This window comes from Sorex araneus, chromosome X, assembly GCF_027595985.1.
Source record: "Sorex araneus isolate mSorAra2 chromosome X, mSorAra2.pri, whole genome shotgun sequence".
Classification (NCBI taxonomy): Eukaryota; Metazoa; Chordata; class Mammalia; order Eulipotyphla; family Soricidae; genus Sorex; species Sorex araneus.
Genome location: NC_073313.1, coordinates 250,998,549 through 251,049,463, shown reverse-complemented (window position 1 = coordinate 251,049,463; position 50,915 = coordinate 250,998,549). Strand labels below are relative to the sequence as shown.

At 55.8% G+C, this 50,915-nt stretch overlaps 1 protein-coding gene across 1 annotated transcript; it reads right to left on the bottom strand.

Moving 5' to 3' along the window:
• Positions 1–15,215: 15,215 nt before the first annotated feature.
• RUFY4 (RUN and FYVE domain containing 4) lies at positions 15,216–39,909 on the bottom strand. The gene is made up of 13 exons (XM_055121269.1): positions 39,861–39,909; positions 38,159–38,281; positions 37,949–38,055; positions 36,288–36,413; positions 36,090–36,196; positions 35,779–35,922; positions 34,621–34,705; positions 33,025–33,147; positions 32,701–32,832; positions 31,417–31,502; positions 21,769–21,915; positions 16,782–16,892; positions 15,216–15,550 (listed from the first exon to the last, which is right to left on the bottom strand). Exons 1-13 carry the CDS (start codon positions 39,907–39,909, stop codon positions 15,448–15,450), a joined length of 1,443 nt encoding a protein of 480 aa, XP_054977244.1. The 3' UTR covers positions 15,216–15,447.
• Positions 39,910–50,915: the final 11,006 nt, after the last annotated feature.

Here is a 50,915-nt window from a genome sequence, read left to right as displayed (position 1 = left end):
ACTAAATAATTTATTTTATATTCTTATGACAACAAAATGGTAAGTGGAGTTATCAGAAGCTAGTTCGGTGAAAGAAGGAGCTGTGAAAATGGCTGTCTCGGGGCTGGAGCGATAGCACAGCGGGTAGGGCGTTTGCCTTGCATGCGGCCGACCCGGGTTCTAATCCCAGCATCCCATATGGTCCCCTGAGCACCGCCAGGAGTAATACCTGAGTGAAGAGCCAGGAGTAACCCCTGTGCATCGCCAGGTGTGACCCAAAAACCAAAAAAAAAAGAAAATGGCTGTCTCAGAACGGTGCTGTTCAAGTCGCCGTCAGGGGCGTTGCTGAGGTGTGTATTGCCAGGTGTGCCTCCGTGTTCTTGATTTTGCTCCCTGAGCTGAGGAGGCTTCTGTGCTACTTCCCCACCTAACCTGCTGTGCTTCTGCTGGGCTGTCCATGCCATGGCGTTTGGCGGTGTGTGCACCCCAGGATCTCCAGAATCTGTAGAACTGGACGATTCTTTGTCCCCAGCCCCCTCTCCAAGGACGCCCAGAATTTTCAGCGCGAAGACCAAATGCACGGTGACTTCGGTCATTTTGGCGTCTCTTCCAAGAGTCATTGTGAAGCTGTGAAGAGGGGCCGTTTGCGTGGCACATGTTGTGGGATGGAGGGTCCTCCTTTAGGTTTTGTATATATATATATATATATATATGTATATATATATATATATATAATTTTTTTTGGTTGTTGCTGGTTTTGGGCCACACCTGGCTGTGCTCAAGGATTACTCCTGACTCTGTGCTCAGGGGTCACTTCTGGAAGACTCTGGGGGACCATATGGAGTGCTGGGGATTGAACCCTGCTTGGCCGCCTGCAAGGCAAGTGCCCAACTGGCAGTTCTATCGCTTTAGCTCCCCTTCCCCTTTGTTCTGAGCTGTCCCCTGCAGTGCTCAGGGATTACTCCCAACTCTGTGCTCAGGAGTGATTCCTGGCAGTGCTTGGGGGAATATCTGCAGATCTGGGGGGTGCAAACCCAGAGAGGCTGCATGCAAGGCAAGCGCCTTACCCGATGTCTTATCTCTCAACCCCAATAAAAATTCTTTATTTTCTTACTTTATTTACACACTGTGGTTTATAAAGTTGTTCATGATGATCTGTCCCAGGCAGACACTATCCCAACCCCAATCCCACCACCACTGTCACCTTCCCTCCAATGTTGTGTGCATTTTCCCAACCCCCCCTCAAGCCTGCCCCTGTAGCAGGCCCACAATAATTTATTTGTTTATCTATTTATTTTGCTTTTTTGGTCACACCCAGCGATGCTCAGGGGTCACTCCTGGCTCTGCACTCAGGAATTACTTCTGCAGTGCTGGGGGACCATATGGGATGCCAGGGATCGAACCTGGGTCAGCTGCATGCAAGGCAAACACCCTACCCGCTGTGCTATCATTCCGGCCCCCACAATAATTTATTTTACATTGCCTGCTACCACTCAATGTCTAATGAACTAATCAAAAAATATTTCTGTAGAAGAAAATTTGTGAAAAAAAAAGAAAATTTGTGAAAATTGCTGTATCTCACCATGGAGATATTAAGTTCCTTGTCTGAAGGTTTACTAAGTTGTTATCTCAAGTTAAGCCTTTTGTGCTGATATTTTTGTGAGTTGAGATAGGCTGGCTTCTGCATTACACCCCCCTCCAGTCTGATGTGCCACTCCTGGGATGTCATTGTAGTAGAGTTTGGAACTGTCACTCCAGAAAATCCAGGCGATTTAACTGGGCAGTCCTGCTGGGGGTATGGTGGCAACTTTGGGGTGTGGGAACAGCTGCCGAGGCTTTGGTAGGGTGGAAGCTGGCCTGTCCCCGTCCTTTGATTGCCCTGGAGGTCTCACCCCAGAATGGATATTGGAGAAATTCTTGCGTGTAGTTGGTCTCTTTTGAGATTGATTTATGAGTCTCTGGAACAAGGCTGGTACAGGAGCTTACCTGGCAGCAGTGGGATGGGGGTATGGCTGCTAGGTCTTCAGGAAGTACCAAAAAATGTTTTTTTTTCTTTAGGTTTTTGGCCCACACCTGAGCAATGCTCAGAGGTTATTCCTGAACTCAGGCGTAACTCCTGGCAGTGATCAGGGGATTATATGGAGTGCCGGGGATTGAACCCAGGTCAGCTGCATGCAAGGGAAGCACCTTATCCTTTGTTCTACTGCTCGGGCCCCCAAAATTCTTATCTTAGGGAAAATTAACATTACAGAAATAAAGCATGTGTATGTTAAGAATATAGGTGATACACTTTGATCCCAGACTCAAAAAAAAAAAAAAAAGAAAAAGAAAAAAAAGAAAGAAAAGGGAAAAAAAGAAAAAAGAAAGAAGGAAGGAGGAATCACGATCAGTCAATGGGAGAATGAGATATGGCTTAGTGGTGGAGCATGTGATTCACATATGTGAGGCTGGGTTTTCTCCCCCAACACTGCAAACACACACACACACACACACACACACACACACACACACACACACCAAATAGTACAGTGGCTAGGGCATTTGCCTTGCACAAGGCTGACCTGAATTTATTTTATTCTTTATTTAAAAAAAATTTTTTTAGGGGCTGGAGCAATAGCACAGCCGGTAGGGCATTTGCCTTGCACGCGGCCAACCCAGGTTCGATTCCCAGCATCCCATATGGTCCCCTGAGCACCGCCAGGAGTAATTCCTGAGTGCAGAGCCAGGAGTAACCCCTGAGCAACGCCAGGTGTGACCCAAAAAGCAAAAAAATAAAAAATAAAAAAATAAAAAAATTAAATGTTATTGAATCAGGGCTGGAGTGATAGCACAGCGGGTAGAGCGTTTGCCTTGCACGTGGCCAACCCGGGTTCAAATCCCAGCATCCCATATGGTCCCCTGCGCACCGCCAAGGGTGCTTACTGAGTGCATGAGCCAGGAGTGACCCCTGTGCATTGCTGGGTGAGACCCAAAAAGCAAAAAAAAAAAAATGTTATTGAATCACCGTGAGATAGTTACAAGCTTTCATGTTTGGGTTACAATCTCACAATGATCAAACCCTGGGTTCAATCCCCAGCATCCCATATGGTCCCCCAAGCACTGCCAGGAGCAATTCCTGAATATAGAGCCAGAAGCAACCCCTGAGCAACGCTGGGTGTGACCCAAAAAGAAACAAAAATGAAAAACAAAACAAAGCAAAACAAAAACGGAAACAAAATTGGGGGCCAAAACCATAGTATAGTGGGGAGGGCATTTACCTTGCAATCAGCTGATCCAGGTTCCATCCCCGGCATCCCTTATGCTCCCCTGAACACCGCCAGGAGTAATTCCTGAGTGCAGAGCCAGGAGTAACCCCTGAGCATTGCTGGGTGAGACCCAAAAAGAAAATTAAAAAAAGTCAGTTCTCCAACAATGCTCTCTCCAAAGAAAAACATAAAAAGTAAAACCTGAAAGTCTCTTTTTTCTTCTCTTTTCACCCTTATCTTAGGCACGTTTTCCTGGGCATGTTCAAATACGCTTCCCTAATAAAAATGATAATTAATTATCTTGTTCTGTGAATTTCCAGTGTATCATGATTTATTCCGCATCAAACCATTTTATTTCTTTATTTTTAATTGTTTACTTCCGTTAGTGGTAATGTTTCGGCTATCCCTGCTTCTGAGGTTGCTGCACCATGCCCAACGCTGCCCCCTCTTACTCACTCTCACCCTGTTCCCCTGCACCCTCAGCAAATTCAGTTCCTTTGGAGAAGAGGTTTTAGCCACACCTGGCAATACTCAGGGGCTACTCTAGGCTCTATACTTGGGGGTAACTCCTGGATGTGCTGAGAGGAAGGATGTGAGGCTGGGGGGGTGTCAAACTTGACCCTCTCACATGCCCTCATATACCCTTGAACTATCTCTCCAACAAACTCAGCTCAGTAGGCCAACTCTCAGGGGCTGTCAGCACTGGCCATATATATATATGTGTGTGTGTGTGTGTGTGTGTGTATATATATATATATATATATATATATATATATATATATTTGCTTTTTGGGTCACACCCAGCAATGCACAGGGGTTACTTCTGGCTCTGCAGTCAGGAATTACTCCTGGCAGTGCTCAGGGGACCATATGGGATGCTGGGAATCGAACCTGGGTTGGCCGCGTGCAAGGCAAATGCCCTGCCCACTATGCTATCGCTCCAGCCCCAGCACTGGCCATTTTTTAATTCCATTAACATTTCTTTATACACCACAATAAACGGCCAGTTGGTATTTATCCTTTCTCCCTTTGGCTCATTTAGCTTGATGCCTTCCGGTTCCACCCACCCGGCCATGGACTGTCTTTTCTTATAGCTGAGTAGCATTCCACTGCATATATATATATATATATATATATATATATATATATATATATACAACCATTTCTTTATCCACTCGCCTGAGAACATGGCATTCTTTTCCTTTAGGGGGAGGTGGGTGGGCATACCTGGCGATGCTCAGGGCTCACTCCTGGCTGTGCTCAGGGGACCATATGAGATGCTGGGGATTGAACCCGGGTCAGTTGTATGCAAAGCAAGAGCCTTACCCACAGGATGAACTCTCTAGGCCCCCTGCATCTTATTCATTTCAATGACAATGTAAGGTACCAGCAGAGAAACCCAGGTGTGTGGGACCCGGGGTTGAGACCTCCATGTCTGCTCGGATCAGGACTGGGCCTCTTCCGCCCAGATTTCCCATTTTCCAGTAGCTAGGCAGGCGGTCACACCCAGGGACTGCCCCTGGCACCATGTAATCCCACCAACGGCCAACATCCAGAGACTTAAAACCAAGCTCCCGGAGGAAGTGCGCGACTGCAGACAGTTATAGCCTAGTTCTCCCTCTGGGAGAACCTGGCAAGCTATGGAGAGTTTCCTGCCCACATGGGAGAGCCTGGCAAACTCCCCATGGTGTATTCATATGCCAAAACCAGTAACAATGATGGGTCTCATTCCCCTGACCCTGAAAGAGCCTCCAATGCGGCATTGTTGGGAAGGACGAGTAAAGAGAGGATTCTAAAATCTCAGGGCTAGGACAAATGGAGACATTGCTGAGACCACTTGAGAAATTCAACAATCAATGGGATGATGATGATGATGATGATGATGATGATGATGATGATGATGATGATGATGACGACAATGTAATTGTCTGGAGTGTGGATGTTTCACTGTGTGTTTGATAATGACTTTATAGATGAATGCATCATCTGGGGTGGGGGGAACATACTACACAGGGTGATACTCGAAAGTCACTCCTGGGTCAGTGCTAAGCGGTTGCTGGGACCACGGAACCTGGTGCAGGCGAAACATGTGCTCCAGCCCCTTGCACTGCCTCTAGGGCCCCCGATGAGTGTTTTGCTTAATGCTGTCAGCATTTTTGGTTGTTGGGCTTTCGAAAACTATGAGCAAGTTTCTGTGGGTTAGGTGCAATCTTTCTGAGTCATATCTGTGTGTGTTTAAATTGGGATCATTTCACCATATATTTAAATCAAACTACTGAGCCATATGCCTTAAACTTAGTGATTCATGTAAATCATTTCTCAATACAACAGAAAAAGACAAGTTAAAAAATAAAAATAACCCATCAAGATGGTGCCAGAGTGATAGTATAGCGGGTAAAGCACTTGCCTTGCATGCAGATGATGTGGGTTTGGTCCACCGAGCACTGCCAAGAGTGATTCCTGAGCGCAGAGTCAGGCCAAGTGTGGCCCCCAAACAAACAAAAAATGTGGATAAATATTTATGCTAATTTCTTCTCCCAACCTCAGTTCATAAGCCTTTGACTCTATCTGCTCTTACTTATTTTTTAAAAAGTTTTTATTAGAAAATCACTGTGATGTGCAGTTACAAACTTATGAACCTTTGTGTTTACATTTCACTCATACAGTGATCGTTTACCCATCCCTCCACCAATGATCCCAGTATCCCTCCCACTACCCTCACCCCATCCCCCACCACCCCATCCTGCCTCTGCGGCATGCTCCTACTTATTAAGTAAACTAAATAGTTCTCCCCAGGGTTGGGGAGATGGATCAAGGACTGAATTCAAGTCTTCCATGCAAGAGACTTGGGTTCAATACCAGCCACCATTCCTTTGAACACTACTGGGAGCAAGCCCGGAGCACTGAGCCTAGAGTCGCTCTGAACATCAACCGATGTGACCCACAAAACAAGAACCTCCCCCCTTCTCACCCCCCAATAAATAAAACAGTTTCTCCCAGCCTTTTGTAGGCTTTTATGCTTAGGTGGTTTGAGTCACACCCCGAGGTGCGACTCGGGGATCACTCTTGGAGGTCCTCAGGGGACTGTGAGGTGTTGGGGATGGGAGATAAGCACCTTCACCCTTGTCCTGTCTCTCTGGCCTGCTATCAGGTGTTAAATGTTGTTGATGGTGAAACGGTTCCTGCTCTAGGTTCGTCTCACTGGGTCGTTGTCCAGCCTCATTCCCGGCTCTGACTTCTCCGAGCCTCTCCCGGCTTCTTCCTCACTTCACTTCTGACATCAGTGCGGGCCCTGCCCTGGTCCTCTTCCTCTCCTGGAAGTCCCTGCACCCTCCAGATGCTGCCACCACCGTGCCAGGGTCTCCCCTCTCTGCCTCTGCTCCTAGCCCCGTTCCTAAGCTTGGGCTCCGACCTGCTCCCCCCTAACCTCCCCAGGACCCCTGGGTGCCACCCACGGGCATGAAGACACCTGTCTGCTGGGAGTGGTTGTCACCAAGTGTCCTCTCTGTTCCTCGCCCGACGTGACCTGCCCCTCACGCTTCCTTCACGTGCCCCTGAAGTGCCACTCCCACACCCCTCAGACACCCTGAGCTCTCCCCTCCCGGGCACCTCCCCTCCCAGGCACTCCTGCTTCCCCGCAGCCTGTGACTATGCAGTGGCCACCCTATAGCCACCCTGCGCAGGGCAGTCCGAGTTAGGGTCCTGGCAACTGTTTGTCGATCTCGGGCAAGTTATTCATCTCCGGGGCCTCAGTTTTTTTTTTCTTTTTGGGTCACACCTGGCGATGCACAGGTGTTACTCCTGGCTCTGCGCTCAGGAATTACTCCTGGTGGTGCTCAGGGGACCAGCTCACTGCACACTTTGCACACTACTACTCTTACTGTGTGCAAGGGAAAAGCCCTACCCACTGTGCTATTGCTCCAGCCCCTCAGGATCTCAGGTTTATCATCCACAAAGTGGGGCTGAGAGCACCTATGGCTTGGAAGTGGCAAGTACATTCCGGGGTCTCTGTGGCTGAAGCACAGATGGAGCGTGGCGCTCTGCTCCGTGGCTGCTGCTACTGCCTCCACTACCACCTGCTCCGAACCACCACTAGGTGCTACACGCGCCGTCTGCTACTACTGTCCGCTACTCCCTCCCCTTCCGCCTCCTACCACCACCTTCACCACTCCCAGCATGGCTGCTATCACTACCACCCTTGCTACCACTGCTACGGTGACTACTAGCCCCATGACTACTCTTACTGCCACCCTGCCACGTTTGACACTACTACTGTTATTACTGCTCCCATTACTACTATTACTCCATCACCAGCTGCTGCTATTATCACCTACTATGATGGCTACTACCCCACTGCTACTACCATTACCACCACTACTATTACTACTACTCCTATTGCTACTGTTAGTTACTCCACCGCCACCTGCTGCTACCACCTACTATCATACTGCTACCACCACTACTATTACTACTACTCCCATTGCTACTGTTACTCCACCACCACCTGCTGCTACCACCACCTACCATGATGACTACTACCCCTACTACTACTGCTAACACCATTACCATCACTATTATTAATACTACTCCCATTGCTACTATTACTCCACCACCACCTGCTTCTACCACCACCAACCATACTGCTACCATTACTACTATTACTACCACTGCCATTGCTGCTATTACTCCACCACCACCTGCTGCTACCACTACTACCAGCACTGCTACCATAGCCTACTATGGTGATGACTCCTCCTCCTATTACTACCACCCCTACTACCATTGCCGCTACTACTACTATTCTTACTCCTCTTGCTACTATTGCTGCACAACTACTACCTACTGCTACCACTACCATGACTGTTGCTGCCACTACTGGCTACTATGATGAGTACCAGCACTACCTCTATTCCCACTACTACTATTCCTACTCCCCCCTCAACTACTATTACTTTGTCACCACCACCACCATACTACCTCGACTGCTATTACCACCAGCATCACCCTTACTCCTACTCCTTCTTTCCTCCTTTGCTCACGGGCCACACCTGCTGGGTGCTGGGGGCCATACTGTGTCAGGGACCAAGCCCAGGCCCCAGGCACGCAGCCCACCCTCCTGACTGATCTCCTTTCCAGTCTCACTCCCCCATCCATCAAAAAGGGTGACTTGATTGTGCTGGCTCTTCTCATACATCCCCCGCTGCCCGGTGTCGGGGTGGCAGTGGCGGGGGGGGGGGTCACACTCCAGAACCAGCACAGGGGGTGGCCTTGGAACCCTCAGTCTTGTCCAGCCTCACTCCAGGCCGTGCCCCCTTGACCCCTGCACTCCAGCTGTAGGGAACTGATGTAGTTAGTTCCTCCGGGGCTGCTCTGTTCCCCCTTGGGTTCCACCCACATTTCTCTCTTCCTTAGTTCTTCCTCTTATTTTCCTGTGCTCCCCTCCAGGCCAGCTGTACTCCCACGGGTGCCTCTGCTCCGGCCCCGGCCCCCCTCCCCCGTTCTTTCCTTTCTCCTAGTATTTTATTTCCCCCAGACTGTTGCTCATCTCTCTGGGAACTTCCTCTTCTTCACTGTCAAGCTTTGGACAGCCCCTCCTGGTTCCCACGCCGACCGTCCTGGTTGGCACAGCCGAGGCGCTTACTACAACGGTGCTGAGCTCTGAACGAGTGGGCAAAGCGGAGAAAACAGAACCGCACGGGACACCCGAAGAGCATCTCATTTTCCTTCTCTTTCTTGTCTACCCCTGGTGGGGATCAGATTCAGGACCTCAAGGCAGGCGCTCCGCGGCTGAGCCACACCCCCAGCCCTGACATGGGATTTATTCTCACTTGGTGATGCCATTGAGCTTCTCACTATTCTCCCCAGCCCCCCCCCCACCCCCTTCCCTTTGCTGCTGTTGTCATAATCTATGATTGGGGATCACACGTTCCCAGTTGCTGTGGGTGCACATTTGTTGGGGCGGGGGTGCGTTCACCCAGACACACACTTTTTTTTTTATTAATTAATTATTTTATTGAATCACCATGTGGAAAGTTACAAAGCTTTCAGGTTTAAGTCTCAGTTAAACAATGCTCGAACACCCATCCCTTCACCAGTGCACATATTCCACCACCAAGAATCACAGTATACCTCTCCCCTTCCCCCCACTACCCCAGCCCCCCACCCCGCATGTGTAACTGGTAAATTTCACTTTACTTTCACTTTACTTTGATTACATTCAATATTTCAACAAAAAACTCACTATTATTGATTTGGAGTTTCTCCTCCCTAAAGTCGATCTGCTGAAAAGAAAGCATTTGATAATTTGTTTTCCATTGCCGAGAATGAAGAGATATGAGGTCAGGAGGCCGCACTAGCAGACGCACAGTTTTGGATTTCTGTATTTTAGTATTTTAGTAACTAAGTCCAGAGAAATATCTGTCAGAAATTGCAACATTATAAGCTTGTACCTCTCAGCTACTTTATATTCCACATATGAGTGTGATCTTTCTATGTCTGTCTCTTTCTTTCTGACTCATTTCACTCAGCATGATACTTTCCATGTTGATCCACTTATATGCAAATTTCATGACTTCATGTTTTCTGACAGCTACGTACTATTCCATTGTGTAGATATACCAGAGTTTCTTTAGCCAGTCATCTGTTTTTGGGCACTCTGTTTTTTTCCATATTGTGGCTATTGTAAACAGTGCTGCAATGAACATAGAAATGCAGATGTCATCTCTACTATACCTTTTTGCCTCTCCGGGATATATTCCTAGGAGTGGTATTGCTGGGTCAAATGGAAGCTCAATTTCTAACTTTTTGAGAATCGTCCATATTGTTTTCCAAAAGGGCTGAACCAGTCGGCATTCCCACCAGCAGTGAAGGAGAGTCCCTTTCTCCCCACATCCACGCCAACACCGGTTGCTTTTGTTTTTTGGGATGTGGGCCAGTCTCTGTGGTGTAAGATGATATCTCATTGTTGTTTTGATCTGCATCTCCCTGATGATTAGTGATGTGGAACATTTTCTCATGTATCTCTCAGCCATTCGGATTTCTTCTTTGGAAAAGTTTCTGTTCATTTCATCACCTCATGTTTTGATCGGGTTGGCAGTTTTCTTCTTGTGGAGTTCAACCAGTGCATTGTATATCCTTGTTATCAACCCTTTATCGGATGGGTACTGCGTAAATATCCTTTCCCATTCTGTAGATTGTCTTTGTAGTTTGGTCACTGTTTCTCTTGAGGTGCAGAAGCTTCTTAGTTTGAGATAGTCCCATTTATTTATCCCTGTTTTCACTTGCTTGGCCAGTGGCGCAGACACACACTTTTTAATGAATGAGTGACTGAATTTTGTTCCCTACCCGCAGTACTGACCCACAGTACTACACTTGGTGATTCTAGGCATGGATGCTCCCGTTTCAGTGCTCAGGGGTTGCTCTCTGGAGGTGCTCAGGGGACCACGGGGTATTGTGCTCTGCCCTGTGGGTTGTGCCCGTAGTCCGCTGGCTCTGGGCGCTCCCAGCTGTGCCGGGGGCTTCAGTGGAGGTGTGCGCACATGACGGATAAGTGCACCCTCGCTGGTGGTCTGGGATCTCACTTAGCCTGGGATCACACATGGCCTCGCCACTGCCAGGCAGGCTCGCTACCACCTTGCCTTCCGCCACCCTCACCCCTACGTCTGCCTGGCAGCCTCCACCCAATCCCCCACATGTCCCAGGGCAGACCCAGCCTGTGATCACAAGCGAGGTCCCGCGACCAGCAATGACCCCATGTCATGGCCTCATACCCACCACCCAGTCCTGGTTCAGTCTTTACATACCCACCAGGGATCAGGGGCATCTAAGGGAGCCATCCCCCACACATGCCTCTAGTGCTGGCAGGGGCACTGCGGATCCCGAGGAGGGTCTGACACTCCTAGTGGTTGGCTGGGGTGGGGGGCGGGGGTAGTTGGGTGCTCTGTATGGATTGCTCTGCTGGAGGGTTCACAAAGTTGGAGAGATTCTTCTGGTTTTATCTTATTTAGTTTGGGGTCACCCCTGGTGGCGGTCAGGGCTTCCTCCTGGCTCTGCACTCAGGGCAGGCATCACGGACCTTATCGGATGTTGGGGATTGAACCTGGGTCAGTCGTGTGCAGATTTTATGTTTTCCTATGACCTTAGTGGGGACTTTTTTTTTTTTTTGTAAAGAAGTCTTTTTATTCTTTTGAATTATTTTCAGGTAAAGAAGATGTTTGAGAATTGACTCTGATTGTATCCAGTGGGGACTTTTTTGGGGGGTGGGGGGCAGTACTGATCTCACTGATGGTCTTTAGGGCTGGAGCGATAGCACAGTGGGTAGGGCATTTGCCTTGTACGTGGCCAGCCTGGGTTTGATCCCCGACATCCCATATGGTCCCCTGAGCCTACCAGGAGTCATTCCTCGAGTGCAGAGCCAGGAATCCAAGACTAACCCATGAGCACTGCCAGGTGTGGCCCCCAGACAAAACCAAAAACCAACCAACCAAAAAAAAAAAAAAACGTAATACTAACAAATAGAAAATAAGCGCAAATCTTCGGCATTGCTCTTCCATCCCTCCTGAACAGGGCAGAAGCCAAGTTCCCCACCCCTGGCCGCCCCTCCCGATCCCCGGTGAGAATTCAGGAGCATCTTGGTTCCTCTTTGCCCAGAGGCATCTGCCTGGCCCACGCTTCCCGTCACTCAGGGGTCTGCTGAGTTCCTTCCCCCTGGGGCTGTCACATGACTGACTCACGGGCAGCTGCCCCGCCCGTTCTCTAAGAAGAGACTGCTCCTTTCGGAGAACTGCGGGCTGCTTCAGGGTCCTACTTCTTCCAGGATCCCCCCTTCTGCTCCTCCCTTCCCCACCCCCCACCTTGTCACCGCCTCTGCTAAGAAGAAGTTCTCACTCATGTTCTAGGGCAGGAACTGTGGTTGCAAAACTCTTGCCTCATGCGATGTAATGGGATGCAATGCGGGCTGGCCCTGACCCCGAGGGGTGGTCCAGGGGCCAGGCCGAGAGCCGCAGGGTTGCCCAACTGTCTCCAAAGCTCAGCAGAGGGATGGCAGGGCCATAGCAGGGTGGGCAGAGTGCTTAGCCTTGCACTGAACTGACCTGGGTTGGACCCCAGCATTCCACACGGTCCCCGGAGCACCGCCAGGAATCATTCCTGAGCGTAGAACCAGGAGTAACCCCTGAGCACCGTGGGGTGTGGCAGGAAGGAAGGCTCATTGTCTGGCAGCTCCTAATACTTCTCCCACCTCAGGGAGACCAGAAAGTGACTCATAATTCTGTCATCTGGGAATCTGATCGGCGCCCCCCTCCCCTGCCCCTCCCCCTGCCACTGGCTTTTACAATCTACAATGCAGGCTTCCAGAGCAAGCATCCCACCCACAGACTCACCTGGATACGTCCGTGATCCCCAGCTTGGGACCCTTCAATTCACAGGGACCCTAGAGCACAGAGTCACCCACACCCTAAGCTTCCTTTTTCACCTACCAAACCAGGATTCCCTGGGCAGGGCTGGGAGGTGAGGGGATGGGGGAGGAAATGGGACCCCGTCATACACCTGATGGAAGCGTACAGTCTAGAACCTCCTTGGGAAAAAACTCAGTGAGTTTCTAAAAATCCATACTAGGTTTATTGAAGGGTAGTGAAGGTGTATTTATTTATTGATTGATAAATAAATAAATGTATAAATATATTTATTTCCATGGGCTGGAGCAATAGCACAGCAGGTAGGGCATTTGCTTTGCATGTGGCCGACTCGGGTTCGATTCCTCCGTCCCTCTCGGAGAGCCCAGCAAGCTACTGAGAGTATCTCGCCGGCACTACAGAGCCTGGCAAGCTACCCGTGACATATTTGATATGCCAAAAACAGTAACAACAGGTCTCACAATGGAGACGTTACTGGTGCCTGCTCGAGCAAGTCGATGAGCAACAGGTTGACAGTGATACAGTGATGTATTTCCATACTAGAGATTTATTGAAGAGTCATGAAGGTGTAGTTCCCCAGAGGTTGAGCAATAGAACCGCGGGCAGGGCAGTGGCCTTGCATGTGGCTGGCCCAGGTTCCATCCCTGGCACCCCATAGAACCCCCCAACCACTTCCAGGAGTTACCCTCCCCCCCAGTACTGAGCCAGGAGCAAGCCCTGAACACCACCAGGTGTGGCCTCCAAACAACAGGTGGCTTCCCTAAAGATTGGTCCCCAGTATTTAGAGGAAACTTGTGACAGTAGCAAATTGGAAACAACATAAAGATCTGCCACAGCTGTGGGTGAAAGGAGAGGAGGTCTCAGTCCTAAGGGAGAGCTGGTGATCAGGCTGGTGAACAAGGACAAGCCTCAGGCCATCTGGGAGAGTAGGGGAAGACAGCTGAGAGCTCACATGCGTGGATTGCTAGAGCATTCTAGAACGTGGTCCGCAGAGCTAGGAAGGAGGTGAGGGTCCGGGAAGGGGAGAAGAAACGGGGATCAGAAAGAAACTGGACCTAATGACCTGATTTCCTCTCTTCACATGCTGAGAGATGGCATTTCCAGTTGTAACTTAAAGTCAAAAGGCGCTGAATGGGGTTGCAGAGATACTCTAGCAGAAATGGCGCGTGCCTTGCATGCACCCGATCCAGGTTGGATCCCCAGCATCCCATGTGGTCCCCGAGCTCTGCCAGGTGTGATTCCTGAGTGCAGAGCCAAGAATAACTCCATATCCGTGTGTGATTCCACTCCCCCCCCAATAAAAACCTCAAAAAAAGTCAGAGTGATAATACAGAGGGTCAGGCATTTGCTTTTGTACATGCTGTCGACCTGGGTTTGATTTCCAGGGCCACACAGGGTCCCCCAAGCACCGCCAGGAGTGATCCCTGAGCACAGTGCACAGAGCACAGAGCCAGAGCCAGGAATAAGCCCTGAACACTGCAAAGAAAAAAATTTTTAAAAAGGCATCGAGTGGTGCAATTTATGAGACACATTTGTCGTCGCATTAGCTAGAGAAGTTTATTTGAAAAGAGAAACATACCTATATGAAGTCGGAAAATAGTCCTATTTTTAAACCCAGAGAAGCAGCCTTTTGGCCCTGAGTCTGTGCTGTGGAAAGCGCGTAAAGCCACGTCCAGACCAGGAGCCATGCAGCCCCCACCCCACCGGGGCCCTCATAGACTCAAGCACTGCCTTGGCGGAGGAAGCTTCCCAAGACGGAAACCGGGGCCTGGACACAGCACAGCAGGTGATCCAGGCGGGCTTCCTGGCACCACCCGGACCGGCCCGGGCATGGCCGGCTGCAGCCCCTGAGGCCCCCTGAGGCCCTCCAGGTCCTGGAATCTCCCAGCATCGCCCTCACTGCCGATTGTCCTGGTATGCGAAGGGCACCATCCTACCCTCCCATCTTTTTCAGTTAGCTTTTTCTTTTCTTTTCTTTTCTTTTCTTTTCTTTTCTTTTCTTTTCTTTTCTTTTCTTTTCTTTTCTTTTCTTTTCTTTTCTTTTCTTTTCTTTTCTTTCTCCTCTCCTCTCCTCTCCTCTCCTCTCCTCTCCTCTCCTCTCCTCTCCTCTCCTCTCCTCTCCTCTCCTCTCCTCTCCTCTCCTCTCCTCTCCTCTCCTCTCCTCTCCTCTCCTCTCTTCTCTTCTCTTCTTTTCTTTGTCATACCCAGTGATACTCAGGGGTTACTCCTGGCTCTGCTCTCAGGAATTAATCCTGGCGGTGCTCAGGGAACCACATGGGATGCCGGGGATCAAACCCAGGTCGGCCACGTGCAAGGCAAACGCCATCCCTGCTGTACTATTGTTCCAGCCATGTCCCCCTTTTTCTTTCCGCATACTACCTATCCTTGCCTGAGAAATGCTGGTGGGGCCCCTAGGGTCTCCTGAGCACTGTTAGGAGACACCCTCCCCCAACACCTCCCACCCCAGACTAACAAAATAGAACACAACAAAGCTAAAGTCCCTGAGGCGGATTCCCACCGGACGCTCCCAGGGCTGGATTCTCGCCATGTCCTGCAGACGTGGAGGGAGGAAGGGTGCCCGGTGCCCGGGACAGCTGCAGGGCCCGGGTCTTACACGTGGAGGCTTTTCCGGGTCGCAGGGACGGCTGAGAGGAGAGAGGTGGGGGGGGCGTGGCTCCTGGGTGGGGGTTGCAGGACGCCCCTCTCTTCTCTCCTTCTCTCCACGCTGTGGCCGTGCCCCCAGCTCCCAGGAGGAAGGACCCCTGGGGCCAGAGCGCTGGGCAGGCCTGGTGCGGTGGGGCTGGTGCCCGTCAGGAAACTGGGGGGTCCCTGTTCTGCGCGCAGGGCGGGCAGCGGCTGGCGCGTTTCTTGTAATCCACGGAGCAAGCGTGACACACCAGGCCTCCACACAGCCTGGGGATCACACGGGTGTTAGGACCTGGGGCACTTGGGCACTGTCCCCCCTGCCCCATCTCCACCCCCAGACCTTAGTCCGAAAGGGCCTCCCCAGGCGCTCTGCCCCCCCATGTGCCACCACTCTGGCTTTCTTTATGTTTAATCTATACATTTGACATATTTTCGGACCCCACGCAGTACCCAGGATCAAACCAGGGTAGACTGCATATAAGGCAAATGCCTTAATGCCCGAGCTATCTCTCTGTCCCCCTGGAGGGTTTCTGGAAGCTTCCATGCAATGACGTGCCCTTGAGTCCTCTGGTTTCAAATGGCAATTTCTCTCCAAGGCCCTTTTCCCCTGTTCTGGTGCTTTTGTGTGTGTGTGTGTGTGTGTGTGTGTGTGTGTGTGTGTGTGTGTGTGTGTTTGTGTGCCCTATAAGTTGAGGGAGCAGCTTCCTGCCTATCTGGGAATCTGTCATCCCCACCTCCCACTCCCCAGACTATTCTAGAAATTTCCATCACTGAATCTATCTTCCAGGGCTCTGCTCCTGCCCAATGCTCTCCCCGTCTTCGTGGAGGGGAGCAGCAGCTATTCGAGACCCCATGCTGGAGACTAACCCCCCTCAGAACCTCTCACCACCCCCAACCCCGGGTCTTTGCCCTCCCTCCCCCAACCTGGTCTGAGGGTTGAAAAGTTGAGCCAGCGAGAGAGAAAACAAGGGAACATTCTTGGGACTCTTCACACCCAAGAACACCTCTCCCGCGGGGAGGGGCGAAGGGTCAGGAGCAGCCTCGGTGAACCCCGAAGGGTCCCAGCAGGCCCTGGGGAGGGAGGATTGCCCCAGCAGGAGACAGGCGTTGCCCTCCAGGAGGAGCCATTGACTTAGAACTCCCTGTTCAGCCGAGACCTCAAAATTGTTTGTTTTCCTTGTGGGGGGTGCGGGGGCCATCCCTGGTGGTGCTTGGGGGAGCCCAAGTGAGTCAGGGCCAGGGATGGAACCAGGCTCAGCCACATGCAAGGTCAACTCCTTCCCCTTGTACTCTCTCCCCAGCCTGCGACCTTCAACCTTCTAACTCCCCAGCCAGCCCCACGTCAACCCCTTATCGGAGTCATTGGCCTTTGAGGGGTGCCCGCGCCAGGGTTCCGGAACACGGCTCAGCCCAAGGGAGGGACGGCCCTAAGGGGGCTTTGGTCTTGTATGCCGGGTCCCGCCCCTCTCAGGAAGGAGCTGGAGGGAAGACCCGTTACCTGCAGGGGTAGCGCCGGGACAGCCGGCCGAAGACCTTGCTGCAGCCCACGCAGCGGCCAGGAGTGACGGGGGAGAGCTGCTGGGCCTTCTGCCACTGCGAGTCCTTCTCTCTGGAGGGGCAGAGGGACATGCGTGGAGAAGTCAGGAGAGAGGAACAGTGAGGGGGAGGGCCCCAGGGAGAGACGGGCCGAGGCAAGCAGGGACAGGGACACAGGCAGAGAGGGAAGGGCAGGTGGGCAGAAGGACAGATGGACAGAGTAAGAGACACGGGGTCCGAGAGAGGGACGTGGAGACAGTCGTGCTGCCACACACACGGGAGGTGGGAAGTCAGAGGGGACCTCGGCTCCTCCTTGTCCCCTTATTTATCAACCTCTGCTGAATGGGAGTGAGACAGTGCTCAGGGAGCATGAACAGACCTGAGTTGGATCCCTGCTACCACTTGGTCCCCTGAGCACTGCCAGGCGCAGAGCTGGAGGTGCCCGGGCACTGGGGGTGGGTAGAGGCGGGTCCCCCAGCGCAGCAGGGCCTGAACGCTTTGCATCCTTGGCCCCTGGCATTGAATTGATGACTTAGTGAACCGAGAAGAGAGCTGACATCCCACCTGGTCCCCTGAGCCCTGCCAGAAGTGATCCCTGAGCACAGAGCCAGGAGTCATCCCTGCGCATCACTGGGTATGACCCCAAATCCAAAAATATATAAAACTTAAAAATAAAACTATTTTTGCTTTTTGGGTCACATCTGGCAATGCACAGGGATTACTCCTGGCTCTGAACTCAGGGATTATTCCTGGCAGTGCTCAGGGGACCCTATGGGATGCTGGGAATCAAACCCAGTTTGGCTATGTGCAAGGCAAGCGCCCTACCTGCTGTGCTATCGCTCCAGTCCCCCAAAATAAAACTTCTAAAAAAACATATCGACCAGGGGCTGGAGCGATAGCACAGCAGGCAGGGCATTTGCCTTGCATGCGGCCAATCAGGGTTCGATTCCCAGCATCCCATATGGCCCCCCAAGCACTGCCAGGAGTAAGTCCTGAATGCACAGTCAGGACTAACCCCTGTGCAATGCCAGGTGTGACCCAAAAAGCAAAAACAAAACAAAACAAAACAAGTATCAACCTCCCGTCCAAATCTTCACTGGAGTGGATATTCTATGGCTTCCTTCCCTTGAGCCATCCCCCCCTCTCCTGGACTTCTCCAGCTCAGACCACCAGAGTAGCCCCCGCAGTAACTAGAGAATCCCGTCTCCGTCCCCGCTCGGACAACTGTTCCCCCAACCCCACACCACCCTTCTCGGCTTGCTTCCTGGAACACATCTTTTATCAGCTTCCTAGAAAGGGCCCCTGGGAGGAACTGCGCTCAAGACTGCCTTTCCTGCGTCTGCTCCACGCACGTTTCATCACGCGTCAGATGGTGAAGGGCACCAGGCCGATTTTCTCAGAACCTGGACACATTTCACCACTGACTTGCTTATCTTTATCTGGGGGCCAGCCCGGGCTGAGGTTGAGGGGCTGGGCCATGGCGGTGCGCTCCAAGGGCCATTCCTGCCTCTGGCACGGCTCCTGATGGTGCTCTGGGGGACCAGAGGCAGAGTTGGGAGATCCAAAATGGGGGTAGCAGCGTCCAGGGTGGGCACGCAGGGTTTGGACCTTAGCCCCTTCACGGTCTCTCCGGCCCTACACCCTACAGCACAGGTTCTTACCATGCCTGGCCTCCTGCTTCTGTTATTTATTTATTTATTTTGGCTTTTTGGGTCACACCTGGAGATGCTCAGGGGTTCCTCCTGGCTCTGCACTCAGGAATCACTCCTGGCGGTGCTCAGGGGACCGTGCGGGATGCCGGGGATTGAACCTGGGTTGGCCACGTGCAAGGCAAATAACGCCCTATTCACTGTACTATCACTCTGACCTCTCGCTCCTACATATATGTGTGTGTGTGTGTGTGTGTGTGTGTGTGTGTGACCTATACTTTTGGATAATCTGTTTATACCTTTTATTTTTGCTTTGGACCACATCCGACATTGCTTGGGGGCTACTCCCAGCTCGGTGCTCTGGGTTTGTTCCTGGAAATGGTTGGGGGGCCAAGCTGTGTCGGGACTTCAACCCCGACTCCCCACACCACACAGACCACGCTAATTTGCTTAGTTTTGGTTTTGTGAAATGTTGCAATGAAGTATCTGCAATGAAGTGTCTATGGTTGTTTTTTTTTTTTTTTTTGAAGCGCTCACTCATGACATCCTTGGATCTACCAGAGCTGAGGAAGTCATGTTTTTTATTTGATAATCTTCATTTCCTTCTCTCCTTAAGAAAACTTATTTATTTATTTATTGGCAGGGGGGCACAAGCGGTGATGCTTGGGGCTTTCTCCCACCTCTGTCCTCGGTGATTCCTCCTGGTGGGCCATAGATGGTTGCTGAGGACTGGACCTGGGGTGGCCTCGTGCAAGGCAAATGCTGCCCTGCTCACTAGACTCAGGTCCCAAGAAAACCTTTTTTTTGGGGGGGAACCTCAAGTAATGGTAGAAAATCAGAGCTCTCAATTTCGTCTTTTTGTTTGTTTGGGTTCCACACCTGGCGGTGCTCAGGGCTTACTCCTGGCTCTGTGCTCAGGGATCACTCCTGGCTGGCTCAGGGGACCAGATGCCAGGAATGGAACGTGGGCTGGCCACGTGCGTGGCAGGCAGTCTCTCTGCTGTACTATCACTTAGGCAGATTATTATTATTATTATCATTATTATTATTATTATTTTTGCTTTTTGGGTCACACCTGGCGATGCACAGGGGTTACTCCTGGCTCTGCACTCAGGAATTACTCCTGGCGGTGCCCAGAGGACCATATAGGATGCTGGGATTTGAACCCGGGTCGGCCGCGTGCAAGGCAAATGCCCTACCCGCTGTGCTATCTCTCCAGCCCCAGATTATTATTATTATTATTATTATTATTATTATTTTTACTGGGGGAGACTCCTGATCTGCCCTCAGGGGGCCTGGGACCACTCCTGGTAATGTTCAGCCAATAGGGCAGATGGTTCCAAGTTTGGGCCCAGGAAGGCAATGGGTTCAGGTCCAGCTGGGGGTGAGGGTGAGGCCATTGGGGCCACGCCCCATGGACTTGGCAGCTATGAGGGGCTGGAGACTGAATTTAGGGCCACATACCCCGGATTGGTATCTCTGTGTGTTTCTGGGCATCAAACCCAGGGGCTCACCCAAGCAAGCACTGTACCCCTGAACTAGATCCTTGGCTCCTGAACTGATTCTTTTTTGGGGGGTCTGGGGTGTTGGGCCACACCCGGCATTGCTCAAGGCTTCCTCCTGGCTCTATCACTCCTTCAGTGCTAGTGAGACCATTTTGGGTGCTGGGGATCGAACCCAGGTCAGCTGCGTGCCAAGCAAGCACCTTCCCCACTGTACTGTCTCGTCAGCCCCTGGATTGATTCTTTCTTTCGAATTTCTCTCACATCTTCGTCCCTTTGTATTCCCTATTCTAGTTTCCGAGAGGCTATCCCAGCTTTCTCTTTCAGTTCCAGTGAACTCCAACACTGCCCCAGCTACTCTCTTCCTACCAATATTTTACATGAATTTCTTGATTGCATTGCTAGGCAGGGAAGCCGAGACCCCTCACAAGCAAAGGAACTGTGCTGTTGCTGAACTGAGCCCCCCGCCCCCCACCCCGACCCCACCTAGAAATCCTAGTTCTGATTTCGAGGTACGCATCTCTTCTTTGGAAGGTGGTTTTTCTTAGAACTGTGATTCATGGGAAACAGATTCCTTGGTGGCTGGTGTTTGCTTATCTTAGTGTCTCTCTTCATTAAACTCTCCTCAAACACGGAGGGATCTTTGCTTCCTCTTTTGTGTTTAAGAAAGGGGTGGTCGGGTCTGCTACATGCGTCAACTATCTCAGCCTCCTCTTTTTTTTTTTTTTTTTGTTTTTGGGTCACACCCGGCGATGCACAGGGGTTATTCCTGGCTCATGCGCTCAGGGACTGCACCTGGCAGTGCTTGAGGGGCCATATGGGATGCTGGGAATCAAACCTGGGTCGGCCGCATGCAAAGCAAACGCCTTACCCGCTGTGCTATCACTCCAGCCCCTCATCCTTCTCTTTTCTCTCCCAGTTCCTTCTCAACCCACGGGCTCCTTTCCCTTCTCCTAAGCTCAGCCAGGGACATGATTAATGTCCTTGGTGTTAAGTCAGTCTCTCTGGCCTAGTTCTCTTCATCTGTTAAATGGGATAACAAGGGTGACTAAAAGAAGGAAAGGAGGGGCTGGAGCAATAGCACAGTGGTTAGGGTAGGGCGTTTTGCCTTGCACTTGGCCGAACCGAGTTCGATTCCCAGCATCCCATATGGTCCCCCGAGCACTACCAGGAATAATTCCTGAGTGCAGAGCCAGGAGTAACCGCTGAGCATCGCTGGGTGTAACCCAAAAGAGCAAAAAGAAAGAAAGGAAGGAAGGAAGGAAGGAAGGAAGGAAGGAAGGAAGGAAGGAAGGAAGGAAGGAAGGAAGGAAGGAAGGAAGGAAGGAAGGAAGGGAAGGATGAAAGAAAGAAAGAAAGAAAGAAAGAAAGAAAGAAAGAAAGAAAGAAAGAAAGAAAGAAAGAAAGAAAGAAAGAAAGAAAGAAAGAAAGAAAGAAAGAAAGAAAGAAAGAAAGAAAGAAAGAAAGAAAGAAAGAAAGAAAGAAGGAGTTGGGGCTGGGGAGATTGCATAGTGGGGAGGGTTGCCTCGAATGTGCCTGACCCGGGTTCATCCGCTGCATTTCATAGGGTCCCCTGAGCACTGCAGGAGTAATTCCTGAGCTCAGAGTCAGGAGTGAGCCTTTCGCATCGCCGAGTGTGACCCCACCCCACTCCAGATAAATAAATAAAAGGGAAGGAGTCACTGCATTCGAAAGCCCAAGCCCACTGGGAGTGCTCAGTGGAGTAGACCGTCCCTTCCCAGTGTCCCCGCCCTGTCCAGCCCCCCCGGGGCCAGCCGGCCACTGTCCCAGTCCTTACTGAACCAGCTCCAGGACCCGCCTCTTCATGGCGCGCACCAGGTCCTGCTGTCGGCCCAGCTCCTCCTTGGACGTGGCCGCCTTCCTCTCGGCCTCCAGGCGCACCTGCCCCAGCTGGGCCTGCAGCTGGGCCTTCTCCTCCCGGCACCTGGCACAGAGGGGCGCTTGGAGGGGCCGCCCCACAGCAGGGCACGGAGCACTGCTCGGCGGTGTTGGGGGGAGCAGGTGCTGCCTCTTGTCGCCAAAGGACACGCATCCACACCCACACTCCACTCACCCACACCCCTGCAGCTCACGCTCCACGCTCACACCCACAGCCCCCACAGCCCCACATACCTCACACCCCCCCACACCTGTATTTCACACTCACAATACATGCTACCTCCACGCTCACACCCCCACACCCACACAAACACCTGCATGTCACACTCACCATACATGCCACCTCCATGCTCACACCCACACACCCACACACCCACACACACACCTGCATGTCACACTCGAAACACATGCCACCTCCATGCTCACACCACCACACCCACACACACACCTGCATGTCACACTCGCCATGCATGCCACCTCCATGCTCACTCACACCACACACACACCCCACACTTGCAATACACCAATGCCTAACCTACACCCGCACACCACACAGCCATAATACATATCACCCTACACTCACATCACACCCCACACCCCCTAAACCTACACCCGCACACCACACTTGTAGTACAGACCATGCTCACAGCACACTCCACACCCACAATACCTCCTCAAAACACATCCCACCCGCCCCACATCTCACACATACCACACACTCACAACACAACACACACACACACTACACGCATTTACATACCACCCCCTCCCATACCACACGACATTCCAAAGGGACCCTGTATAGCCTGATGCCTCCACACTGATTCTCACCTAGTCTAGAGGTGTGAACCAGGCCCTTGTGAGGGGGTGAGGCCCGGTTTCCATCACACGCACCCACACACTCACAATTTTGTATTCTAAGCCTCATTCCCATCCAGCACTGGGGGCGGAGTGGGGAGGGTGGTGGTAGCAGTGGAGGTGAGTATCGGGGAAGCCAGGAAGCGGGTGGGAGCAGGGAAGGGAGGGGTAGGGTCAGCTGGAAGCAATGGTCATGCTTGGAGACAAGAAGGTGAGCACTGTAGCCCTGGGTGGTTGGGGTGAGGGGGCCTTTAAAATAATTTGAAAACTGGGGGCTGGAGCGATAGCACAGCGGGGAGGGTGTTTGCCTTGCACGCGGCCGGCCCAGGTTCGATTCCCAGCATCCCACATGTTCCTCCAAGCACTGCCAGGAGTAATTCCTGAGTGCAGAGCCAGGAGTAACCCCTGAGCATTGCTGGGTGTGACCCAAAAAGCAAAAAAAAAAAAAAAAATTCTTTTTTTGGGAAAACTTATCTTCCATTGTCTTTTCCATGAGAAAAAATGATATTAAAAAAATGATATGGTGAGGGCTGGAGCGATAGCACAGCGGGTAGGGCATTTGCCTTGCACGCAGCCTGCCGACCCGGGTTCGATCCCCAGCATCCCATATGGTTCCCCGAGCACCGCCAGGAGTAATTCCTGAGTGCAGAGCCAGGAATTGAGCATTGCCAGGTGTGACCCAAAAAGAAAAAAAAAACAAAAAACTATGGTGATATAAAATGTCTATTTGGGGTCTGGAAACTGCTTACCTCTTGCCTTTGCTTGGAGGGGTGTGTGTGTTTGTCTTGAGAGGGTTTCTAGAAGGTTCCAAGAAATGGACGGGAGTCAAGAAGGGACATCTCAGGGGGGTGGCGCCTGGGAGCGGGTGTCCCCTGACCTTGGAGCATGACCTTGCGGTTGGTGGAGCGTGTTTGAGGGGAAGAGTCTGGACAAAAGGATTCAGAACTTTGAAAGCGGCCACAGGGGAGGGGAGCTGGGTGGGCCGTGAAATCAAAGTGACAACAGAGAGCCACTGAAATTCCAGAGCGACCAGTCCCTGCGGTGGCCTTCAGACAGAGCCCTCCTTGTGCTGGGGCAGGGGGGAGGAGGGCGGGCCTGCTGGCATCTCCTTCAAACACGGCTGCAGCTTCCTCCTCCCTTGGACGCTGCTCAGTGACCCCAGGGCCTCCACATGGGAGCTCGCAGCACAGATGGGAGGGGATGTTGACAAAGTATCCACGCATTTGTGTCCTGGCTGTTTCAAGTGGAGGGAACAACTCCCCTCGCTAAGCACCCCCTGGTGCTGCTGGCGTTTACAGATGGTCTGAATGACGGGCTGGGCAGTAAACTAGTGAAGCTCATACACCAGCCTTACCAGCCCCATAAAAATACCTCTATTGCAAACTACAAGACCCCAAAGGAGAGAGAACAAAAGGGAGAGGCAGGGTGGGGTGGTGGGGGATGGGCTGGGGGTGGTGAGAGGGATACTGGGATCATTGGTGGAGGAGAATGGGCACTGGTGGAGGGATGGGTAAACCATCACTGTATGACTGAAATGCAAACACGAAAGTTCATAAGTTTGTAACTGTACATCACAGTGATTCTCTAATAAAAAATTAAAAAAAAAAACCCGAATGCCCTGAACAAACGCCATGACCTCTTAGCACCTGTATTGCAAACCATAATGCATAGAAGGAAAAGGAGAGAGAGAGAGAGAGAGAGAGAGCAGGAAGGAAAGTGCCTCCCATAGAGGGAGGCTGGGGGTAGAGGGTGGGGTGTTGGGGGACGGTGGTAGTGGGAAATGTGCCCTGGTGGAGGGATGGGTGCTGGGTCATTGTCTGACTGAAACCCAATTATGAACAGCTTTGTAATGGTCTATCTTGCGGATCTCCAATTAAAAATTTTTTTAAAAAGTAATGTGGAGTTCATGCCCAATTCTATCAGCTTAATTGATGACTGAATAAATAGCCACACACCTACATTTAAAAAAAATAGTCAATAAAACAAAACAAAGCAAAACAAACCCAAAAAGGGGATGGAGCAATAGCACAGCGGGTAGGGTGTTTGCCTTGCACGCGGCCAACCCGGGTTTGATTCCCAGCATCCCATAGGGTCCCCTGAGCACCGCCAGGAGTGATTCCTGAGTGCAGAGCCAGGAGTAACCCCTGTGCATCTCCGGGTGTGACCCAAAAAGCAAAAACCAAACCAAAACAAAAAAATAGTGAAGGGCTGGAGTGATAGCAGGTAGGACATTTGCCTTGCATGCGGCCAACCCGGGTTCGATTCCCAGCATCTCATAGGGTCCCCTGAGCACTGCCAGGAGTAATTCTTGAGTGCAGAGCCAGGAGTAGCCCCTGTGCATTGCTGGGTGTGACCCAAAAAGCAAAATAAATATAATAAAATAAAAAGAATAGCCTGGCAGGCCAACAGGTTCTGACGGAGACTCGAGAGAGGGCATCGTGTCTCAGCCCCAGGGACGCCGAAGCTGAGCTGAAGAGAAAGACAAGTCAGTGCGTGGCCAGGGCGCCCGTGCCCAGGGTGCAGGTTGGAGAGAGCAGTTTGCTGGAGGGTCTGGAGGAAGGCCGTGAAGCAGGGATACCCTGAAGAGGGGAGAGGGGAGGCAGGGGGGAAGGGGGGGCAGTTCATGTGCCCTCGGAACCCCAGGAGAAGTGGGCTTGAGCTGCACCGTCATGCTGGCAGTCTTGCTTTGTGGGGTGGGGGGGCTCCTCAGCAGGGCTGAGGTGGGCTGGGGGCCCTACCAGTGACTCTCAGGTCTGGAGGTTCAGCACTGCCCCTGACACACTTGGGCCATCTGGTGGTGCCAGGGGCCTCCTGCAGCTGAACTGGTCGATTAGTATTGGGGGGGAGGGGCGGGGAAGGGCCTTGAGCCACACCCAGCTGTGCTCAGGGCTCAGCCCTGGCTCCTGGCTCAGGAAACTAGTGTAGAACCTGGATCAGTTGCATGCAAGGCAAGTGCCCCCCCCCCATCCCTCCCCACCCCACCCCCCATGCCCTGAGCACCCTGGGGTGCTGGGAAGAGAATGATCTTGCTAGGCGCATGGCTCAGGTGCTGTGCTGTCTCCTGGCCCCAGTGAAGGATGCCAGCACAGGTCTTTTCTTTGTTGCTGGGGACACGCCTGGTGGTGCTGACTCCTGGCTCAGTGCTCTGGGATTACTCCTGGCTGTGCTCAGGGGAGTATATGGAATAATGCGGGGGCTGACTTTGGGTCGGCCGCCTGCAAAGCTAGTGCCCTTCCCACTGTGCTATCTGCCCCGCGCCAACAGCGGTATTTCCAGCGGGCACTGTGCAAGGGGACACACAGATGGACGGGCCCCGTTTCGGTCCCCTGATGGTTGGTTGTCAGTTTGGTCTGAAGATTACTTCGCAGGACAGAGAACTTCAAAGAGGAGCAACACGCTGTTCTCACGGCTGGGTCTGGCACAGCGAGCCCCTGCTCTAAACGCTCCAGTCACCCCACCTTTCTTCCCACTGACTCCTGGCCCAGAGTGGTTTTGGGTGTAGGGGAGCCAGGCAGGTGGCCCATGGTCAGTCTCAAGGGGAACTCAATGCTGCCACCTTCTGGCCAGTGTGAGACGGGAGATTTGCCTGATTTGGGGTGGGGTGGGACTGGGGGTGGTTCTTCCTCTCCTCCCATCCCCACCGTTGCTCTTGCTCCAACCCAGATGACACAGAAGACATCTGAGCGTCTCATGGAGCACGTGGGCTGGCCAGGACTGAGAGAGCTGAGGCTGAAAGAGGGCAGGCGGGCTGGATTCCCTAAGCCCCAGAAAGAGACGGGTGGAAAGTGGGTCCTTGGGTGGCCTCCCATCTCCGCTTCAAGACTGCTGGGCCCCATTAGCATTTTTTTTGTGGGAGGGGGCTTGGGTCACACCCAGTTGTGCTCAGTGCTCAGCCCTGGCTGGTGGTTTCCGAAACTAGTGATACAATGTAGAAACTGGGTCAGCTGCGTGCAGTGCAAGCAAGGAAGTGCTTTCCCTCAAGCCTGCTCTTAGCCTCTCTGCCCCCTCATTGCACACAGACTCCCCCCCCCCCTCCACATCTTGGTCTTGCAGGATCCCCTGGCTGGGACGCTCCTCTCCAGACCTTTGCATGTGCCAGTTCTTAGATTTTTGGGGGCAGCTACTCACGGAGATGCTTAGGGGCCCCTCCTGGCTCTGTGCTCTAGGACTGCTCCAGGCAGTGCTAGGGGCACAATGTGGTTTGGGGGAGTGTACCCTGGGTGCATGTAAAACATGAGCTCCAGGGGGCTGGAGCGATAGCACAGCGGGTGGGGCGTTTGCCTTGCACGAGGCCCACCCGGGTTTGAGTCCCAGTATCCCATATGGTCCCCTGAGCCCCGCCAGGAGTGGTTCCTGAGTGCAGAGCCAGGAGTGACCCCTGTGCATAGCCAGGTGTGACCCAAAAAGCAAAAAACAAACAAAACAACAACAACAACAACAACAACAAAAAAACCCATGAGTTCCAGCTCTATCTGCTGGAGACAGCTGGGCTGACTCCTGACTCTGTGCTCAAAGTCCCTCCTGGAGGGGCCTGGGGGACCCTATATGGTGGGACGGATGAAACTGGTTTGGCTACAAGCAAGGTGAGCGAGCGCCTTCCCTGCTTGCTGCACTACCTCTCCTGCCCCGCCCCCCTTCTTTGGCCATCCATGGTCCCCATCTGCCGGGTTAAGCCTGAGGGGAAGGGGCTTTAGATCTCCCAGGACTGGGATTTCCACCCAGCTCTCACCTCTCTGGAGAGACTGGCCCTTGACTTTGCATTTAGATGATTCTCACCTGACACCCTGTCTCTGTTGTGGGGTCCCCCAGGGTCGGGACAGCAGATCACAGCTGTTCCTTTGGGGGGTGGTTCCCACTCATTTCTACAGGCTGCCTGCCAGGAGGGACCCTTCCCCTCCCCTCTGGCTACCCAGCGGGAGAGATGTCCTGGCAGGTGGGAAACACTCTCTCTCTCTCTCTCTCCCCCCGCCCCAGCCTGTGGCTCCCCCTGGTGTCCAGCAAGAGCCCAGCCTCATGTGGAGTGGGCTCAGCCCGGCACCCCTGAACTCCCCGCAGACACTTGAGGGGGGTCTCTGGCTTTCTGCGTGCTCAGAGCGGAGGGTTTCATCCTTACCTTCTATCTGTTTCGGAGACCTCGCTGCCAATCCTCCGGGGACTCCCTGCCAGCTTCTCCCTGCTCCAGCCCCTTCCCCTCCCGCTCTGTGGTCACCCTGGCCCTCTTCCATCTCCCTACTTCCTCCTTGGCTCCCCCAGACCAGTGGGTGTTGGAGCCTTGGCCCGTGTCCATGGCTCAGTCTTGGGCAAACCTCCAGGGCAAAGACTGTTGGCCGTCTGGGGCGGGTGGGGTGGGCAGCGGCATGATGGCGTGTGGACACTTCCTGGAGCTGACAGTGTTTGAAAACGGATGGCGGGCGCGGTCGCCCAACTCTGGGTATACACGCAAAATCAGGACTGTTTTTTAAAATAACTGGGGAGGGGGCGCTGTGGAGCCATAGACTAGGGAGGACGCTTGCCTTGCACATGGCTGACCTGAGTTGGGTCCCCGGCATCCCCTAGGGTCCCGAACCTGAGTGCAGAGCAGGGAGTAAGCCCTGAGCATCGTCAAATGGGACTACCTAACCCCCCATACCAAAAAAAAAAAAAGTCAGGGGCTAGGCCACTTGCTTTGTTTGTGGCTGACTTGGGTTCGATTCCTGACACCCCTGAGCCCCAACAGGAGTGGCCCCTGAGGGCAGAGCCATGAAGTAAGCCCTGAGAACAGAGGGGTGTGTCCCTGCCATCCCAAGAAGCCAATACATATATTTTTTGACATTGAAACTCTCATGTCATGGCCTCCTTCTCTGCTGAGGTCCTGTCTCAGTCCGAGTGAAAGCTGGGGTCCTCTGGGTGACCTGAGAGGCTCTATAAACTGTCCCCAAGACGCACCTCCCTACTTCCTACACCCTCTCCTACTCCTTCACTCTCTGGGAGCCTCATAGCCTCCGAAGGGTACTCTGGGCATGCCAAGTTCACTTCTGCCTCGGGGCCTTTGCACTTGCTGCTCCATGCCAGAACATTCTTTCTACCTGGTTATCCAAGATCACACCTGCTGGGGAATCACACCCAACTCCGTGCGTGCGTGCGTGCTCAGGAGATGTTGTGTTGGAGATGACGCCCAGATGTCTGCTGCGTGAGCTCAGCCCTCTCATCTCTCGCTCTCTCTCTGACCTTCCTTCAGTTCTTGACGGAAGCCTTGCCTCTTCCCTTCCCTGGACACATTCTCCTGTCACCCGCACCTCCCTTCCCCCTCCCAACTTCCTGTTTCTGATAATCCCTCTGTTCCTTCCTGAGGGCAGCCTGAGTGTCCATGTGGAGTGAGCCCCAGAAGGGCAGGGGTGTGGGCCCTGGGGGGGGGGGAGGCTTGTCTGGTATTCCCCCGCCCCTACCCCTGCAGTCCAGGCCGGCCCAAGGGCATAGTGCGGGTGCAATTGTTTGTGCAGTAACTGAAGGATGAATGACAGGAGGTCGGTGAGTCTGACTCTGGGGCTCCCCAAGATGCACAGAACAGCCTGGGGCTGGGCCGTGTCCCTGGGACCTCCTGGCTACACCCCACTTCCCGCCCGTCCCCTGCCCCATCCCAGCCTGTCTTGTTAGTTTCTCAGGAATCACTGCTGATGGGCTTAGGGAGCTGCTGGGGGCCTAGCCCGGGTGGGCGACATGCAATGAAACTGCCTCACCTGCTGAGCTATTGCTCTGCACCCAGAATATCTCTTTTATTGGGGTCTACAGGGGGCCCCACTGGCGAAGCTCAGGGGTTACTCCTGGCTCTGCACTCAGGAATCTCTCCTGGCAGTGCTCAAGGGAAACCTATGGGACATCAGGGATTGAACCCGGGTAGGCTATGTGCAAGGCAATCGCCTTACCTGCTGTTCTATCACATCTCTTTGAAAATTAATTTTGAGGTTTGTTTCTTTTTTTTTTCTCTTTGGGTCACATCCGGCAATGCACAGGGGTTACTCCTGGCTCTGCACTCAGGAATTACTCCTGGCGGTGCTTGGGGGACCATATGGGATGCCGGGGATCGAACCCGGATCAGCTGCGTGCAAGGCAAACGCCCTACCCGCTGTGCTATTGCTCCTGCACCGAGGTTTGTTTCTTCTTGAGGCTACACCCGGCAGTACTGGGGGGTGCTCCTGGCTCAATGCTCCTGGTGGTGCTCAGGGGACCACCATGCGGAGCTGGGGATAGAACCTGGGGCTCCTGCACTCCAAGCCTGCACTGAGCCCATGGAAACACCTTTCTGGGTGCAACTCGTTTTGATTGGGGGAAGCGACACCTAGCAGTGCTCAGGGCCAGGCATGAGACGCCGGGGTCTTGCCCCTGAAACCCGTGGAACATTTGTGAGCCCCAGTTTCCTCGTCTGCAAAGCGGGGGTTTCTCTTGGCGGTGACTCCTGGGTGAGCACACCGCCAGAATGTGTGTGAGTCACACCCCTGAAGGGTGCGCCCCACCCCGACCCCGGTGTGAGCTTGTGTGCGAGCACCGAGACCAGGGAGAACGAGTGTGTGAGCAGCGCTGTCTGCCGTGTGGCCCCACAGCCCGGCACGGGGCAACCCTCCGGATATGGCAGCAGCGATGAGGGTGAGGGGAGGTGGGGAATAAAAAAAACCCCTAAGCGTGGGCTTCTTGGGGAACCCGCCTCAGAAGGCTGAGGGAATCCCTAAGGGGTGGCGATGCTCCTTGGGTGCTTGTGTAGATCAAGAGGGGGCCAGAGAGAGAGCGCAGTGGGTAGGGCGCTCACCTTGCACGCCGCAGACCAGGTCCCCTCCCCGGCGCCCCGCAGGGTCCCCTTGAGCCCTGCCACGAGTGATCTCTGAGCACAGAGCCAGGAGGAAGCCCTGAGCACCACTAGGTGGGCCCCCCCCCAACAAAATTAAAGACAATAAAAGATGATCCATGAAGGAAAAAGGAGAGAGCTGGTGCCGCCAGCGGGGAAGTGAGAGCAGGCGCGGGGGAGCAGGGCGGGAGCCTGCAGGGGGGCTGCGAGGAGAGGGGGCACTCAGGAGAGGCAGCAGCGGGGCTGCAGGATGGCACCTCGGGCAGGGCACTAGCCTTGCTCGCAACTGACCCAGGTTTGGTTGCCTGCATCCCACGGGGTCCCCCCAGCACCCCCAGGAGTGTCCCTGAGCCCAGAGGCAGGAGTCGGCCCTGAGCACCACCAGGTGTGGCCCCCAAACTAAATCAAAGGATGAAACAGGATAAAAACAAGAGGGCTGGAGCGATAGCACAGCGGGTAAGGCGTTTGCCTTGCATGCGGCCAACCCGGGTTCGATTCCCAGCATCCCATAGGGTCCCCTGAGCACCGCCAGGAGTAATTCCTGAATGTAGAGCCAGGAGTGACCCCTGTGTATCGCCGGGTGTGACCCAAAAAGAAAAAAAAAGATAAAAACAAGAGGCGGCAGAAAGGGGAAGATGAACGGGGGGTGGGGGGAGAAAGCACGGAGGTGCTGGGCTCTCCCTGGGGCTCCTGGGGGAGGCTGGGGTCCGAGGAGCAGGACCAGGGCTTCACCTGTGCCAGGGGTGCCCAGTGCAGCCTTTCGCTGTGCAGAAACCTGGGCTGGCAGGCCCTGACGAAGCATGGGCACTGCCCGTCTCTCCTGCCCACTGGCAGGGCCCGCCTGAGTGTCAGCCACCGCGTGGCCACAGTTACCTGCTGAGCTGCTCCTGCAGGGCCTTCAGCTGCCCCTCCCGCTCCTCCAGCAGCAGCTCCAGGGCCTGGCCCGGGCTCCTGAGGTCCTGGGGGGACAGGGAGGGGCAAGGAGAGCTCAGACCCCAGCCCAGGGACTGACCCAGGAGCTGAGATCTGGCCTCACCCAGGGTGACCTGGGGGCCACCTTCCTGGCAGTGCGGGGTGAGGGGGCATCCGGTCCGGGGCAGCGTGTGGCTGGGGACGAGACTGGGGCAGGCTTGGGAGCAAGTAGGGCCACCTCTGGGCTGGGGGACCGTCTGCAACGGAGAACCTGTGGACACATGGTGGCGTGGCCGTGGGGTCCCACACGCCTGGGGAGTGTAGCGAGGATACACACACCTCGGCTGTGCAGAGTCACCTGTGGGGACCCCTGCCCTAGTGGGGTCAAGGGTCACACTACTATCCAAGAGCTGAGAGTGGGCCCTGCCTCCAAAGCACTGGAAGGAGGTGCTGGGAGTGACAGTGACTGACAATGTGGGCCTGGCGGGCCCAGGGTCGGCTCACTGGCCAAAGCACCTGCCTTGTAAGCGTGAGGGCATGAGTTCGGGCCCCAGAGCCCCCACATGCAGCTCCAGCTCTGCCATCAGGGGCCCCCGGGGCCACAGCAGAGTGCTATCTCTGGGGCACAGCTTGGGTATAGGCCACCACCGCCACCAAACGTGCTCCTGGCCTGTCAGTCACAGCCACAGCGGGGCATACCCGGAAGGGGTGGAGAGGATGCCCGAGGCCCTGAGTTTGCTCCTCACAACTGCATGCCTCCATAGATGTGGCCCCGGGGTGACCAGCACCGCTGGTCCCAAGCAGCACCTCCTGGCATGGCCTGAATACTGAACCATGGAGGCCCTCACGACCAAGGCTGAGGGCTGCTGGGAAAGGCCTCCCTGCCTCTGTTGCCCAAATATGAGAGAAAAAGCTGTTTGAGCACTGTAGCCAGGAGTGTGCCTCCCCACTGAGCAAGTGCGTCAGCCCCACAGAGCCTCCCCCCAGCACTACAACTAGGCGAGTCTGAGTCACAATAGCTACAACAGCAACCAGGGGGAAGGGATGGTGTGGGGCAGTAGGGGGTGGTGGGGAGTGGGGCCAGCCGCAGAGCCCTGGCTCTCCAAAGGCCCCTCTGATCGCACAGCCAACCCCGGGTGGCCAGAAGACACTGATCTGTGGCCTAATGGTCCTGGGCTCAGGGAGGCACCCCCCCCATCCTCTGGCCAGTGAGGGTGGGCGGGCGGGGGGGTGAGCAGAACTGACCTCATCTGTCCTCGCCTCCCCCTCAGCCGATGGTGCGGGTGACTCCTCCTTCCTCGTCCCCGCGGCCACTCCTGCTGGCTCCCGTGGCTTCTCTTGGATGGAGTCTGCGCTTGTTTCCAGGCTCCGAAGGACCTGGGGTTCCCCTCGGCTGCTACATGCCTCCCGTGCCTGCCTGCTTCCCCCTGACACAGCATCCCCTCTGGTCCCGCTGGGGCTGGGGGCTGGCAGCCTCTGGGCTGCAGCCCCCTCTGTCTCCGTCCGACCGTCTGAGCTGGGCAGAAGCCTTGTGTGCCTGGTCCCTGTTCCTCTGGCCCCCGTCAGCACCCCCGGGTCCCCCGGCCCCGGCCCCTGGCAGCCGGGCGTTGAGTTCTCCTGGCAGGCATCCTTCCGGGGGGACCCCTTCTCCGAGTCTTGCTGAAGCTGCTTCCCGTCCGCTTCCTCCAGCTCCTGCGGGGCACCGAGGCTCCTAGGGTCTTGGCTTCGCTTTTCCAAAGATGGGGGCAAGGGGGGTGAGTTGTGGGGAGCTGGGAAATGTCACCCAGGGGGTCCTCTCCCGGGGAGACCTCTCACAGCCAGACTGCCTGAATGGTCCGCCATCCCTCTGGCTCGATGGATGCCTTTGGGAACCCCACCCGATACTGAGAGCCACAGAGAAGCCCCCAAAGTCATCATCCCTCTTCTCGCTAGCCTGGTCTGACGGCAGGGTTGGGGGACGGGGTGGAAGGAGGGGACCAAGGCCACATTCAAGGACTCTGCTCGTGGTGGGAGTTCCTGGATCTTCCCAGCAAAGTGTGGACTCAGTTCTGGGGTGGGGCATGGCCCAGGAGCCTGCAGGGTGATCCCTGGATGCCGTGACCCCAGGTTGGAGTTTTGCTCTGAGGGGGGGGTGTGTTTGGCTTCCCTGGGTCCCTGTCCCCTCTCTCTCCGTCTCCCGAGTCTATCAGGTACCCCCCACCCGACTCCCACCCTCCTCTCCCTACCTCTCTCATCTCATCCTTGGCCTTGAACTGGACTTCTTCGCTTTTTGGTTTTCTCAGCTGCAGAAAGGGATGAGGATAGGGGCTGGAGCGATAGCACAGCGGGTAGGGCATTTGCCTTGCAGGCGGCCTACCCGGGTTTGAATCCCAGCATCCCATATGGTCCCCTGAGCACCGCCAGGGGTAATTCCTGAGTGCATGAGCCAGGAATGACCCCTGTGCATTGCCGGGTGTGACCCAAAAAGCAAAAAAAAAAAAAGGGGGTGAGGATACCCATGTGGTAGGATTATGGGGAAAGGTGACTCAGACCCACAGGGACTGAGGATGTGGAAGCCTCAGCGCTCCCATCTGGGGCACGACTGTGTCGCCACATTTAACAGCACGGCGGTGCCTTCCATCACCGGCTCTTTCCAGAGCTAGAACTTCTGCTCAGGGGCCAAGTCCTCACACTCCCTGGTGCTCGGGCCGGGAAGCGGGTGCCAGGGGAGGCAGTCGTGAGCTGCCTCTTGCCAAGTGGGCAGCCAGAAGCTCGGCCCTTCTCCATGCATACTGCACCCGCGGGATCGCCCCGCCAGGCGGGACAGGCCTCTCCCCCAAGGGCTGGAGCCTCATCGCGGTGGTCCTTGGGTACAGCGGGGACTGGACAGCAGACGACTCACTGGCTCCCTGAGTGCACCTGAGACATTTGCGCACTGCCTGCTGGAGGCGGGTTGGCTTCCTGCCTGCTTCCTGTGGCTTTCCCTAGCTTCCCTTCCTCCCCGGGCCCCGGGGGCTCGCGCAGACTGCGGCAGTGGTCACCTTCTTTCCCTTCCCCACGCCCTCACTGCTTAAGGAATAAGGGTCCACTCTCTTGTGGCTCCCCGGTCCCCAGCCCCATGCCCCCGCCTGCCGTCCAGTTGGCTTAGGGCCTCAGATACTGCCCCACCCGGGCCCCTCAGAGTGCAGCTGGGAGAAGCACCTCCTTTGGAGACTCTCTGGTCTTTCTGGGTCTTCTTCCCGGGATGTGACTGGCACTGGGAGAGCAGGACCTAAAATTGAAGGGGGACTTGGGCCTCTCTCCAGAGCGGTCTGGGTCCTCACATACAGGCCACCCCATCTTTCCGGTACCCCGTTATCCCTTCCCATCCTAATCCGTGCATCGCCTTATCCATGAGTCATCCACCTACCCATTCATCCATCATCCGCCTAAACTTCCATTCATCCTTCATGCATTCACCTATCCACCCCAACCCACCATCCATGGGTTCACCCATCAACCACCCAGTTGTCCACACATACATTCATCTATCCCCCCGCCCCCATCCACTGTCATCATCTACCCATCCTCCATGCACTCATCCATCAATCTATCCATCCATCCATGCATCTATCCATGCACTCACCTGCCCATATGTCATCCATACATCAATCCATCCACCCAGACACCCAGGCACGCACCCACCCCTCAATCCGTCCATGCGTACCTCCACCCCCTATGCATTCACCCACTTATTCATGCATGCTTGCATCCATATATCCAAACACCCGTCTGTCCATCCATCTGTCATCCATATAGCCATTCATGCATACACCCACCCATCCACCCACCTACCCACCCATCCACCCACCCATCCATCCATCCATCCATCCACCCATCCACCCATCCACCCATCCATCCACCCACCCACCAAACCATCCATCCATCCATCCATCCATGCATTCACCTCTCCCTCATCTATCCATGCATCACCCACCATTTGTCTATCCATCTACCCAACCTCACCGTTCTCCCTCCTAACATCCATCCACCCACCAGCCATCCACCCCCCCCAACATCCCACGTTTATCCTTCTAGTACCAACCATTCCATTATTTAGAGGGAATTCTGTGCACACTCACTCTGCATCACGGGACATCACGAGATTGAGGCTGGAAACAGAAGGTGCGGGAGGGGGCACCCGGGGAATCAAGGAGGCAGAGTGGGAGAAAGCAACCCCTGGTACCCGACAGCTTGGGCTCCCGGCTGTGGCTGGTGGCCATGGAAGAGCCCAACACCGTACCCCCAGCACTTCACCCCAACACCGTGCCCACACATTGCATCTACAAGGCTGCAGCCACTCACTCGGAGAACATGGGCCAGGCCTCGTCCAGGTCAGCCCGCTGCAGGTCCAAGTCGAAGGTCACCCCGTTGAGAGCATAGAGCGAGTCCAGGAGGTCTTCTTGGAGCGTGGGGCACAGCAGAGGGCTCCGAGGACCATACCAATCCCTGCATCAAACAGTGACCAGCACTCTTAGTACCTTCCCCCTCAAATGGCCTCCGGAGTCCTGACCTCCCCTCTGCCTCTCTGCCATGAATGACCCTTCCTCCCTGGCTTTCGGATCTTGAGTGCCCCCTGGAGGGCGGCAGCAGCCAGAGCCAGCCCCCAGCCCCACCTGGTGAGCTCCGGGTCCAGGAGGCAGAGCTGCAGGGACTCGGCCAGCTGTCCGTGGACCAGGCAGAAGCGGATGAAGGCACGGCCCTTCCCCAGCGGGGTCTGCAGCTGCAGAGGGCACGGGAGTGGGGTGTCAGGCGCCAGGAGACACGGGTGAGGCTCTGCAGAGACCACCCTCCTCCCCCGGCGCCCCTTCTACCTTGTCCTGTGAGTGGACGAAGCGGCTGGACTCGGTGTCTCCCCGCTGCTGCCACAGCGCGGTGCAGAGGAAACCCCAGTAGCCCTTCCGGGCCCTCAGGAAGCGCTTCTGCTCTTTCTGCTCAAACTGGGAGCAAGAGGCAAGGGCAGCTGATCAGCTGACCAGCTGGGAAGGGACGGGCTGCAGTCCTGCCTTCACGGCTGTGTGGCTAGGAGTGGGCGGCTGGACCTCTCCGAGCAGTCAGAGTCTCCTTCATTCCCCCCACAAGCCCCCACGGGGTTCCTGTTCTAAGGTCTGGGGCTCCGGCGGTCACCACACTGAGCTCAGGAGGTTTTGCTTGAGGAGAGACACAGAAACAGTGAATAAACACAGTGCTCACTGTCCCCATTGCACTGAGAGCAAAGAAGGAGGGTGGGAGAGGGAAAGGGTGTGCACACACGTGTGTGTGTGTGTGTGTGTGTGTGTGTTGGGGAGGGGAGTTGGGGTGGGGCGGGGGAACGTGTCTCTTAGAAATTGCGATTCAAGGGCCAGAGAGATGACTCAACGGGCCGGAGCACCTGCATTGCACACAGGAGGTTCAGGTCAATCTCTGGAGCTGCAGGGTCCCCTGAGCACTGCCAAGAGGGACTCCTGAGACTGGGCCGAGAGTCGTCCCTGGCTATAGGAAAAGAAATGGCAAAAGAAAGAGAGATGCAGGGAGCCAGAGAGAGACTGATGCGGGGCAATTACGTCAGCCTGGGGCTGCAGCACAGGAGGAAGGCACACAGACTTCTGGGCCTGGGGCACGGCAGGCAGAAGCCACAGGAGATGCAAAGGCCCCGAGCAGGCAGTGTCCTGGGTGCTGGGTTTGAATTCAAAAAGCCGGCAGGAGAGGGGGCAAACAAGGGCCAGGTTGGCAGAGACTCTCTCTCTCTCTCTCTCTCTCTCTCTCTCACACACACACACACACACATACCATACACACACACACCACCTCACATACACAACACACCAACAGAGCATTCATGCACACATATAATCTCATGTATGCAGACGGACCCCCCAACACAACCTTATACACACATACCCAACACTGCACACACACACAAAACCTTATACACATACACCCAACACTACACACACACACAATCTCATAGGCTTTCACACACAACCTCACACACACACTAATACCACAAACACAACCTCACAGTCATTCTGACCACACATACAGCCTCACACACAGAAGCACAGCACACACACACACACACACACGCACGCACACACGCACGCACACATGCACACACACACAACCTCACACACACACTGACCGTGAACACACAATTCCCCACATGAGCACCGTCTTGATGCACATGCACCCCCAGTCAGAGAAGTGGGATGGGAACATGTGGCTCTGGGGGGTGGGCGGCAGCTCCTCTAGCACTCCGGGGGCATTGGGGGGTTATTGGGGCGGCAGGTGGCACCATCACCCCAGCCGCTGCTCTGGTCAGCCCCACCTGAGCCAGCCTCGCTTCAGCCCTGTCCCTCGGGAGGGACCGCCCCCCCCCGCCCTCGAGGAAGGGTGGGGGCTCCCAACTCCCTGGGCCCTCGGGAGGGATGGGGGGCCCTCGAGGATGGGTGGGGACCCTTCGACTCCCCGGGCCCACGGAGGAGGGAAACCCCACCTGCAGCAACTGCTCCAGACAGCCACAAAGCCTGTGCAGCTCCGCGCTGGCGTCCGTCACGGGCCGCTGCCCACTCCCATAGCCCTGCAGGACAGCTGTGACCGCGTCTGCGGGAGGGCAGATGTCACCGGCAGCAGCCAGGGAACGGCCCCCAGGCCCCACGCTCCTCCCTGAGCTCAGCGCCCTGGAGGTCTCCGTGGACACACTGACCTTTCAGGTCCCTGATCATCTGGACAGGGACCCTCCGCTTCTGCCATGAGGATGACGGGTTCCTCGTGTGTCCGGAAAGTCGGCTCTGGTAGGAGCCGCCGGGCCCAGCGATGCAGTCGGCTCCTTAGACGCAGGCACGAACAGGGCTCAGAGAGGGTCTATGTTCTACTCGGGCTCACACAGCAAGATCTCGGTCTCAGCCCATCTTCAGCACCGAAAGATGACGGGATGGTTGCCACTTTCGGAGCCCTGCCCTGGGCCTGGGTGTCAGCCCTCTGCTCCCCGCCCCCCCCCGCACTGCGCTGGGTTGGATTCCTGCAGTGCAGCCCCCTGGCTGGGGGAAGCAGCACCCCCCCCTTCCCTAAGGACACTCTGCCAGGCCAGCCTGAGCCAGACGCGCACATTCCTCCTTTCCTTGGGTGAGCGGGAAATGTGTGTCGTTCGAGGACTGGGCAGGCAAGACCCATGGCACCGCCCTCGGGCACTGGGCTGGGCAGTGCTGGACATGTGGGGAGGAGGGGTGCCTACCTCTCCTCGGGAGCCCTTCTCCCACAGCTCTGAGGGGCAGCCTGGGACCCCAAGGGTCACTGGGCTACTTTTGAGACGGGGGATCAAGATGGGGCCTGGGGGCTGGAGCAGTGATAGCACAGCGGGGAGGGCGTTTGCCTTGCACATGGCCGACCCGGGTTCGATTTCCAGCATCCGGTAGGGTCCCCTGAGCACCGCCAGGAGTAATTCCTGAGTGCATCGCCGGGTGTGACCCAAAAAGAAAAAAAAAAAAGAGTACCTGCAGGGGAATATCTGGGTAGGAGAAAGGGAGAGGGAAATAATGAAGGTCAAGGGTGTGTGTATGGGGGCGGGGTGGACTTTAGGGCTCCCCAAGCTGGAAGTCAAGGGTCCTGGGACCTGGGTCTCTACCCCCTATGAGCTTGGCGGTGCCCTGTCATTTACCTTTTCTGGGGCCTCAGCTCCCGGCCCCCTCCGTGGACGGAGGATCTAGGCAGCCCCCAGCCTTGCCTGTGAAGTAAGTCCACACCCTCAGCCTCCCAGATGGACTTCCTCCTCCTCTCACCCCTGACCCACTTCTGTGTTCCTTTCTCCCGTCACCCCAGATCCCCCGGGGCCCGGGTTCCAGCGCTCTCTCTCTGCTACTCACGCAGACACGCGGTCCTGGTTGAGAGCTGGCCAGCAGGTGGACAGCAGTGGCGCCGGCGCCTGAGCTGGGGGACCTGTGACCTTGACTCCCCGTGGTGCAACCCTGGGAGTGAGTGAGTGACTCCTGGCAGCCCAGCGCTGAAAGGGGAACTCCGGGGGCGGGGTGGAGCGGGAGTCGCGGGCGGGGCGCTTGGTAGAGGCAGGGCGGAGGGTGTGCGCGGGGCGGGAGGCTGAGACCCAGCCGGTTGCACTCCGGGGAGCCGGGATAGAACTCGGTCGGAGCAGGATTCCCGCCCGCCTGTCCCCGCCGGCCGGGCGTCTGACATGTCCTCCCTGCGGTCACTAGGTGGCAGAGGAGGCCGTGACAGCGCACCTTGCACTCGGGGACCGAGCGCGGCAGGGGTGTTGCGGGGGCGGGGGGGGTCCCTCCACCTGTTGTCTCTTCTCTCTGACCCTGCGCCTTCCCAGGGGTCCCTACGAGCGCCTCCCCATTACGGTCCCCCCCCACCCCACCTGCTGCAAGGATGGATAAGAATCCAGGGCTCACGGCTCGGAGAGACAGCACAGCGAGGAGAGCGCGCGGACCGGGGGCCCATCCCGGGCATCCCATCCCGGGCATCCCATCCCGGGCATCCCACCTGGTCCCCAGCCGTGATTCCTGCGTGCAGAGCCGGGACTAATCCCCAGCACCGCCCTCCCGGGTGGCTCTAAACCAAAAGCAAAGAACCCGGGCTGAGACGCGGTGCCCAGGGCGGGGTGCCACCTCTCTCTGGGGTGGGCGTAGCTCTGCCTCCTTGAGACTGGGGACCCCCCCACGCCTGGCCCCCCTAGACTGGACTGGCTGGGGTGCGTGGGTGGGTGGGGGAGAGCGTGCGTGGCTGGCCCGGGGGCTCCCGGAGGGACCTGCACGCTTGCCTGCTCTCCCGCCCCCTCGCCGCCCGGGATCCCCTCCTCTGCTTCCTGCCCTTCCCGGCGCGCGGTCGGGGCCCGCCCCTCCCCTCGCCCCCGCGCCCCTGTCCCCTGCGCCGCTAGCCGCGCCCGGCGCCCGGGTCGCCGGCTCCTCCGGGCGGGCAGCTGGGGGCGGGCGGGTTCTCGGGGCACCCTGTCCCCGACCCCGCCCGCCCGATGGGCTGCACCGTGAGCCTGGTGTGCTGCGAGACCCTCGAGCCCCCCGGGAGCTTCCCGGCCCGCGCGCCCGCGCTGCCCGAGCGCCGGGAGCCCCCGGGCCCGGCCCAAGTCCGCAGGCTGCGGCCGCGGCTTCAGGTAGGGGGGCGCGGCCGGACCTGCTGGCTGGGGCTGGGGCTGGGGGTCGCGGGAGGACAAGGGGTGGGACCCGTGCAACGTGAGGTTTGGAGGCTCTGAGCTCAGGAGGGGGAGGGTGCTGGCCCCAGGACGGTGGAGTTACCGAAGCCTCACCCCTGCATCGGGCAACCTCCCACCCCAGGGGCAGTCTGAGTGTGTGTGTGTGTGTGTGTGGGGACATGTGTGGCATGTATGTGGTATGCACAGTGTGTATGGTGTGTGTAGTATGGGGTGTATGGGGTGTGTGTATATATGTTGTGTGATGTGTGTGGTGTGTATGTGTGTTGTGTATAGTGTGTGTTGTGTGTAGTGTGTGGTGCATTTGTGGGGTGTGTAGTGCGTGGGATGTGTAGTGTGTGATGCATTTGTGGGGTGTGTAGTGCGTGGGATGTGTAGTGTGTGATGCATTTGTGGGGTGTGTAGTGCGTGGGGTGTGTATTGTGTGGTGCATTTGTGGGGTGTGTAGTGCGTGGGGTGTGTATTGTGTGGTGCATTTGTGGTGTGTGTAGTGTGTGGGATGTGTATATTGTGTGTGGTTTATTGTGGGCTGTGTGGGATGTGAGTAGTGTGTGTGATATGAGGTATATGCCATATATATAGTGTGTGGTGTGTGTTTGATTGTGTTGTATGTGGTATGTATAGTGTGTGGGGTGTGTGGGGTATAGCATGTGGGGTGTATAGAGAGTATAGGGTGTGTGGTGTAGTGTGTGGTGTGGTGTCTATAGTGTGTGGGGTGTATGTGTGATGAGTGTGGTAGTGTAGTGTGTGGGGTGTATGTGAAGGGTGGAGTGTGTATAGTCTCTAGTGTGTGATGTGTGTAGTTTGTGAAGTGTATTGTGTGTTGTGTATATTGTGCATGCTGGGGGGGTATGTGAGATGTATGGTGTATGTGGGGCATACGTGAGGTGTTGTGTGTATAGTGTGTGGAGTGCGGAGTGTGGGGTTGTGCACACCTGTGTACATACACACACACACACATGCACACACACAGAGACTCCCATGCGGATCATTTGAGTGCGTAGCCACTATGGCCGGGGCACGGTGAGCTGGGGCCTCACCTGGATAAGGGCAGGGACCGGGTCACCCCAGCACGATGGGCCTGGGGCTGGATAGGCTGGGGCCGGACCCCCCCCCCCCCCGCCCCGTGTGGTTTGGGCAGGCCTGAGGCTGGGCGGGGGAGCCCTGGGGAGGGCCGGGGGCCTGGGGTGTCAACTCCTCCTGACCCTGAGCGGGAGTCCCACAGCAAAGGTGCCCTGGGCTCCCTCTGCCCCACCGAGACCCCTGAGACCCCTCACACCCCTTCCTCCCTCCTGTCTCCCCATCTCCCTCAGCTCGGGGGATCCAGGTGGCCAGGGCAGGGCAGGGCAGGGCAGGGCAGGGCAGACAGGGCCAGGCATGGGGCTGAGAGGAGGAGGCTGGGGCGGGCGTGTGACAGCCCCAGGGACAGGCGTGCGGGGACGAGTGTCTGTCTGCATTCGGTTGAGCTGGTTTCTGAGCGGCCTGGCGCTCCCTCCTTCCCCCCTCCCTCTCCCTCCCTCCCCCCTCCATCTCCCCCTCCCTCTCTCGGCCTTTATTTGCAGTCTGACCCCGGCTCCCCAGCCCATGCTGACTCGGAGGGGGGCCGGGTTCCTCACTGGCGGGTCTCTCCCCTCGCCAGGCCCCCTTTCATGTGGCCTCTCCGGGTCTGCTGGGACCTTGGGGACAGCGCTGCCAGGCAGCCTGTTAGCCTGTCACTCAGCAGCGCCTGTGTGAGTGTGTGAGTGTGTGTGTGTGTGTGTGTGTGTGTGTGTGTGTGTGTTTCTGATGTTCTTGCAGGCATAAACAGCCCCGGGGCTGGAAGCTCCATCAGGAGTCAGGGCTTAGCAGTCACTCAGGCATCTCGGCTCCCGGCCAGGGCTCTCCCACTGCTGCTCCTGCCCCCGACTTGCCACCCTTCTCCTGCCACCGACCCGCCCAGCCACCCTCCTGCCTCAGCCCGTGCCACCCGCATCCACACTGGCCAAAGCAGGGCTGCCCCCACCAGCCCCACTCTCCTGTCTGCCCCTGGGGCACCCCCAGGGCTAAATTCTCCTCTTTTCCCTGCCTGCCTTCTTTCTCCCCGGGGCCGTCCTGAACACGAAATCCTTCCCTCAAGCCATACTGACCCCCCACCACACACAGGGCTTTTTGTCCTTGTACGTGCAGCCACCCCTCACCCCTGCCCCCAGTGTCCTTCCACCCCAGGAAGTGAAATTGAGGCCATCACCTCTTCTTTGCTGCCCCCCACTCCGGACACCCCAGCCTCGGACCCTCAGCTCTGAATCCTCTGAGTCTGGGGGTGTGGGTCTGTCCTCCCCACGGCCCCTCCTGGGGTCCCAGGCAGCTCTCACTGCCAAGCCAGCGTGCCAGCCTTGGGAGCAGGGAGGTGGGGCTTGGCACCCCTCTGCAGCCTTCCCGCCAAGCCTTCCCTGACCTAGGTGCCAAGGGGCCTGGCGGGCATCTCCAGGTGCCAAGCTCGCCTCCTCGCGCCGCTGTCTCCCGAGGCAAGTGGGTGCTTGTCGGTGGTGGAGGGAACAGAGAGTGAAGGCGGCTCGGGGCCATGGACGTCTCTTCACCCCGAAAACCAGCCCCTGGGGCCACTTCATCTGCGTAGAGTTTAACATTTCCCTGGGGCTGGATCCTGCGGCCTCCCTGGATTCTGAACTCCTACCTGTCGCACCCCAGGGAACGTTCTTTTCTCGGGGGGGGGAGGGTTCGGTGGGGGGGGGGCGCCGGATTCTCCCTGCTGCCCTCCCACCCGGGTCACTTCCTGTGACCCAGGAGATGCTGTGAAGGAGGGTGGTCAGTGGTGCTGTGTCTCTAGATCCCTGGGAGAGGCTGTGTGTGGTGGACCCACAGGCACCCCACCGGGTGCAAACTCCTACACAATGTCATGGACCACCCCTTCAAGCCCGTGTGTCACCCTGACTTCCCGAGTCCTGCATCTCACCAGTTTGTGCCTGCCCTGTGACCAAGCCAGAGAGGGGAGTGATTCCCCCAAGGTCACGCAGGAAATGAGAGACAGCCAGAACCCCAACCTGGGCTGTTCTGATGCCAGGTAAAGGACAGGTTTTGTTTTTCTTCTTTTTTGTTACCGTTATTATTATTATTTCTTTTTTAACCATACCCAGGAGTTCTCAGGGCTTACTCCTAGTTCTGCTCTCGGGAATCACTTCTATCAGGGCTCAGGGGACTATATGCGGTTCTGGGACTGGAATCTGGGCCAACTGTTTGTAAACAAAGTGCCCACTCACTGTATCATCACTCCAGGGGGGCTGGGGGAGTTTTGTTTTTAGATACAACGCTTGCGTTCTTCAAAGGCTGCAAGACAGTGTTCAACAAATAAAGCTCTTATTTATTTACTTTTAAATTTCTGTGGGCTGGAGTGATAGAGTATCGGGTAGGGCGTTCGCCTTGCACACGGCCGACCCGGGTTCGATTCCTCTGCCCCTCTCGGAGAGCCCGACAAGCTTCCAAGAGTATCTCGCCCACTCGGCAGAGCCTGGCAAGCTACCCGTGGTGTATTCGATATGCCAAAAACAGTCACAACATGTCTCACAATGGAGATTTTACTGGTGCCTGCTCGAGCAAATCGATGAGCAACAGGATCACAGTGACAGTGCCTAAATTTCTGTATTAAATTTACTTTTAAAATACAATGAATTAATGTTGAGGATTGTTTGGTCATACCCACTGGTGCTCAGGCTTGCTCTTGACTTAGGGATCATTCCTGGTGTTGCTTCAGAGACTGTGTTGTCCGGGATTTGAACCCTAGTTGAGTGTGTGCAAGACAAGTGCCTTAGCCCCTTCACTCTCTCCAGCCCTTTAAAAAATAGAATTTGAAAGTTGCTGTCTGTGTTGATCTGCATCTTTACCTAGATACATCGTATTGTTTAAGTTTCAGGTGTATGCACGTTGCCTTGATACATTGTTGATTTTTATCTGATTTTGTTTGGGGGGGTCACACCCAGCAGTGGTCAGGGCTTACTCCTAGCTCTGCACTCAGGGATCATCCCAGGTGGGGCTTGGGGGATCCTATCGGGGTTCCAGGCATCATAAACTGGGTTGGACCCGGTGCAAGGCAAGCGCCTTACCCTCTGTCCCGTCTTTCCAGCCGCTTGCTCTGATACTTGGAGAGTTTGCTTGGAGGGTCTGGCCAGGAGCGCAGCTCCTCCTACACGGAAGATCAGTCCCTTCCTCATCTGGGAGGCCCACCCTCTTCCACTGAGCTCTCAGCTCCGGGGGCCACACGTGGGAGGAAGTGAGGGAGGAAGGGGGCACCTGCCTGGCCAGCCAGATCAGCGGAATCAACCCTGGCGATAGACTGTGTGACGGCTGTCAGGTGCTTTAGCTGCTCTGACACACTGCGGCTTGTCTGTGAGGGGCCACCCGGTGCAACCAGGTAGGGAGCACCCACCTCCTCAGCTCCTGGGAGGAACCTTCCTTGTCACCAGGCAGCAAGCCTGGGGGCTGGGCGAGGGCAGGGAAGCAGATGCCCTGGTCTCGCCTTCCGCCTGGGGAGCACAGAGATTGGCAGACCAGGGCAAGAGACTGAGCAGAACAAAACAGTTGCACAAACACACGCCTAATTGGAACCAGAGCGGCGGCGGAGGCGATCGGGGAAGCGGGGGAAGAGGCAAAGATGGGGTCAGACAGGAGCCAGAGTACCGGGGGTGAGGGGTGCGGCGTTCCAAGTGCAGGGGAGGTGTAGGGGGGGTGCAGAAGAGTTGGGGTGCCATTCCCTTGTACAGAGCTTTTTTTTTTGGCGACTGCTCCGGCTACCCAGGAACCCCGTGTCCCATGCAGACAGGGGGGTGGCGGAAGGGCTGAGGAAACAGTGCTCTGGGTGGGAGATGTGGGAGGATGAGCCAGTGTGGGGAGGGGTGGGAGGGAGGGTGGGAAGGAGCCCCTCCCCCCTCACACAGATGGCAGCTGGGGGGCCTCCTTCTTCTTTTTCAACTTTAGTGTTTTGTGATCACGAGAAAGATAACAATGGAGCATGGCCCCGTCCCCAGCCTCGAGAGCACTATCGGGCGGGTGGGAGAAATGGTCCATACCCCACGCTTCCCCCCTACTCCCCTCCTTGTCCGTCCCCTTCCAGTCTCGGCCCTGCTGAGCTTGTTTGTGCTAAGAGGAAGCCACCTTAGCGCTGGCTGCCTGCAGGAGGCGCTTGGGATGGGATGTCTCCTTGTGTCTGAATTTTGGATTTTTTTTTGTCACACCCTGTGATGCTCAGGGTGTAACATCTGGCTCTGCATTCAAGAATTCCTCCTGACAGTGCTCAGGGGATCCTATGGGATGCTGGGATTGAACCTGGGTCGGCCACATACAAAGCAGATGCCCTATTCACTGTACGATCACTCTGGCCCCTTATATTTTTTTTTTTAGGGGGCTGGACAGCAGGGCGAGCACTTGCCTTTCACACCCTGACTTCAGTTTGGTCCCTGGCATCCCATATGGTCCCCTGAGCACTGCTGGGAGGAATTTTTGAGTGAAGAACCAGGAGTAACCCCCTAAGCATCGCCGGGTATGGCCACCCAACCCACTTCTTTTTTTTTTTTTTGACAGCGTGAATTATGAACTCATTCAAGATTGGGTTTCTGGCATACTATGTTCCAACACCAATTCCTTCACTGGTGTCCTCAGTTTCCCTCCCAGTCCCCTGTCTGGGACTCTGTGGCAGGCACTTAATTTTTTTATTTTATTTTATTTTTTTGCTTTTTGGGTCACACCCAGCGATGCTCAGGGGTTACTCCTGGCTTTGCACTCAGAAATTACTCCTGGCGGTGCTTGGGGAACCATATGGGATGCCGGGAATTGAACCCGGGTCGGCCGCATGCAAGGCAAATGCACTCCCCACTGTGCTATCGCTCCAGCCTCCTATGTGGCAGGCACTTTAAATAAGTTTTGGACAATTATTTATGGGCAGTTTTAGGTACAGTGGTGTACGGTTACCGATGGGGTTTCACACGTAACAATTTGCCGCTTTCCTGCACTCCTCGTCCTCTGGGTTGGACACTCCCCTCCACCACTGTCATCTGCTCCCCTCCCTGTCCTGTCGCCCAAACTCCCCACCCAGTGACAAGCTTCCCACTGAAGCCAGTTCTCATGTTCTCCATTTCTAGCTCCTTTGGGCCTTTGTTACTCCCCGCTGTGTTTCCCTATGTCCCGCATCTGAGGGAGGTCATCCTGAGGCGGTGTGTCTCCCTCGGACTAACTCCACTCACCGTGATACTCTCCAGATCCGTCCGCGTAGCACCAAATTGCATCACTTTCCTTTTCCTTAGGTGTTCCTTCATCTGCTCACTGTCAGAGCTGTGTATCTCACATGCATCCTGGTGTGAGGCTGTCGGCGTCTTGCTCACTGCTGCCGGGGAAGACACACACACACACACACACACACACACACACACGTGTCACCCACTGGCTCTGGGCCGGGTCCGTTGGGGCGCTAATGTGGGTGCATTACCCTTGGGCCGTGCCTTCTCGTTAGGGATCGCCCTTGCTTCTGCTGGGCGGAGCCTTCCCTGCCTTGTGACATTTGTCTCGGGAAGCCCCAAGAACAGGGTGTGCGCCCCCCCCACCGCATCTGGACAAGGGGGAGGAGAGAACTTCCAGGGAAGGGGAGAAGGTTCTTGGACCCCAACGAAGGTACTTGCCTTGCATGGGACTGACCCAGATTCAATTCCTGGTACCACATAGGGTACTGTCTGAGCACTGCTCCCTCGAGCTTAGAACACCCTAAGCACTGATGGGCATGGCCTAACTTTGCCCCATGTCCCCCACCCAAAAGTGAAAAAGGACAAAGAAGCGTATGAGACTGTTGGTGAGGGCGTGTGTGTGTGTGTGTGTTGTGTGTACGCATGCGCATTCACGTGCACCCGGGTCAGCTGATCCCCCCATCAGCATTAGCCCCTCTGGGGACCGGCCTTGTCCTTGGTGGCTCAAGACACTCACCACACCCGCCTGTCCTTCCCTCTGTGCCCGGAGGCTGAGAGCCAGTCTCGGCCTCTGTGTTGGCTGCATGAACTTGCCGCCGGCCCCTGGCAACAGGACTAAACCCCATGGCAAAGGAAGGCAAGCTCTGGCAAAGCCACCGGTGAGAGGAATCAGGGGGCTGCCATGGCTGAGGGGCGAGTCGCGGGGTGTAAAGGGAGCCAGGTAAGGTCCCTGGCTGATGCTTCCAGGTCTGATCCCTGAGTTGGGGTTTCCTGCCAAGGGCCCCCTGCCCCAGTGCTTCTGGCCAGATCCACACCCACCTGCCTCTCCCCCAAGTCCTTGGGTCCAGGGCAGAGGGTTTCGTCTCCAGGGCTGGCCTGGACCTTAGCTTTAGTGTTACCTGCCGACCCAGACAGTGGGGATTGTGGGGTGCTTCTAGTCGGTCTCCCCAGTGGGGTTAGGAGCTAGAGGGTTTTGTTCTGTTTTGTATTTTGGTGTTTGGGTCACACCTGGTGGTGCTCAGGGCTGACTCCTGGCAGGGCTCAGGGGATCATATGGGATGTCGGGAATTGAACCCAGGTTGGCCGGTGTGCGAAGCAAATACCCCACCTACTGAGCTACCTCGAGCCCCAGAGGAGCGAGGGTCTTCAGGTCAGATACCTCTGAGGGGACTTGGTGCCCCAGGGACTTAACCAGGGGTGTGCAGGCTGTGGGTCCTCCCTGAAGGGGCTGCTCAGTGGTTGGGGTGGGGGGAGAGGGCGAGGCAGAGACCTGGAGGAAGGGGCCCCGGTGACACAGCAGGTGTCCCTGCTACACTCAGTAGAGCTGGGAAGTCGTGGTTCTGTCCCCCGTGGGGGTCCCCCCAGAGGCACCCCATGGGTGTACACAGGCATGGGGGTAGGGCCAGGAGGAACATAGGGCGGAAGCACAGGTAGGAGGGTTCGAGGAAAGTGGGGAGCTCAGCAGACACAGGAACCCCAGCCAGGTATGTCCTGGCCTCAGGACAAGCTGTTGCCTCTGCCTTGCCCCTGACAGTGCCCCCCTCAAATCCCCTCTCTCCCCAGTCCTGCTCCAAGCAGGGGGGGCACCCCTGGGGGCTGTTAACTGCTTGGCAACTTCACACCCAGAGTGAGAGTCTCAGTTTTTATTCTATGTTCTGCTTTTTTGGAGCGATAGCACAGCAGGTAGGGCTTTGGCTTTGCATGCGGCCGACCTGGGTTCGATTCCTTTGTCCCTCTCGAAGAGCCCAGCAAGCTATCAGGAGTATCCCGCCCGCACGGCAGAGCCTGGAAAGCTCCCCTTGGCGTATTCAATATGCCAAAAGCAGTAACAAGAAGTCTCACAATGGAGACGTTACTGGTGCCCGTTGAGCAAATTGATGAGCAATGGGATGATAGTGATACAGTGACAGTGATACTTTTTGGACCACACCCCAGAGTGCTCAGAGATGACTCCTGGCTCTGTGCTCAGGGATCACTCCTGGTGGTTCTCAGGGGACTAGATGTGGTGCCGATGATCAAACCAGGGTCAGCAGCATGCAAGTCAAGTGCTCTAACCCTGTACTATCTCTTCAGCTTCAATCACTTCCGGGGGATGTGGCTTGTCTTACACCCAGCAGTGCCCCAGGGTCTGTGCTCAGGAATCACTCCTGGTGGTGCTTGGGAGACCATAGGGGATACCGGGGCTTGAACCTGGGCTGGCCGCGTGTAAGGCCAGCACCTTCCCCGCTGTGCCAGCTCCAAGCCCATGAGTCTCAGCTCTCCACGCCTCATTCTATCTGCCCAACCACATCCGCTCTCTCCGTCTCCACCCTGCTCCTCCTCCCTCCATCCGGTTTCTTCTCTGCCACCTGCCCTTCCCCCCGCCGCCAGGCACCTGTGCCTGGTATCCCACATGACTGAGTGAGTCTGGTCTTCAGGGGGGAGCGTGAATGTTTGGACAGACAAGCATCCTTAGCCCGGGTGCCAAGGGTGCGGGAAGGGCAGGACATGCCGCTGCCTGGCTCAAGAGCAGGAAGTGGCTAATTGTGCCGGGGGCAGTTTGCAAAGTCCTCTGGGAGGAGGTGACACTCGGAACTGGGTGACTCCACTGGCACGGATGGGAAGCAAGGGCAGCAGGGCGTGCTCGTCTGGCTCATACGGTGTGAAAGGGAGGGGGTTGTGTATCAGGGGAGGCACGGGTGAGAGGGATGAGGCTAGACTGAAAGTTGAAAAAGCAATAGATGATTGTGCAAAGAGCCTGGGATCACGGTGACTGGTTTGGACTTCAGATTAGGTGCGTGGGCCATAGAGAGTCTCTGGAAGGGGGCTGGAGAGATAGTACAGCGGGGAGGGCACTTGTCTTGTATAGGGTTGACCCGGGTTCGATTCCTGGCATCTCATAGGGTCCCCTGAGCACTGCCAGGAGAGATTCATGAGTGTAGAGCCAGGAGTGACCCCTGAGCATTGCCAGGTGTGGTCCAATGAGAGAGAGGGAGGGAGATAGAGGAGAGAGAGGGGGAGAGAGAGAGAGAGAGAGAGGGGGAGAGAGAGAGAGAGAGAGAGAGAGAGAGAGAGGGAGAGAGAGAGGGAGAGAGAGAGGGGAGAAAGAGAGGGAGAGAGAGAAGGAGAGAGAGGGAGAGAGAGAGGGAGAGAGGAGAGAGAGGAGAGAGAGGGAGAGAGAGGGAGAGAGAGGGAGAGAGGGAGAAAGAGAGGGGGAGAGAAAGAGAGAGAGAGAGAGAGGGAGAGAGAGAGGGAGAGAGAGAGGGAGAGAGAGAGGGAGAAAGAGAGGGGAGAGAGAGAGGGAGAGAGAGGGAGAGAGAGAGGGAGAGAGGAGAGAGAGGAGAGAGAGGGAGAGAGGGAGAAAGAGAGGGGGAGAGAAAGAGAGAAAGGAGAGAGAGGAGATGGAGAGAGAGAGGGAGAGAGAGGGAGAGAGGAAGGGAGAGAGGGAGAGAGGAGAGAGAGAGGAGAGAGAGGGAGAGAGAGAGGGAGAGGGAGAAAGAGAGGGAGAGAAAGGAGAGAGAGAAGAGAGAGGAGATGGAGAGAGAGGGAGAGAGAAAGGAGAGAGGAGAGAGGAGATGGAGAGAGAGAGGGAGAAAGAGAGGGAGAGAGAGGGAGGGAGAGGGAGGGAGGCAGGAAGAGCAGAGAGTCTTTGAAGGACCCACAGGGGAGGGTCAGGTGTCCGAGTGTCCCCAGAGTGGCCTCCGGGGCAGTGTGTGTGTGTGTGTGGGGGGGAGGGTGGGCCTCGTGAGGTGCCAGAGCCGGTTGTGGGTCTTTCTCTAGAGGAGAGCCAAGCGGAATGTGTGTGTGTGTGTGGGTGACGAGAGGGTCTGCCAGCAAGTTTCTGTCCTTCCCACCCCTCACCC

Excerpts from the sequence above, each read along its gene's own strand:
- RUFY4 (XM_055121269.1), bottom strand. The coding sequence starts at position 39,909 with ATGGGCCCCCGGTCCGCGCGCTCTCCTCGCTGTGCTGTCTCTCCGAGC. Across the intron at positions 36,197-36,287 it reads TCGTCCACTCACAGGACAAG|CTGCAGACCCCGCTGGGGAA; the intron begins GTAGAAGGGGCG and ends TGCCCTCTGCAG. Across the intron at positions 32,833-33,024 it reads CGGGGCCGGGGGACCCGGGG|GTCCTTCGGAGCCTGGAAAC; the intron begins GTGCTGACGGGG and ends GGGGAACCCCAG.